Consider the following 71,923-nt stretch of genomic DNA (forward strand, 5'->3'; position numbering starts at 1 on the left):
ATAGCCCCTGAGCATCCCCAAATAACAATAAATCTGGTTAGAATATGGTGTTATTTTCTAAAGAGGTTGTCGAATTTTTTCCCCCTTCTTTTTTATTTGTTTTTGTTTTGGGGCCACACCTGACAATGCACAGAGATTATTCTAGGTTCTACCCTCAGGAAGCTTTATAGCCTTACTCCAGAGGCCACATGGGGTGCCAAGAATTGAATCCCAGTTAGCTGTAAGCAAGGCAAACATCCTACATACTGTACTATTTCTCTGGCCTTTCTTTTATTTATTTTTTGGTTTTGAGGCCACATCAGTGACACTCAGTTACTGATGTCAGTTACTGACGCTCAGGTTACTCCTGGTTATGTGCTCAGAAATCGCTCCTGGCTTGAGGGACCATATGGGATGCCGGTGATTGAACCGAGGTCCATCCTGGGTCAGCCAGGTGCAAGGCAAGCTTCATACCACTGCTATTGCTCTGGCCCTTCCCTCTTTTATTTTTTTAAGTTTTAATAGTTCTAGTTCATACTTTATTAAACATATACATATAATATACCTCAGCACTGCCACCACCACAACAAAGTATACTAATGACTGCTAAATATGACACATATTGTCCTTTACCAGTAGAAAGACATCCAATTAATACACATCATTATTTTTTTTTTTTGGTTTTATATAAAACTCAGGGTTACTCCTGGCTATCTGCTCAGAAATAGCTCCTGGCTATTTGACTACTGGAGACCATATGAGACGCCGGGATTCGAACCAACCACCTTTGGTCCTGGATCGACTGTTTTCAAGGCAAACGCTGCTGTGCTATCTCTCTGGCAATACACATCATTATTAACCAAAAAAAGCTTCTAACTTAGTTTTTTCAATCTTGCATTATTATAAAATGTTAGCTTTTAGTGGTTTTGTAGTTATTTGGTTATTGTTTTGTATTGGGGTCACACCCAGTGGTACTTAGATCTTCCTCCTGGTTATTTGCTTAGGGGTTGCTCTTGGCAGGCTTGGAGGATCATTGTTAGGGTCCGTGGAAACCCACTGCCTCAAATAAAGACTCCAAATTCAACAAGAATGCAAATAGCAAAGCAGGTTTATTAATTCTAGCGAGCTAGGCTTCTGGACAAAGACTAGAGAGCCCTGATCAAAGAAAAACTGGAACTTTTATAGTTCAGAAAGGGAAGATATGAAGGGGTACAGCATCTGATCCAATGTGTCATAGGGTTGGGACACTCATCTTGTTGAAATTGTGGTGGTCAGCACCTCATGTGTCACAGGGTTGGATCACACATCTTGTTATGGTATTGTTGCTGGAACATCCTCTCCTTTAAGGCATCATGTGTACACTTAACAGGAGGTTACAATCCCCTAGAGGTTATGGGGAGTTACTCTTCCTTTAGAACAGCAAGAACAGGTTCTGCTTTTCATGCATAGCAAAAGCGCATAACAAAAACAGTTTGCCACACTCTGTTTTTCCAAGCTTATCCTTCTTAGGTTTCACACTCTCCTGTTTTTGGTTTATAACTGAGGTATCTTCTTCAGGTACTACTTGATATTGATGACTTAATACTAACAGTTGCTTTAGTAAGGGACTATTTATTGTTTTCTCCAAGTTTTCATAATGTGAAGTTCTTAGCTAAAAATGTTCTAGCTTTTAAAAATGTTGCCAAGGGGATGAGAGAGAGAGAGAGAGAGAGAGAGAGAGAGAGCGTGCTCAGTGGACTGGAGCACAATTTTTGCTTGCACAAGGCCTGGGTTCAATCCTCAAAACCACATATTCTTCACAAGCATCATCAAGAGTGACCATTAAGCAGAAACTTCAGCAGTTTTAATAAAAGGACCTAAGAAGAATAGGGAAGAATCGCTTCTCGGCCTTTTGGCTAAGATCAAGTGTAATATCTGTTCTTATCAGTTTAATATCTGATACATCGTCTATCCGACGACAATATATTAAATGGATTTTTGGCACTAGGAACTGGAATAGGAGCTTGATCGGTCCATTCCACACATTGGTGCATCCCCCCCCCCCAGTAGAAATAAAAGAATAAGAAAGAGATACCAGAGAGCCTGAGAGAAAGCACAGCGGTAGGTCGTTTGCCTTGCATGCAGAAGGATGGTGGTTCGAATCCCAGCATCCCATATGGTCTCCTGAGCCTGCCAGAAGTGATTTCTGAGTGCAGAGCCAGAAGTAACCCCTGAGCGCCACAGGGTGTGACCCAAAAAACAAAAAAAGAAAAGGAAAAAAAAGAAAAAAGAAAAACACCTCTCAGGTCCTAATCATGGAGAGTTCTGCTCTCTATTTTTCTCAATGTATTTTATAGATGCAGGTCTAATCTCAAGGTCTCTAATCAATATTTGAATTAATTTGAGTGTGATGTAAGATATGGATTCAACTTTTGCATATAGCTATTAAAAGTTCCTAATATAACTTTTTGTTTTGTTCTGGACCACACCAAAAAAAAAATCAGAAATCGCTCCTGGCTTGGGGAATCATATGGGAGACGGGGGATAGAACCACGGTCCATCCTAGGTCAGCTGTGTGCAAGGCAAATGCCCTACCACTGCACCACGGCTCTGGCCCCTGTTTTTTTTGTTTTGTTTTGCTAATACAACTTTTTGAAGTAGGTTACCTAGCTCCACTTTGCATACCCAGTTCCTTTGTCATAAAATGACAAAATAAAATATAAAATCTGAGTTTATATCTGGGCCCTTTGTTTTACTCCATTGCATACCTCAGTCCTTTTATTCACAGGGCATTTTCCAGAGAAGCCCACTTTTGGAGACTTAAGTTTCTAATGAGACTCAGATTTAGGGTATATGAGTAAAAATAATCATTTTTTTCCTGTGGGTGGAGGGCAATGGAGAACAACTGGCAGAACTCAGAGACTATTCCTGAATCTGTGCTCAGGAGTGACTCCTTGTGTTGCTGAGACCATATATGGTGCCAGGTGTCTGAATCTGGGCTGGCCTCATACAGAGTAAGCACCTTACCTTCTCTACTCTCTTTGGGCCAAATAGGATGAAAATGATTTCTCATATAGGGTGCTTGCTTTGCAAGTAGATGATCCAAGTTTGATCCCTGTTACCATATAAGATTCCCAGATACCCACCATGAATGATCCCTGAGAACAGAACCAGGATGTGAATCCCTACACCACCCCCAAATGAAAATGATCTCTCTCATATGTAGAATACAAACATACACAGTAAGAGAGCAACAAAGGGATACAGTTAGCATAACTGCAGAGTTGGTCAACAGAAAAGAATGGGAGAGGGGAGGAAGGATATAAATGGAAAGGACCACTGGGACATTAATAAAGAAAAGTAGACAATCTAGTGGTGGGTATAGTGTTGAAATATATAATATGTATACTATATATATGAGATAATATTAACAGTATTGTAAATCACACCACAAATATATATATATACAATATATATACAAATATATACAATATATATACATATATATGTATATACAAATATATATGTATATATATACACAAATATATATATACAATATATATATATATATACAAATATTATATTTGTTTTTTGGGTCACACCCGGCAGCGCTCAGGGGTTACTCCTGGCTCTACGCTCAGAAATCGCTCCTGGCAGGCTCAGGGGAACATATGGGATGCCGGGATTCGAACCACCATCCTTCTGCATGCAAGGCAAACGCCTTACCTCCATGTTTTCTCTCCGGCCCCAAATATACTATTTTTAAATAAATGAAATCACTTTATAGGACTGTCAAAACCTTTTTTTTTTTTTGGTTTTTGGGCCACACCCGGTGATGCTCAGGGGTTACTCCTGACTATGCGCTCAGAAGTCGCTCCTGGCTTGGGGGACCATATGGGAAACCGGGGGATCGAACCGCGGTCCATCCAAGGTGAGCACAGGCAAGGCAGGCACCTTACCTCTAGCGCCACCGCCCGGCCCCAAAACCTTTTGTAACTTCTCTTCTTTCCCCTTTCTTCTGAAAATTTAGAACTCCCAGGAGTAACCCCTGAGCGTCACCGGGTGTGGCCCAAACCCCCCTCCCAAAAAAAAAAAAAATTTAGAACTCTCTGAGGTTTGGCAAAACAGACTGGGCCCAAGGCTTGTAATTTTGGAGAACAGGACAATCTTTCTCTGGGAGAAGCTGTTCTATTACATTATATTGGCTCTAGCTGAGTCAAGGAGGAACTTCAAGAATACTTTTTTACAGGTAAGGACCTAGGCTTTTTTTGTTTGCTTGTTTGTTTTTGGTTCACACCCGGCAGAGCTCATGGGCTACTCCTGGCTCTACGCTCAGAAATCGCTCCTGGTAGGCTTGGGGGACCATATGGGATGCCAGGATTAGAATCACCGTCCTTCTGTATGCAAGGCAAACACCTTACCTCCATGATATCCCTTGGCCCCAGGACCTAGGTGTCTTTAATGTCCTGTAATGACCACCAGAGACTGTCCTGACAAGCTCTTCTAAACCTCTATTACCTTACTAACCTCTCCTCCTCCCCGTCCTAACCCATGATGTTTCTTTGCCATTTTCTTTTTTGTTTTGTTTTGTTTTGTTTTTGTTTTTTTGGACCACACCTGGTGATGCTCAGGTGACACTCCTGACTCTACACTCAGAAATTACTCTTGGCTAGGGGGACCATATGGGATGCTGTGGATCAAAGCCAGGTCCATCCTGGGTCAGCCACATGCAAGACAAGTGCCCTACCGCTGTGCTATCGCTCTGGCCCCTTCTCTGCTATTTTCATTGTACAGCCAATGTATCTTCATTGCCTGTTCCCCACTGTGCATTCTTGCCATCTTCATGAATGTGATATGAGGGTGTTTTTTTTTTTTAAATTATAGACTATGGCATCTCTTTCTGTTTGGCATAAACCAAACCCCAATTCTCTTTGTTTTGTGTTTTGTCTTAGGGTGATAATCAGCAGTGCTCAGGGATTACTTCTGGCTCTACACTTAGTGATCACTTTTGGTGGGGCTTGAGGTTTGGTTTGAAACTTGTGAGGGTGTTCTATTTTTCTTTTTTCTAACCTCTTCATCAACTTTAAATATTGATTCCAGGCTCTAAATTTGGTTCCTGGCACCCACAAAAGAAGTTGGCTCCGGGCCCGGAGAGAGAGCACAGTGGTGTTTGCCTTGCAAGCAGCCAATCCAGGATCAAAGGTGGTTGGTTCGAATCCTGGTGTCCCATATGGCCCCCGTGCCTGCCAGGAGCTATTTCTGAGCAGACAGCCAGGAGTAACCTCTGAGCACCGCCAGGTGTGGCCCAAAAACCAAAAAAAAAAAAAAAAAAAAAAGAAGTTGGCTCCATTGTTCTTCAAAATAAATGGTCTGGGGCCGGAGAGATAGCATAGAGGTAAGGCCTTTCATACAGGATGGTGGTTGGAATCCCGGCATCCCATATGGTCCCCTGTGCCTGCCAGGGGCAATTTCTGAGCATAGAGCCAGGAGTAACCACTGAACACTGCCGGGTGTGATCCAGAAACCAAAAAAAGTCTGGGTGCCGGAGAGATAGCATGGAGGTGGGGCATTTGCCTTGCATGCAGGACAGTGGTTCGAATCACAGCATCCCATATCATATCCCTGAGCCTGACAGGAGCGACTCTGAGCGCAGAGCCAGGAGTAATCCCTGAGCATTGCCTGTGTGACCCCCCCCCCCCAAAATGGTATAGGAAAATAAATCACAGGTGTGAATTACTCATACATCATTTCTGGACTAATGACCCAGCTATTTTGCAGATTCAAAGTAAAATGCAGGGCTAAAAACTAAAAGTATAGAGAATGAAGATATTACTCAGGGATTCCTCCTGGCTTTGAACTCAGGAATTACTCCTGATGGTGTTCTAGGAACCATCTGAGATGTTGAGGTTTGAACCTGTATCAGTCACCTGCAAGGCAAGAACCCTACTTGTTGTACTCTTTTGCTCCCCCAAAAGTGAATGCTTTGCATGTAGGAAACATGGGCTAAATCCCTGACTGGAGGGTTCTCTACCACCAGTAGTATCTGAGTATTGCCAGATATACTGGTTTTTTATATATATATGCCAGATATACCACAAGCTACCTCTTGCGCATCCTACTGTTAATCTTGTTTTACCTAAAACGAAGACCGCCCAAGGCTGCCATCTTCCTTTTTCCTTTCACTCATCCTTTTTACATATAAAAAGCTCATTCAGACTTGAGATAGGTACTTTTGTCTGTCACTTGACCCTCCCCTTCCTGGTTGTGGATTGAGCTGGTCAATAGATGTTGGTTTGGTGGGCTCTTGGACCAAGAGGCTGGAAGCAGGGGCCGGAGAGATGGCATGGAGGTAAGGCGTTTGCCTACATGCAGAAGGACAGTGGTACAAATCCTGGCGTCCTGTATGGTCCGCCGAGCCTGCTAGAGTGATTTTTGAGCATAGAGCCAGGAGTAACCTCTGAACGCTGGCGGGTGTGACCCCCCCACCCAAAAAAAAAAAAAAAAAAAAAAGAGGCTGGAAGCCGACTCTTTTTTTTTTTTTTTCCCCCTTACGTCTAATTTGGTTCATTAATTCTCATGGGTCCCTGCTACAGATTCATTCCCTTGGGGTTGGACTATGAGGAGTGAATCATTATACCCACAAAAGGAAAATTCTGTATAGAATTTTTATATACAGGTAATAAGCAAATAATTATTCAAAGGTATTTGAAGTTTTCTAAAAGATTAGGTAGGAGTTAGACATATACACTATTTGGCTGTGGGGAGAAGGTTGGTCCTTGTGTTGGTTCTCAGGGACCATGAGAAAGGGATTGAGCCTAGTCTTCCTTTACATGCTCAGCCTATTGAGTCTCTCTCTCTCTGACCCCCATACATTTTGTTTTTAGGCCTTGCCCAGTTGTTGTGTGCATGGGTTATTCTGAATCAGGTGCCTGGAGATCCACCTTTGTTTATTTGTTTTTTGGGCCACACCCGTTCAGTGCTCAGGGGTTACTCCTGGCTAAGTGCTCGGAAATTGCCCCTGGCTTGGGGGATCATATGGGTCGCTGGGGGATAGAACCGATCCCCCGCGGTCCTTCCTTGGCTAGCGCTTGTAAGGCAGACACCTTATCTTTAGCGCCACCTCTCCAGGCCCTGGAGATCCACTTTTGGCAGTACTCAGGAAACCATGCTGTGTCAGGGATAAAAATAAGGTTTTTTTTGGGGGGTGGGGTGGGGGGACAGAGCAATAAATAGTACAGCAGGTAGAGTACTTGCCTTGCACATGAAGAACTGGATTCAATTCCCAGCATGTCTTATGAACCCAATAGCAGATGTGATCCCAGGCACTGCTGAGGTAGCACCCAAAACAAAATAAAATTTTTTTCTTGGGGCCGGAGAGATAGCACAGCGGCGTTTGCCTTGCAAGCAGTAGACCCAAGACCTAAGGTGGTTGGTTCAAATCCTGGCATCTCATATGGTCCCCCTGTGCCTGCCAGGAGCTATTTCTGAGTAATAAGCCAGGAGTAACCCCTGAGCACCACCAGGTTTGGCCCAAAAACCAAAACAAATTTTTCTTTTTATTATTATTTTATTAATTAATCTATCCTGGCTCTACGCTTAAAAATCGCTCCTGGCAGGCTCAGGGGACCATATGGGATGCCAGGATTCAAACCAACGTCCTTCTGCATACAAGGCAAATGCCCTGCCTCCATGCTATCCCTCTGGCCCCAAAATAAATATTTCTAATGTGTTTTTTTTTTTTGTTTTTTGGGTCACATCCAGCAGTTCTCAGGGGTTACTCCTGGCTCTATGCTCAGAAATCGCCCCTGGCAGGCACAGGGGACTATATGGGATACCAATATTTGAACCACCATCCTTCTGCATGCAAGGCAAATGCCTTACCTCCATGCTATCTCTCCGGCCCCCTCTAATGTATATATATTTATATATATATATATATTATATATATATTATATATATATATATTTGGTTTTGGGCCACACCCGGGGGTGCTCAGGGGGTTACTCCTGGCTATCTGCTCAGAAATAGCTCCTGCAGGCACGGAGGACCATATGGGACACCGGGATTCGAACCACAACCATCCTTTTTGGTCCTGATCGGCTGCCTTGCAAGGCAAATGCCGTTGTGCTATCATCTCCGTGCCCTCTAATGTATTTTTTTTTTTTTTTTGGCCACACCCCGGTTTGACACTACAGTGGTTACTCTGGCTATGCGCTCAGAAATCGCCCCTGGCTTGGGGGGACCATATGGGACGCCGGGGGATCGAACCATGGTCCGTCCTACGCTAGCGCGCTTGCAAGGCAGACACCTTACCTCTAGCGCCACCTTCCCGGCCCCTCTAATGTATTTTTTTTTTTTTTTTTTTGGTTTTTGGGCCACACCCTGTGACGCTCAGGGGTTACTCCTGGCTATGCGCTCAGAAGTTGCTCCTGGCTTCTTGGGGGACCATATGGGACGCCGGGGGATCGAACCGCGGTCCGTCCGGTCCGTCCTAGGCTAGCGCAGGCAAGGCAGGCACCTTACCTCCAGCGCCACCGCCCGGCCCCTCTAATGTATTTTTTAATGAAGCTCTTGAACCTGGGTGTGGAAATATTTTCTTCTTGTAAAGGCTTATTTGGAGGGAAGGGGGGGCCACAGTGCTGGTGCTGGCAACATGCAGTATCAGCAATCAAGCTCAGGGTCTCACACTTGCAAGACAAGTTCTATACCACTGAAACATATCTCCAATCTTATTTTGGGGCCACATACAGCATTGTTCAAGGTTTAATTTTTTTTTTTTTTTTTTTGGTTTTTGGGCCACACCCGACAATGCTCAGGGGTTACTCCTGGCTGTCTGCTTAGAAATAGCTCCTGGCAGGCACGGGGGACCATATGGGACACCGGGATTCGAACCAACCACCTTTGGTCCTGGATCGGCTGCTTGCAAGGCAAACGCCGCTGTGCTATCTCTCTGGGCCCTCAAGGTTTAATCTTGACTCATGTGAGGAATTATGAGCTGCTAGGGATGGAACCCAGGACTCTTGAATGCAAAACATGTGCTCAACCCTTTGTACTACCTCTCTAGCCCTAATTCTTGATTTATAACATGACCATAAAAGCTGGTGGTCACTGTTGTCTAGCCTGTATGACCACCAAGCAAATGCCTTAATTATATTCAGTTTTGCTCCATCCCACTTTTATTCAGTAAACTTTGTAACTAGGCACAAACTTGATGCATATGTTAATCCAATTAAAATTAAAAAATACCAGATAATAGTTTGCTGATCAAGAAATAAAGTATTTATTCAGCACCCAAGTGCCAAGCACTGCTAGGCACTGTGGTGGGTATAAAAATTTAAGACATGGTCCCTGCCCTTAAAGGAGCTTACATTCTCATGAGGGAGACAAGACTAATATACAAGTACCAGCTGGGAACAGTATAAGACAATATATAATTTGATGTAAGAGCATGTCTTACAAACTTGAAGCTTGGTAGGGAGTGAAAGAAAGACAATAAAATAAGATTTAAGAATCAAGATTTCTTGAGGAATCAGGAACAGGGCCAGGTCTTGAAGGACTGAAGAAATTTAAATTTATGTCCCTGTTAGACAGAAGTGGAAGTAAGGTTTAGAGAAGACAAACAGTAGCATTTAATATGGCAGCTTACTAAGTTACTGTGGACTTTTGAGCAAAGAAGCAATTTGATCAGTTAAACAATTTAAATAAAAATTCGTAAAATTATAGGAATTTCAGTTTAAACTTCAATTTAGGAAGACATCCTGTAGAACACTGAAAATAATATAACTAGCAACAGAGAAGACACTCACCTGTCAAATGAAAACATATATACTACTTAAAATTCTATTAGAGACAGATGGCAATTCTAGGAAGTCCCTTTCTCAACAAGCCAATAGCTCCAATTATTTTATAATTGTCATGGACCTCAAAAATAGAATAAGTTTCATATCAAGATCTAGGACTTGGGTCCTCTTGGCTTTGAGACTACACAAGAGTATCTGAAGGCTGTTAGGACATTTAAGGATGACACAGGAAAACAAACAAAAGACAAATAACAAGTGAAGAGAGAAACAAATAGAAATGCACAGTGAAAAATCCCCCAACAAGGGGCTGGGAAGGTGGCGCTAGAGGTAAGGTGTCTGCCTTACAAGCGCTAGACAAGGAACGGACCGCGGTTCGATCCCCCGGCGTCCCATATGGTCCCCCCAAGCCAGGGGCGATTTCTGAGCACATAGCCAGGAGTAACCCCTGAGCGTCAAACGGGTGTGGCCCAAAAACCAAAAAAAACAAAAAAAAAAAAAAAAAAAAAATCCCCCAACAAAATGTATATAAAATGTATCTCCTATGGAGATGCAATTTGAACGTCCATTTAATAAATGAACTTATACTATATATTTACTATAAAGATGCCTTAGGTGTGCTTTTCAGTATTATTGGTAGTATCCAGGAATCCCTTACATCATGCATATACACACATTACATACATCTGTATGTATGCATATATATGCATTTATATATATTGTTAAATTGGTCACAAATCTCCAGGTATCAAATGTCACTTTTTGATTTGTATTATGAAAAGGAACTGTGTTCTGGAACAATCAAGAGTGAGTGATATACTGAAGAAGTGAAGACTTTTCTTCATGCCTAGGGAAGTTTAGGTCAGTGTTTTTCAATCACTGTGCCAAAGCACACTAACTAGTGTGCCAGGGGAAAAATTCCAATCTCATCTGTAACATGTGGTTTTGGCTCACAAACAGACCAATCATTAGATTATTTCATAATAAAGTAATTATAAAATATTTCTTTGTGTTTATTTCTTATTCAAGAGAATTATTTTATATATAGTCAATATATGCACAGAACTTTAACATTTTTTTTGGGGAGTCACACCTGGCAGCGCTCAGGGGTTACTCCAGGCTCTATGCTCAGAAATCGCTCCTGGCAGGCTTGGGGGACCAAAAGGAATGCAAGGATTTGAACCACTGACCTTCTGCATGCAAGGCAAATGCTTTACCTTCATGCTATCTCTCTGGCCCCCCTCCCTTTTTTTTTTTTTTTTTAACATTTTCTAATGGTGGTGTGACTCATGATATTTCTTCATGAAAAAAGTGTGCCTTTGCACAGTAAGATTGAAGAACACTGGTCTAGATATCCAACTATAAAGTATGGTGATAGTGACTGTAATTACCACTGCCCAGGACAGAGTAGTAACACAATATAGCATCCTGACTCTAGAAATTTTCATCCCATAAAATAACTCAAAATTGTTTAACTGCCACTTAGCCATAAGTTCAAATGTTTTGTTTTACCAAGTCATTATGTATGGACAATCTTAATTTAATGAGCTGCAAATAGAGTTTAGGGTTAAAATTTTATAACATTCCATAAATTGCACAGCTTATAATTAGAACTAAGATACCTATTTCTAACTTCCAAATAAACATTTTAAAAATAATTTCTAATTAAATTCACTGATAAAACTTCCTTCAACATAAAGGCAAGACAAAAAATTGAGAATCTCATAAGGATTATACATTCTAGGATTTAAAGATCATTTTTAACCACTTAAGAAAAAAAAAACAAAACCAGTCCCATTAACCCAAGTTCTGTACCACTGCAACAATCATATTCAAAATTACTGACTAGCAACACGTAAAATATTCATATTAATTCCATCATTTATGCATATTCTGTTTAAAGATACTGAAATACTTTTTTTATTTCACAATTTGAAAATCTCCATTTCAAATATTTATGATTAACTATGTTCATCTTTATGGAAAAAAAAATGTCATTTTAGAAAGTTACACTTAACCAAGCCAGAACTTTTTATTAGGAAAATGGTTCCAGACCTACATACTACTTATGAAACTATCTGAAATCTGATCCCTGGGATCCCATATGGTGCCCCGAGCCAGGAGCGATTTTTGAGCATCACAGGGTGAAAAAAAAAAAAAAGAAAGAAAAAGAAACTCTGAAATCTGTCTGCTGGGGGTGTCCTTATTTTTTCTGGGTTCTTTGAATTAAATAAAGCAATATAAATCCAAAACTGCTTAGAATCAATTAATTAATTATTATTTTGAGTATTTAATAAAACACAGGCATTACATTTACTCCTAGTTTTGTTAGTTAACCTTGTCTTAACTTTGTGTGAAAAGTCAGGTATATGGCTCTACAAAGCTTGATTTTTCATGAAGCAAATGATAAACATTAACAGTTAAAGACTCAGAAAAAAAGTAACCCTGTTCTTCTGACTCCAATAAAGTCAAATTGTAGCTTATTTTTAGGGTCAAAGGATCTTCCTGTTGTCTTTCCAAAATATTGCAATTAATTGTTTCCCCACTCATGGCTATTTTTTAATGAAGAAATGCAAAAGAAAAAAGATACTACATTAATTTTTCATTTCTAGTTGACTTTTCTGAATTCTGCTACTGTAAGTACCATCCTCTTCCCTTTTCCATGTTGTCTGAAACTTGAAGTTTTGCAGAAACCCAATGAAGAACAAACTATGAGTTCAAAGACAAATCTTTCTACTGGAGCTGAAATTCTGAATTAGTAAGAAGTGTATACACAGTATAAAAACTGCTATGCATTTCCAATCATGAAATGAAATCCATTTGGAAGCTGTGAGGACACAGAAAGAACAGGCACATAAACAGCTCTGAGCTCAGACCTATGTAGGAGAGCTAGAATACATTATCATAATTTAAAAAAATCACACAAAAAAGCTTTAATTCAATGAGAGCAAGATGGAATTCAGTTTTATTTTGTCCTCTCTGAAAATTCCATTTACACCATGGCCTCATCAATCAAAGAAGAGGAATAAAAGTCTGCCTTATACCATAAAACTCAAGTACTCATGTACTTTTAGAGTTGGCAGGGCATTTGCTTCTCCAGGTTTTTTGGCTCCAAGAGATTATACTTTCAATCCCAGTGTAGTGAAGAACTACTGGTAAACTGCTGGAAATGTCTTCTGGATTAATCAGTGTACCATTTCATAAAGTGCTTCTGGAGTTAAAATCTGTCAAGCTGTCAAAAGTGCCCACACTTTTGCAACACAAAGCATAAAAGAATCCAGTGGGCATGTCATTGAGTCTTTCCCAGCTGGGTCTCATTATTGGCACTGCTGCTTTAACCGCCCAGTCGCTGACCCTCACCCCAGGCGAAGCCTCCTGGCCGCTCTTCAGGTAGTGGATTATAATTTGGATCTTCATCTGGTGTATCAAAAATAGCCTTCCTAAGAGACAAATAACAGATGTAATTTATTCTCAAAGTCATCTTAAGTCCTACTGACATACTGTAAGTCAGTGAATCCCTCTAAAAAGGCTTCCATCAATGATAAGCATTACACCTGCCTGTCAATGAAAGTTACCAGAATAGAGGTCATACACAATCACCAATATTTACATTAACCTTTACTACAAAGCAATGTATGTTAATTTTGGAGAAAACTGAAATTATATAAGCAAAATGTCCTAAATATTTAGGAACACTGCTGACATTTTCATTATTCTTCTAGAATTTTTACATATATACTTTCATAAAAATTGAATTATACTATTTTATTAATTATAATAAATTATAATTTATAAATTATTTATAAATTTATAAAAATTAAATTCCCTCCAACAACTAACATTATCATGAATTAGTAGCTAAATCAAAAAGGCATGTCTGAAAGACATATTATGAGCTCACTATAAATAGAACACTATTGTGAACTCAAAATCTTTGTCCAGGGCCAACTGAGAATTCAGTCGTAAGAGTGCCTGCTTTTGGGGCCAGAAAGATAGCATGGAGGTAGGGCGTTTGCCTTTAATGCAGAAGGACGATGGTTCGAATCCTAGCATCCCATATGGTCCCCTTTTCCCGCCAGGGGCGATTTCTGAGCATAGAGCCAGGAGTAACCTCTGAACACTGCCGCGTGTGACTCAAAAACCAAAAGCCAGGGGCCGGAGAGATAGCATGGAGGTAAGGCGTTTGCCTTTCATGCAGGAGGTCATCGGTTCGAATCCCGGTGTCCCATATGGTCCCCCGTGCCTGCCAGGAGCAATTTCTGAGCTTGGAGCCAGGAATAACCCCTGAGCACTGCCGGGTGTGACCCAAAACCCCCCCAAAAAAAAAAAAAAAAAGAGTGCCTGCTTTGTACTTTTATTTTTAGCGTAGTCCAGATATAGCAAAGGCAGTTCTGGTGGTTCAATTATCTGGGATGTCCAGTGGTGAAGTGCAATCTCTGATAAGAACTACAGAAAATAAGCAACCCCAGGTGAGCACATGTGTAAGGACAACTAAAAATGAACAAGCTGTATTAGCTCTGCTACCATGCAACTTCCACTTATAAAACAACAGAGAGGGTAGGGAATGGAAAAAGATGCAGCACCCTCTATTTTGTAGTACTGGGGATTGAACATGCTAGGTCTCATACATGTAAGGTGTGCATTTTACCATCGATTAACATTCCTGACCTTCGCTCATATTTTTAATTGCATGTGGCCAGTTGGTAACACTTATAAAATTAGAAATGTATCTGAAAATTTCTACTTTGCTTTAAAAACTTCATTAATTCTTTTTTCTTTTTTTGTTTTTTTCGGGCCACACCCGTTTGACGCTCAGGAGTTACTCCTGGCTATGCACTCAGAAATTGCCCCTGGCTTAGGGGGACCATATGGGACACCGGGGGATTGAACCGCGGTCTGTCCTACGCTAGCGCTTGCAAGGCAGACACCTTACCTCTAGCACCACCTTCCTGGCCCCAACTCCATTAATTCTTATAAAAACAAAAATTATTAGACACTGCTGGGAATCAAATCCATGGCCTTAAGGCAAGAGTTTTATGACTGAATCCCACCCCCAACCATGTTTCAAAAATAAAATAACTTTCAAACTAGAAAAGTGTAAATTTTATGTAGTAAGTACTCTTCTATCTCACTCTCACTGAATTAAATATAAAGCTGAACAAGCAATTCAAAAGGAAATTCAATTGATCAATAAAAATGTTTACAAATCTTTGCTCATGATAAAACGTACTAAAAACCAAGAGCTCTTTTAATTCCTGTTTTGTGAGGCAGTGTCAAGCCACAGTAGTCCACAGCAGTATAGGGAAAGCCCAAAATAAGGAGTCAAGAGCCCTGATGGGACATGCACATACGGATGTGGTCTAATTCTAGGTGTCAGTAAAGGAAAGAATACATCTGCAACTTCCTAAGAGGGTAAACCAATATACTGAATTTGTGAGAGGATGACACATCTTTCTTTGTGAAAGAAAATCACTATTTTCTGAGACTGGTTACCTATTAGACAATTGGAATCAGGACTTCCATAGCAAATATGGAAAAAAAGCAGGAAAAAGAGTGGTATATAATATGACACAGGGGGACAAAAAAAAAAAAAAAAGACTCATAGAGACCAACAATATATGAATAAATTTCTCTCTCTCTCTCTCTCTCTCTCTCTCTCTCTCTCTCTCTCCTTCTTTTTTTTTTTTTTTTTGGTTTTTAGGTCATACCCGGCGGTGCTCAGGGGTTACTCCTGGCTATCTGTTCAGAAATAGCTCCTGGCAGGCACGGGGGACCATGTGGGACACCGGGATTCAAACCAACCACCTTTGGTCCTGGATCGGCTGCTTGCAAGGCAAACACCGCTGTGCTATCTCTCCGGCCCCCAATATATGAATAAATTTCTAAAATACTATGTTCCAGGATGGGGAGATGATTCAAAGGAAATGACTGCAGGAATCCTGGGTTTGTTTCCAGGCACCAGAGTCACTCAAACATCACTGGTGATACCCACTTTCCCTAAAAACATTTATATGAATGAAAGAAGCCTTAAACAAGGGACTATATATCCTGCATGATTCTTTTAATACATGTTGTAGGACATTCAAAATTATTTGTTTTGGGGTCACACCTGGCAGTGATCAGGGGTTACTCCTGGCTCCATGCTCAGAAATCGCTCCTGGCAGGCTCAGGGGACCATATGGGATGTGGGATTCGAACCACTGACCTTCTGCATGCAAGGCAAACGCTTTACCTCCATGCTATCTCTCTGGCCCTCAAACTTATTATGTAGTGAAATCTATTATGCTGAGTAAAATAAGTCAGAGGGAGAGAGATAGACATAGAATAATATCAGTCATCTATGGGTTTTAAGAAAAATTAAAGACATTGAAATAATTCCCAGAGATTAGGGCCGGAAGAACCGGCTCAAGATATGAAGCTCACCACAAAGAGTGGTATTTACGGTTAGAGAAATAACTACACTGAGAACTATTAGAACAATGCCAATGAGTGAGGGATATAGAAAGCCTGTCTTGAATACAGGCAGGGGTGGGGGAGGGAGGAGATAGGGGCATTGGTGGTGGGAACATTGCACTGGTGAAGGGTGGGGTGTTCTTTTTAAGTCTGAAATTCAACTACAATTATGTTTGTAATCACGGTGTTCAAATAAAGATATTAGGGGGTCTTGAAGGAGTGAGGCAAAAAACATGAAATAACTATTGGGTATTAGTGATCTTTACATCTTGACAGCAATTTGGGTTACCTGGGTCTATTTATGATGTATATATTTGTCATGTGTAAACAAATTTAGTTACACACATAAATATTTAGAGAAGAATACTGGAATAGAAAGATCAATGAACAAATTGACAAAAATCTGGGAAATAATAAAAACATTAATTATACAATGTGGTGTTAATCCTGTCATTATTTATCCTTTTCTACTTTTTTACACATTTGGAAAATTTCATAATAAAGTATTGCAGGAAGAGAACTAAATAATGTAGATTTGTATTAAAGTACCAGTACAAATAGTCAACAATACTGCAAACATGGGTCAAATGTCAAGAATCAAACTTTAAAAATGTGCCTGTAGGGGCCACACTAATAGTACAGCAGATAGGTTGTTTGCCTTGCATGTGGTTTAATTCCTTAGTATCCCATACAGTTCCCCAAGCACCACCAGGAATAATTCTGTAGTACAGAACCAGAAATAATTTCTGAGAACCACTATGCATAGAACACCCACCTTGTATTCTCTCAAAGTGGCTCTTAAAGCTGGGGGGTTTGGGGAGTTTGAGAGAACCTCTGCTATTTTGGGACACACTACTTGGACGATATGTTCAGGATATTATGTGTTACCAAGGACTGCAAAGTATGTTCCAGCATGCAAAGTATGTTCACTAGTTCTTTGAACTATCACTCTCGTCCGATTTCCTGATTTTGACCAAGTAGATCTGTCTTTGCTTGTAGGAAAATAAGACATTAAAGGGGGTCATGGGGAATCAGATTGACAATTAACCTTTAAATAACCTTGGGAGAGGAGGAGGCTCATTGGGGCTGGTGGTGTGCTCAGTGGAAGAGGACAGTGGCTTGTATGTATGAGGATATAGATTTAATCCCCCAGTCCTTTGTACTGTTCTTAGCACTTTATACTGTATGAAATACTTTTTCTTTCTTCTCCTATTTTGTTTTGCTTGGAATCAAATCCATGGCCTTAAGGCAAGAGCTCTATGATTGAGCCACATCCCCAGCCATGTTTCAAAAATAAAAGAGAGGTTCAGATACATCTAATTTGATAAACTCTCAATCTAGCAAAGGGTAAAGTTTTATTTAGTAAAGTATTCTTCCTTCCTTTGAGGGTATAGCAAAATTAATCCCGTTATAATGCTCACAGAAATGTAAATCTGACAGTGAGATAGTTTAGGGGTTCAGGCACCTGCCTTGCATGTGGCTGACCCTGGTTCAAACCCTAGCACTGCCTGGCACCCTGAGCAGCACTCACAGCAATACTCGAGAGCCAGGAATAGCCCCAGGAGTAACACGTATATATCCCAAACCTTCCACCCTTCAAATCAAAACAAATAGTAATTTTACTTTTAGAACTTAGTCTCTGGGCTGGAGTGACAGCATAGCGGTAGTATGTTTGCCTTGCACATGGCCAACCCTAGATGGACCCTGGTTAGATTCCCAGCATCCCATATGGTCCCCTGAGCCTGCCAGGAGAGATTTCTGAGAGCAGAGCCAAGAATGACCTGAGTGTCACTGGGTGTGACCACCCCCCAATAGAACTTTTAGTCTTTGAAAATGTTATGTACAAAGCTTTAGCTTAAAGGATGTTTACTGTCTCAGTTATAAAAGGAAAAGAAAAAGAAGAATAAGAACTATCAATAAGGGCTAAGTAAAATTATACTCTATTCCCACTATGTTATTGCTCCATCCCTTTTAATTTACTTGTTTTTGGAAGGGCTTTTGGGTCACAGCTGGAGGTAATGAGGAACTATTCCTGTCAGTGCTTAGGGGACCATATGGGATGCCGAGGATCAAACCTGAGCTGGCCATGTATAAGGCAAATGCCCTACTGGCTGCTGTACTATATCTCTGAAACTCTTTTATTTTTGATTAGTCTACAATAAACATTTAATAAAAACTCACATTTTATTCTTCAAGTGAGCTCTTTTTAATGCAGTATATCCAAAGGACACAGAATTCTGGAGTAGATAAATTCTGAAGTAGAGGTCTTATAAATCAACGCTCTACCCCTAGGAAACTGAAGTACAAAAGGAAAAGAACTGGCTTTAAACAGCAGAGCTGATTTGTGGAACAGGTACACATGGTTTCCAGCCCAAAGATATGATTATTTCCATTCTACTTCTCTACTTATTTACCATTTACTTAAAAGGCCAGTTATTTCACTATTAGAAACTTGCCACTATTTAGTTTTGTCCATTTTGCCACAGCACTTCTAGATTAGCAGAGTAGTTTTCAAGAATCCTCAGGCTCCTCCTAGTGCTAATGGTTATCTAATGAGAAGTCCTAGTGGCTATCTGGGACAATTAGCAAGTCTCCTCTATGAAATCTTAAGCCTGGTAACATTGTTCCTGTCACAACTCTGGCAGTCTGCTCTACCCAAATCAAATGTGCAGCCAGAGTGTTCAATCTATAAATATTTACTGAGCTGAATTAAATTATGTGTGCCAGAAGCTACAGGAGATCCAAGTAAACACAAATCACGGACACTGTTCTAGACTGAAAAGAACATGTCATCTGGTGTTAAATACTCACAAAACAGATGGTGTTTTCAGGATTCGTATTCCACCAGGCTGATTGGGAAATACATCTTCCAAGAAAAAATATATATGTCCAACAGCTATACCTAAAGACAACCCAAAATAAAAATGAAGCATTAAATTTCCATTTCAGGTTGATAAACATAAACTATCATAAACTTGTTATTTAAGATAAATGCCTAATGTATTACTGTCAAACAACTAGTATCATAGTCTTTGAAATTATAGCAAATATTCCTTGAAAGCCAAACAGAATAAAATGAAACATAGTGACTAAATTTACAAGTAAAATAGTAAAAAAAGTTGTGTTAAGACTCTTACCCAAGAGGTCCACAATGATCGAATTCCCCAACAACAAGGAAAAGCCCATGAGCACCCAGGGTAGAAAGGGAGCCTGGAAATTGAGAAGGCCGAAGAAGTTCATGCGAACATAGGGATTCCTTCGGCTCCACACGTAGACCAGCATTATTGTAAAGGCCTGGCCCAAGAAAACTAAGCTTACAAACAAACCAAAAAGCTAGCAGATGGCATTAAGGAAAATATCAACATTAAAAGTGCAGGAGGGGGAGCTGGAGAGAGAACATGGAGGTAAAGTGTTGCCTTTCATGCAGAAGGTCGGTGTTTCAAATCCTGGCATCCCATATGATTCCCCCGAGCCTAGCAGGAGCGACTTCTGATCATAGAGCCAGGAGTAACCCCTGAGTGCTGCCTGGCGTGACCCAAAAAACAAACAAAAAAAAGGTGCAGTAGGGTAAACTGAAGAAATAACTGTTCTAATCAAGTCTGAATTAGGAATGGTAAACTGTACATCATTTTTTTTTTTTTTTTTGGTTTTTTGTTTTTGGGTCAGACCCGGCAGCACTCAGAGATTACTCCTGGCTCTATGCTCAGAAGTCGCTCCTGGCATGCTCGGGAAATCATATGGGATGCCTGGATTTGAACCACTGTCCTTCTGCATGCAAGGCAAATGCTTTACCTCCATGCTATCTCTCTGGCCCCTGTAGCTACATCTTTAGTAGAGAAAAAATCTGAATGAAAAAATAAAAGCCTGAAAAAAAAAAGTAAAAATCAAAAAAACAAACCTAGAGCAATCAGGTAAAAATCCACATAGGCTAGGGGCCCGGAGAGATAGCTCAGCGGCGTTTGCCTTGCAAGCAGCCGATCCAGGACCAAAGGTGGTTGGTTCGAATCCCGGTGTCCCATATGGTCCCCCGTGCCTGCCAGGAGCTATTTCTGAGCAGACAGCCAGGAGTAACCCCTGAGCACCGCCGGGTGTGGCCCAAAAACCAAAAAAAAAAAAAAAAAAAAAAAAAAGAAAATCCACATAGGCTAAGTTAATCTGGAAAGTAGCTACTTCAAATCTTCAAATTAATATTGTTTTCATAAAGTTCCTGCCTCTTTGAAAAATGTGTTAATTCCTTGGTCAATTACAATGATGTGCACTCACCATTTGCACTTTTACAGATGGAAATAAAGTAAGCTGGAGCAAAACCATCTTGTCAGACAGCACTACATTCAAGTCTTTTATACAGATAACAATTATTTAAAAAAAATGGGGGGGGGGGCGGAAATCACACCCAGCACTTAGGGGTAACTCCTAGCTCTGCATTCAGAAATTGCTCCTGGCAGGCACGGGGACCATATGATTCGAATCACTGGGGCCGGGATTCAAACCACTGTATGTCCTGGATTGGCTGCGTGCAAGGCAAAGTCCTATTGCTGTGCTATCTCTCCGGCCCCTACATTTTTTTTTTTTTTTAATTTTGGTAGTGGCCAAAAATGTATCTTACCAGTTTAATTTTAAAGTAAAGCAAATCCATCATTGATAATGTATGTAAGATGCTTAATATAACCCACCTGGGCTAAAAGTCATTTGATTTGTTCAGTCAAAAAGCATCCTGTCCAATTTTTAGGTTTAGAAAGCTAATATAGAAAGTCTACTGCAAAAGTCTACTGTTGTACTTTGTAGCTAAAATAGAGATTTATTCAAAGATAGAGATTTATTCAAAATATCTAGTGCATTACGGGAGATGATGTGCTTTTAAGAGAAGGTACAATTCTACATGTTCCTGTGTTTGTTCTAATTGTTGAAGGATACAGTCATTAAGAATCCACCAAAAAGGAACATAAATACAAAATCTGCTGTCCGACCTCGAAAAGAGCCTTCTTCTAGCATTCGACAGTAACGATATCTTAAGTTCCAAGTTAAGAAAATATGAAGCACACAAATAAGAAAGTAAAACTTGATCTATCACTTATGTATACTTGGACTCATTATTTATAAGTCAAGTCTTCACTTCCGTAAAAATGTTTGATTCGTGGTATTACTCCTACTAGGAATTTTAGGTCAGATAAACACATTTTACAAAAATATGGGAAATAAGTCAGATACCTCATAAACATGTGCATAATAGTCTATTAAACATTTTTTTTTTTTTTTGGTTTTTGGGTCACACCCGGCAGCGCTCAGGGGTTACTACTGGCTCTACATTCAGAAATCGCTCCTGGCTTGCTTGGGGTCCATATGGGACGCCAGGATTCGAACCACTTCTGAATGCAAGATAAATGCCTTACCTCCATGCTATCTCTCCGGCCCCTCTATTAAACATTTTCAAATTTATATTTTCCTTCCATGTTCAGCCAGGTCACATCCTTACTTTCTCATGACCTAGCTTGGAAAAAATTCCCACCAAGAAATTTTTTGTGATAATTACTTTCTCGGGCAAGGTAGGTTTAAATATTTTCTATTTCCTCAAGTCAATAAAAATGCAATTTGATAAATAATGTAATTAGAAAACTATCAGAATTTCTACTTTATAGGAGATAGGAATCACCTTAGAGCAGAAATCCTATAACCCCTTGGTGATGCTCTTTTTACTGCAGATGAGCTGAGAAGTAATTTGCCTCTAAATATAGAGGGTGGAGTTTTGATTTACAATTTACAACTTGGTTCCACCCAAAACAAAGATCATTCCCGGTTTGTTTCGGTTTGTTTACAACTTGGTTTTACCCAAACCAGATTCTCCTACTTGTCATATTTTATCTATTTGGCCACATGTATTTCATTCTCAGTTTTGTATTATTTCCTGCTGCGACCCTTTTCCAGACCAGCCTTCTCTGGTTGGAAATATGGCATTTGGGGCATTACAGTGAGGAATGATCCACTCAGTTCTCCCAATCACTATCTATCAAACCAGCAAACAATTTCATTCTATTTCAACAAGCCATAATATGGGAAATACACTAGATATTATGGCCTTGTATTTTGGTCAGTTGAGCCAGCATTAAAATCCAATGAGCTCTGTTCTTGGGCCTACTGTCAATCTACACTCTCCTGGTTGTACATCTTTTAAGGGAAAAATTGCTATAATTTGTTACATACTGCTGAAATAGTATACGAAGACCTTTAAAACACTACTATCTGACCAACTACTCTAGGTACTGAAAATTAAGAACAGAGTAATCAATTAGACTGTTTCAAATTTTTTTTTTTTTTGGTTTTTGGGCCACACCCAGCAGTGTTCAGGGGTTACTCCTGGCTATCTGCTCAGAAATAGCTCCTGGCAGGCACGGGGGACCATATGGGACACCGGGATTCGAACCAACCACCTTAGGTCCTGGATCGGCTGCTTGCAAGGCAAATACCGCTGTGCTATCTCTCCGGGTCCAGACTGTTTCAATTTTAAAGTTTTCTTTTTCTTTTGGTTTTTGATTTTTGTTTTGTGGGCTTTTTTTTTTGGTGGCAGGAATCACTCTGGAGTTCAAATATACAAGTCTCTCTGACTACACCATATCTGTGGCCATCACAGTATTCAAGAGCACCTAAGATTTTGTGCAAACTCCATTCAATAAAGGATACAAAAAAATCATGTTAAATAAAAAATTGAATCCAACTGGTCCAAAAAATAAGAAATTGGTGATTAGCCTCCATATCTGTAAAACAAACAAACAAACCAGATTTAAGTAAAATATATTACCATAAAAGACTTATCTATTAAGATATCCTATAACTGTTGGCTGATTGTGGGTAAGTGATCCTTTTTGATTTTGAGCCATAAGGAAGGATGCTTAGGGATTATTCCTGGCTCTGCATTTAGGAATTACTCTTGGTGGTGCTCAGGAGACCAGATGGGATAACAGAGATTGAACCCAGATGGCAGCATGGAAGACAAGAGCTACCTGCTACACTATCTCTTTGGCCCACCCATGATACTATATATCTTGTTTTGTTTTGGGGGACCATACCCGGTGATGCTTAGGGGTTACTCCTGGCTATGCGCTCAGAAATCACTCCTGGCTTGGGGATCATATGGGATGCTGGGGGATCAAACCGCGGTCCATCCTAGGCTAGCACGGGCAAGGCTTACCCTTGAACCACAGCTCTGGCACCAATGATACTATATTTTGAACAAAACACTGGGACAGAAAATCAATCTGACAGTGAATTTTTCTGTACTGCTTCTAGGTAAAGTCCCTAAAGTTTGTAAGAATAAAACAAAAAAATTTTAGTTGTCCTTCACAAAAAAAGTCCATAGGACAAATGGTAAGGCAAACTATTGGAAGAAATTGATAAAAACAAAGCTTTCATGTATGTAGTATTACAATGTAATTAAGTCTATAAACACCAGAGGAAGAACCACAGTACTCAAATATAAATTGCTTTTTATTTGGAATGTTTCTAGATGGTCGGGAAATTTTTTTTTTTAAATTTTTGGGTCACACCCGGCAGTGCTCAGGGGTTACTCCTGGCTGTCTGCTCAGAAATAGCTCCTGGCAGGCACGGGGGAGCATATGGGACACCGGGATTCGAACCAACCACCTTTGGTCCTGGATCGGCTGCTTGCAAGGCAAACGCCGCTGTGCTATCTCTCCAGGCCCGAGCTACCGGGGACCCTGGGGAAATCTTAGAGCAAAAATTCTAAAGCAAACATTTAGTAAATAGCTAATGTTCTACAGAGACTGAATGCTCTAGCATGCTATAAAGTCTAATTGGTAAATAAAAGGATGCTCATTTTCATTTGGGAAATCCTAACACCCCTTTTCCTACTCAGTCCAAATAGTTTAAAATGGGTGTCCAAAGAAACACCTCATAGAGGGACACCGAACTCAAAACTAAAACTCCAAAAGATACATGCTATCATTAGAAAAGAGTTCAAACATGGGGCCGGAGAGATAGCATGGAGGTAAGGCGTTTGCCTTTCATGCAGGAGGTCATCGGTTCGAATCCCGGAGTCCCATATGGTCCCCCGTGCCTGCCAGGAGCAATTTCTGAGCCTGGAGCCAGGAATAACCCCTGAGCACTGCCGGGTGTGACCCAAAAACCACCAAAAAAAAAAAAAAAAAAAAAAGAAAGAAAAGTGTTCAAACAAGGCAAAACTAAGTAAAAAAGGGTGAAGCGACAGTACAACAGTTATGGAGCTTGCTTTTGCACATAGCTGACCTTGGTTTGATCCCTAGCACAACAACTGAGCTGGAGCCCTACCAAGAACTGTCCTCACGCACAGAGCCAGGAATAAGCCCTGAGCACCACCTGGTATGAATCAATACCAAATAATGAACCAACAAAACAAAAGCCCTAGTCATAGAAACATTACTTGGATAAAGTTGATGATCCCAGCAAATATATGTACAGGAATTTTTTTTAGTATTACTTCATTCCTAGAATACGGATAACTTAAAAAGCACTAAATGGTATATATTTCTGAATTAGACCATGGTGATGACAAGGTGGGGAGTTGTGGGTGAAAGAATCTCAAAATCAGGACATCTTGAGTCTCCTTCTGGTCAGTTAGCTTCTATTTTTGTGGGAGCCATACACAGAATTCTTGGGGATTACATAGCAGAAGGTCAAACTCAGGATCTGCATATACTACCACTTGAGCCATTTCTATGGCCCCTTAGATCATAGTACTAACTCTGAACTAGTGACTCCTAGTTAAAGGGGCCATAATTACCAAATCAGAATCATTCAGGAAACTTTAAAAACAAAATATTGGTTTTTTTGGGGGAGTGGGGGAGGTTAGATAGAGGGAGACAGAAATTGAATCCTGGGTTCCACAAAGAGAAAACACATATAAATAAAATACATTACCAGGAGAGTTGACAATACAGTACAGCTTGCTTTTGCACATGGCTGACTCAGGTTCAATCCCAGTGCCCCATATAGCCCTGTGAGCCTGACAAGAGTAATTTCTAAGCGTAGGGCCAGAAATAACCCAAGTACTGCAGTGTGTAACCCCAAACCAAACAAAAACAGAGCAAAAAAAAAAAAAAAAACAAAAAACAAAAAAATTGACAAGGAAATGTTTATCTATGAAGACAACACCAAGTGCTCTACCACTGAGTCACACCCCAGCCCCCAAATAAATTTTTCCTTGGTGTGGAAACTTCCACCTCCATCAGTGCCTAGTAGCTACTCCAGTATAAATTCAGGGCTATTGCTACTGCTGCTGGTGCTGGTGCTTGGGGACAAACAGAAATCCTGAATTCCTAACTATAGGAAGGCTTGAATCGCTTTTAAAGTTCTGGAACATAGCAAACAGAGGCTGCAAAATAATCAATCATTTTGTCTCTTTTATTCACCTCAGTAAGTCTTATAACCAATTACTCCCAGAATCTTTTCTTTTCTTCTTCTTTTTTTTTTGGTTTTTGGGTCACATCCCGCAGTGCTCAGGAGCTACTCCTGGCTCTCCGTTCAGAAATCGCTCCTGGCAGGCTTGGGGGATCACATGGGATGCTGGGATTTGAACCATCATCCTTCTGCATGCAAGGCAAATGCTTTACCTCCATGTTCAGGCTTGGGGGATCACATGGGATGCTGGGATTTGAACCACCATCCTTCTGCATGCAAGGCAAATGCTTTACCTCCATGTTATCTTTCCGACCTCCAGAATCTTTTCTTAAAGAAAAAGAAAATTTATTAAACAAACGTTAAGTAACTATCTTGGTTGTGGACTACTTACTTGGAAATGTTTAAAGATTAATTCAGGATTGAAGTACAACTGAAAAGGTGTGATCAATTCCAACTGCTGAAAGAAAAAACAAAGATTATTTACTTACTGTGGTGGTGCCACAACTCAATCAATGACTACACTACCAAGCATGCCAACTAGTGAACTCCATTCCTGGATCTAACTAAATAAGTTCTTGCAGCAAATCACTCAAAATTTACCCAGAAATTTTCCAGGAAAGGACTAGCAGGCCGGATATTTTTTCAACTCTAAAAACCAAAGCCCCTTTCAAGATTCCTTAGGTAGGAGAAAAAGACTGGTGAAGGACTCCGTAGAGCTGCGTATTCCATTATATTCCCAATACCTGACACAAAAGTTTGTTTTATGGGGCAACAGCTATGGCTAAGCACTAAAGCATAGGAGCCATTCTTGGGGTGCACTAGCACTACACATAGCAGAAGGTGCAACTTCTGGGCACGTGCAGGCTCGCAATGAATCGGACCATCACACAGGGAGCCACCGAAAAGAAACACAAAGCCAGACTTTTTGCCAAAGTCAAGGCTGTGTGCTAGCAGCACCTCTGACTTTTCCCTTCAACCATTTCCAGTTTACTGCCCTAGATACGTAGATTTTTTTTTTTTTTTTTGGTTTTTGGGCCACACCCGGCGGTGCTCCGGGGTTACTCCTGGCTGTCTGCTCAGAAATAGCTCCTGGCAGGCACGGGGGACCATATGGGACGCCGGGATTCGAACCAACCACCTTTGGTCCTGGATCGGCTGCTTGCAAGGCAAACGCCGCTGTGCTATCTCTCCGGGCCCTAGATACGTAGATTTTATTCAGCAGCCCAGACTGCAAGGCCCAGGACGGTCCCATCAGAACTGAGTTCTCAGACACCTTTCCTGGGTGGGTGGCTCCCGCAGGGGCTGACTTGATTGTCACCCTTCAGAACTGTTGGGCTTCCAATACTGAATAGCTACCTCCTTTGAAAGAGAATTCTGCCTTCGTGGATCCCTGGAGAAAGCTCCCTTGGGTGAACCCGGAACTCCAGAGGAACCCTTGCAGACTTGCACTCACACCTGACACTACTTCGTAGGCTTTCCCAAGGGCCCCAAACCTCCTTTTCCTTAAGCCGAAACACAGCCAGCCCGAAGAGTTGGAAATAGGTGCTGCAGCTGCTTACCACAGCGGCGGTTGTGAGGACGCAGGCAGTAGTATAGGCTCGACTGACGGGTGGGATCTGCAGGTATTCCAGCCGGAGGCTCTGGTACGCCATCTTCCCCACCACCGCCTGCCCGCCCCATCCACTTCCTCTTCCGCCAGTCAGCCCGAGAACAGAAGGGCGGGATTAAAGAAAATTTTCCGGCTCAGCCTCGCTTCTGTCCAATCAACGACGCGAGGCCTCCCACGCACCAATCGCTAGCGTTGTAAGGAAAGCCCATCAGCCAATCAGAAGTTGCATCTTTGCAAACCTTGGACCTTTCTTTCCCCACCCACCCACTTCCGGAAGATGCGCGTACGTCCGGCTTCTTTTCGCCAATCGCTGCCAGCCACCGCTCGCTTTCCAGTCCGGCTTCACCGCGGCACCCATATTAGGTAATCCCCGCCCCGAACGGACAAGCTAGCCAATCGGAAAGACGAACGCGTCCCGCCTTTGCTCCAATTCGCTGAGGCCGGAATATGTAGGAAGTTGACGAAAGTCGCGACCACGCCAATCTGGGTTCGCCGGAGGCTGTTTCGAAAGGAGTCGCGGGAAGTCAGCCGGCGCCGGCGTCGGGCGAGTTCCTCCCTGTTGGGGAGGCTTGGTAAGTTGTTGCCGGGCAGCGTTTGCTCTGGTGAGTTGTGGGGTGGACCTGGGTTAGGCCACCCCGCGGGTCTTGGCCCCATTTCCTAGGGTTTCGTGGGCTCGAACCCAGCTCTGAACATCCCGGCCCGCAGTGGGCACGCGCGGCCCGACGGAGCCTCCTGCGGCCGGAAGCTGTGGCCGGCGGTTAGCTTTGGGTCCGGGGGTTCCGCTCAAGTGGGCGGGCTCTAGCGCCTCCCGCGTTTCCGTTGCAGATGCTTATTGGCTTATTTATTTCTTTGTCTTTTGGGGGGCCACACCTGGTGGCGCTCTGGAGTCACTCCTGGCTCTGAGCTCAGAAATCGCTCCTGGGGCCGGAGAGAGCACGGCGGCGTTTGCCTTGCAAGCAGCCCACCCAGGACCCAAGGTGGTTGGTTCGAATCCCGTGCCTGCCAGGAGCGATTTCTGAGCAGACAGCCAGGAGGAATCCCTGAGCGCCGACGGAGGTGGCTCCTCAACCCCCCCCCCCCAAAGAAAAGAAACCACTCCTAGCAGGTTTGGGGGGCACCATATGGGATGCCGGGTATCGAACCCGGTTCTGTCCCCGGATTTGGCTGTGTGCCAGGCAAACGGCCCTGCAGATGCTTATTAAGCCATATTTCATTATCCTTTCAGTAACTGTGTAAGTCTTGGAGGATGATTGGACCGGCCTCGGGGTGGTGATACACTAAAATCGAACTTGTCCCCTAAAGAGAATGTTGATGAAAATTTGGCGGGAACGGTGGAGGGCGTTAGTGGTACAGCCTCTTTCCTATTAGGAATGGCATCCTAGGAAGGAAAAGAAAGCACCCCTATTTGGTCATAACCAAAATTGACATGGCAAGCAGAGATACTTTATTTGGCGGGTTATAAAGAAGCACTAAAGTTTTTTTGTTTTTTGTTTTTTTTCCCGCGGGGGTCACACCCACCGGTGTGCTCCGAATACGCTCCTGGCAGGCTTAGGGGACCATATGGGATGGGAATCGAACCTGGTTCCTACCACTGTGCTATCTTTCCGGCCCCAGCATTAAAGTATTTTGAAACAAAGAGTGACCATTAAATCTGTTATTGAGGAAGGAACCTTTTAGGTTGAAGAAAAGGCTTTAGCAAAGAACACAGTAGCACACACAAATGTCAATGGGTAATGTAAAAAAAAGTGCGCATTTGAAGGTATTCAACTTAAAATATTTTTCCCTGTCTCCCACAGATCGTTAAAAACAATGCTTTACTTTGTGAGAATATCCTATGTACAGAGCATTAGCAGTATTAAATACAGGAGAAAAGTAGGAAAGGAAGTTTTTGAGAATTCTGTCAAGTTTTGGGTGGGAGCTTGGGTGGGGCTTGATTAGGTTGGATAGAGAGCAGAAAATAATAGAGGAGAAGTGGAAACAGTTGGAGTTTTGAGGCAAGCGGTATGAATTATGAGTTTCAGGGTACAAGTCATGATGCTTCTCAGTAATGAGTTGATTCATCTTTTGGGGAGTTCCCAGTGAACGGTTAAACTGAACAATATTGTCAATCCATGACAACCCATATGATCCCCTGAGCTTGCCAGGAGTAATTCCTGAGTGCAGAGCTAGGTATAAGCCCTGAACATCACTAGGTGTGGCTCCAGAAACCAAGAAAAAAATATTAGTAATGTTTTGCTTCAAATTCTTTCATGAACTTCATGCAAAAATCACCTGGTGGGGGGGCCGGGCGGTGGCGCTGGAGGTAAGGTGCCTGCGCTAGCCTAGGACGGACCACGGTTCGATCCCCCGGCGTCCCATATGGTCCCCCAAGAAGCCAGGAGCAACTTCTGAGCGCATAGCCAGGAGTAACCCCTGAGCATCACAGGGTGTGGCCCAAAAAAAAAAAAAAATCACCTGGTGGGGCCAAAGAGATAGCACAGCGGTAGGGCATTTGACTTGCATGTGGCCGACCTGGGAGGGACCTTGTTTGATTCCCTGCACCCATATGGACCCCCAGACTACCAGGGGCAATTTCTGAGTGCTGACCAGGATTAACTCCTCAGCACTGCTGGGTGTGGCCCAACAACCAATTAATAAATAAAGTTTAAAAAATTGTTTTAAAAGAATAACAACTGGTAATTGAGTTCGCCTTTTTATTTTGGATGGATTCATTCTTCTTAATGAATAATGAAATCTTTTTTTTTTTTTTTTTTTTTTTTATGAAAAGGATGTTGTTACAATTTAGAAAAAGGTACTTTGGTTAAATTTTCATAGTACCAGGGAGGTAATAGTGCTATTTTCCTAGATATTCACCTTTTATTTTATTTTTTTTTGTTTTTTTGGCTCACACCTGGCAGTGCTCAGGGGTTACTCCTGGCTCAGAAATCGCTCTGGCAGGTTTGGGGGACCATATGGGATGCTGGGATTCGAACCACCATCCTCTGCATGCAAGACAAAGGCTTTACTTCCATGCTATCTCTCCGGCCCCATCACTTTTTTTTTTTTTTTTTTTTGGGTCACACCCGGCGATGCTCAGGGGTTACTCCTGGCTCTATGCTCAGAAATTGCCCCCAATAGGCTCGGGGGACCATATGGGATGCCGGGATTCGAACCACTGACCTGCATGAAAGGCAAACGCCTTTACCGCTGTGCTATCTCTCCGGGTCCCTCACTTTTTATTTTTTATAATTTTTATTAAGACCAGTGTGAATTACAAGTCTTTGACAGTTATATTTAAGGTACATAGTGACATTGAATTAGGGCAATTCCCACCACCAGTGTTGACCTCCCTAGATACTCACTTTTGAAAGGAATGAAAAAATTGTCAATTTTTTTTAGTTAACTGGACATTTTATAGAAACCTTCCTTTGTTTCTAATAGATGGTTAGGTTGGAAGACAAGGAAGTTGAGGGTATTGGCAAGGCGGTGATTAAAATAAGTCCTGGAGCTTGAATTAAACAAAGTGGGAGAGTCTGTACATGAAATAGAATTAGGGGACAGAAAGTCTTTAAATAAATGTACAATATGAAGTGGTGAATGAAAGTTGGAAGTATAGCAAATGAATTTGGGGTCAAAAACTGCACTCAAGGAGAGATAATATTAGTAGCCAGGTGGCTAAGAATGGAAATGATGGCCATTGCAACTCAAGAAATCAGAGATTTGGGGCCGGAGAGATAGCATGGAGGTAAGGCGTTTGCCTTTCATGCAGGAGGTCATCGGTTCGAATCCCAGCGTCCCATATGGTCCCCAGTGCCTGCCAGGAGCAATTTCTGAGCTTGGAGCCAGGAATAACCCCTGAGCACTGCCGGGGTGTGCCAAAAACCACACACACAAAAAAAGAAACAAGAGATTTTTGGGAATTAGGTTGTAAACTTGAAATTTGTCAAGAATAACAATTATAGAGGCTAAACCATAGGCCAGTTTGAACTGAAGAGTGAGAAGAAAGTAGAAAGGAGGGTTTTGGAATGCATATTATATACAAGGATCTTTATAGTTGATGAATAAAGTTGGAAATAGCACTGAGTATCATATCTATAATGCAATTTGATACTTTCTTTAAAATGATTTTCCAAATAAATTTCTTTCTTTTTACATTTAAAGATTTTTCAGTCAAAATTAACACAACAAAATCAAGATGTCTGTTGATCCAATGACCTACGAGGCTCAATTCTTTGGCTTCACACCACAAACTTGTATGCTTAGGATCTACATTGCATTTCAGGACTACTTATTTGAAGTAATGCTGGCGGTTGAACAGGTTATTCTTAAGAAGCTGGATGGCATCCCAGGATCTGAGATTAGTCCGGTTCAGATTCGTAAATGCACAGAGAAGTTTCTTAGCTTCTTGAAAGGACGTTTTGATAATCTTTTTGGCAAAATGGAGCAACTGTTTTTAGAGTTGATTTTGCGAATTCCTTCAAATATCTTACTTCCAGAAGATAAACCTCAGGAGGAGCTTACGTACAGTCAGGAAGAATTCCAGATTCTCCATAAAGAAATTGAGCAGTTACAGGAGAAGTATAAGACTGAATTATGCACTAAACAGGCTCTTCTTGCAGAACTAGAAGAGCAAAAAATTGTTCAAGACAAACTCAAAAAGACATTGGCGTTGTTTGATGATCTTGATAATGTTGGCAGGGAAAATGGGATGAGTGATTTTAGGGAGAGCTTAGTGTTCCTAGTTCAGAATGCCAGAAAGTTACACAGTATTAGAGACAGTGTGGAGAAGGAAGGCAAAAAATGGAAATTATCTTGATTTCCAAATCTTGACTTAGAAAGTGGACACATAAGTGGTTCATATCAGTAATGATTCCTATTCTAGCAATTTGTATATTTTATTGCATCTTCCTTGTATATTGTATTTGTTGACTTTTCTGAAGTATCTTTTACTATCCTTAATTAAATCTTTTATGCATAACTTTCTTAGAGATTTCTAGTTGGTGAAAAGCAATTCCCAATTCAATAATGACTTGTTTGGTGTCATGATTGAAGTAAATTTTTTTTCTGGCTTGTCAAAGACATTTGTAAAATTTGTAAAATTGTAAAATGCTGGTCATGAATCTTTTGTAACCTTTATTATTTTAACATATCTTTTCAATGAGACCAAATGAGAAAAAGATTAAATTTGTGAGATATATATATATTCTTTTTTTTTGTCCTTCACACCTTTGGCTTGTATGTTGGGGATTGCTTCTGGCAGTGCTGTGGATTAAATCTGGGACTCAGCATGCACTCTAGCCTCTTGAGCTATCTCCCTAGCCCTTTGGTGGCTTATCAATCACCCAGTGCATTTTGGTGCAGCATCTTGCTGAGTCACTTTTATTGCACAGGGAAGTTTATAACTAGTTGAGAGAAGCTAGTCAGAATAGACAACAGTAATTGTTAGTTAAGAATAAAAAAGTTGGATTCTAGAGAAGTAACAACAGTGATTTAGAGTACCTGCCTTGCAACTACATCTTCAAAAATTAAAATCCCTGGTATCCGATGTGCATTTAGAATTTGACCTGCTGTTTGAACCTTGCAGCTCCGCTCTATGTGATCTCAATGCTACAATGATTTCTGGCTGTGCTGCATCGAAACTCAAGTTGTGCAAGCACCACAGCCAGGCAGTGTTGGTTCTGGCAAGAATATGAGTACCACAGTGACTTCTTGTGACCAATACATCCAGGATATATGTGCCTCAACTTAAGAAGCATGACCCTCAGCCAACATGTATGCAAATACCTGTAACAAAGGAGTGGAAAAACAAACATCTCTCCCACCCACAGACCTTGATGAACACTGTGACTGAATGCGCTAGCTCGGCAACTTGACTGCAACCTTAGCAGGCATCATGACTTAACATGTATGAACCCCATAACCAGCCTTTGGTTATTACAGCAACAGTATCAGAGGGGAGGTATGAGAACAAATTAAATTACAGAAAGGAAAGATTGCTGTTTTTATTTCTAAGGTAAACCCTTTCCATGACTAAATCCTTGGTACTATTAAGCAGTGTGTGTATCTGGTGTGCAGCAGTTGAATATCTTGAACAAAAAAATAGATCTCACTGGGATAGAAAAAGAATCCTGGAACCTAATAGCTAAGTTTATGTTGACTGCCAATATTTTTTTCATACCATAATTAATTTTGCAATCTGCTTATATCTTATCTGTGTCCTATGAAGGGTAATTGATTAAGCAATTCAGTAAGATGCTCATTCAACTTTGATTCTTGATTATCTGAAAAGACTGGTAAGTGGAAAGGCTTGGCATGTTACTTTTGGTTTTTGGTGTTTACTACTGACTCTACAGACTGGAATCACTCCTGGCAGGACTCAGGACCATATGTGGTGATGGGATACCAACCTGGGTTGACTATAGTTGTATGCCAAGTAAGTGCTGTACTCATTGGGTACACCTTTTAGCCCAAAGATGTTTCATAGGACATCTCATTGAAAGCACAGATTGGGGAACAACTGAGAGTTCAGCAAAGGAAGCAGTAATCTTGAAATTACATGGGAGATAAGGATATGATGAATTATAAAATGGTCTGGTGTTTATTAGAAGGGAATTGGCTTGGTCTGATGCATGGTGATGCGAAAGTGTGAGTTGGTAAAATGGTGGAGAAGCTAGAGAGCTAGTTTAATAGGTTTAGTGCATGCTGGGAGCAACCTCTGAGCCATCACTGTGTTGCCCTCGAAATTAATTGTAAGTAAGGGGGGAACTCATTGGTAACAGACTGGTTATATGGGAATAAAATAACTAGTTTTAGGGACTTGGATGAGCTTAGTATTGATGTGAGTGGAGTATATACTTGGGAATTCTGGAGAGACAGTAATAGTTTAAGAGAAACACTGTCCTGAAATAAGGGGATAAAATGGGGCCAGATATTTAGGTAATTATTAGAACTGTTTTGAATATGGAGGCAATTGGTTTTATTTATTTATTTATTTTTTGGTTTTTGGGTCCACCCGGCAGTGCTTAGGGGTTATTCCTGGCTCCATGCTCAGAAATTGCTCCTGGCAGGCACAGGGGACCATATGGGATGCCGGGATTTGAACCGATGACCTTCTGCATGAAAGGCAAATGCCTTACCTCCATGCTATCTCTCCGGCCCCAATTGGTTTTATTTTTAATTAATATATTTAAGCACCATGATTACAAACATGTTTGTAGTTGGATTTGTTATAAAAAAGGATACCCCCTCTTTGCCAGTGCAATATTCCCACCACCAGTGCCCCCCATTTCCTTCCTCCTCCATTCCCTGCCTGTATTTGAGACAGGAGGCAATTGGTTTTAATAGTGGTGTTGTCATGGTAACTAGATGGTGGACTCAGAAAATGGAGATTTGAATTTGGTGGCACAGAAAGGGTTATAATCTGTAAAAATATCAAATATTCAGCAACAGGGAGCTTTAATTGTGGGAATGGTTTCAGGATTCTCTGGATAATGTGTGTGTGTGTGTGTGTGTGTGTGTGTGTGTGTGTGTGTGTGTTAAAGGGTGAATAGTGTGCGGTTATATGCTAAATACTGGAAGATTGTATAATGATATATGTAAAATATATATGATTATGACTGGAAGCCATGAAACCAGATATTTGGAAGAAATGGACTATATAGTCTTATTAAAAAGAAAATCCAGTATGCAGGATTAAATGTTGGAAAAATAGATTCTGGCACTATGAATGCTTTATAGAGAATGGAATATTAGTAAATTGGCTATTGGCTGTGGATATCAGTTTTGGTTCTGTTTTTTTTTTTTTTTTTTGGGTCACACCTGTTGACACTTGGGTTACTCCTGGCTATGTGCTCAGAAATTGCCCCTGGCTTGGGGGTCCATATAGGACTCTGGGATGAACGATGGTCTGTCTCAGGTTAGCCTGTGCATGGCAAACGCCCTAACGACTGCATCACCGCTTTAGCCCCTCATTTGTGGTTCTGAATGTGAGAGGCAAGTTGATTTTAAAATTGAATCACTAAATAACAAGTTAAAAAGCTATTCATGATTGGGTTTCAGGTGTACATTATCTAATACCAATCCCTTCAGTGTCTTATTACCTCCCCTCAATGTGCCCATTTTTCCTCCCTTCCGCCCCCTCTCCCATAATCCCCCCCCATCTGCCTCTGGCAGTCACTTTCCCCTTCCCCATTGTCCTATTGTCTCCTCTAGTGTATTCCGCAATTCTGCTCCAGTGGTCCCCACTGAAGACCAGCTTTCCTGTTCTTTTCTATTGTCCTCAGGTATTTGATATTCTCCTATAAAGTTTTTTGTTTTTGGGCCACACCCCTTTGATGCTCAGGGGTTACTCCTGGCTATGTGCTCAGATATGGCTCCTGGCTTGGGGGGACCATATGGGATGCTGGGGGATCGAACTTGGTCCATCCTATGCTAGTGCTTGCAAGGCACACACCTTACCTCTAGAGCCACCTTCCTGGCCCTGTATAGTTTCTTTATAGCCCACAGTTTAAAGATCATTCTGAGGCTTCTCAATGTGACTGATAGGTAAAATTTTAAGTAGTACAGAGATAAGGGATTACAGGAAATTAGAACTGGGAAATGACAAGGTTCTGATAATAGAAATTAGTTTACGGCAAGCTGGATAAATCAGTAAATTCTGTAGCATAAAATGGGCTTGTATTGGAACAGAAGTTTCTTGGAGGCAATTGGGAGCTAAATACTGAGGAGCAGTCGGTAGGTAAAGCCACAATGGGATATCTGGAATGTTGGTGTTAGGGGATAGAACTAGACATTGGTACGAGTCTGCCTACTTGAGGAACAATGCCATTGAGGGACTTCTAATTCCTGTTGGGGAGATGATGTAATTGGGAAGATAATGGGGATCTTAATCTGTTTTGGAGAGGGGTTTTGTGAAGGTCTGATGTAAAATTTGGGGAGCAGATTAGAACATTTGCAGGGCCCATTGAATGAAAATTAAGAGAGAAAATATAGAGATTGAAAAAGATGGTTTATTACATCAGAGGTACCACAATTACATTTCCAAGTATATGCAGTATTAGAGCACTACATCTTGACATTTAACATTCACAAGTAAACAGGTGAGTGAATAGCCAGCCTGACAAGGTGGTTCTGGTATTAGGCCTATGGATCGGGTAATTTTCCAACCAAAAGTAACAAGTCCCCCCAGTCCTTTGGTGTTTGGACCCTCAGGTTTCTCAGGGCTCGGGTCAATCGAGATCCTCTCACATTGCAATCCCCGGAGAGCCCCCTCCCGCCTCGGTCCCAGCTCGAGTCCATCCTTGCGCAGTGCGCGGTGCGCACGCGCACTCCTGCCACTGCGGGGCTCTGCAGTCCTGCGTCACTGGAGGCCTGCAGCACTGGTCCCGCGCAGCCCTTGCAAGTCCGGGATGAGACCTTCGGGCAGGGTAGCTCCACCATCTCTAGGGCTCCTCTGGTAGGCACACGTGACAAAACCTACGGCAGAAGAAACGAGTCGAGTTAGCCCAATCCCTCCTCCCGTTTCCCCCCATCTCCCCCCTTCCCTTGGCTGCAGGGAGGGGCGCGCTGCCGGAAACACCCTTACCTTAGCGCGCACCCCGCTGGCATCCGCTGCGTGCCCAGGAGAGCCTGTGCCAGAGAGGGGGGCACGACTGGCTCCCCCTGGCGGCCACGCGGCGTCACAGGACGGGGCGGCAGTTCTGGCGGGGCCCTTTCTGGACAAACCGTGGCCCTGGGGCTTCTTCCTTGTAGAACAGGGGGGTTCGCTCTCGCGCCCGAACACAGAGTGGCGGGAGTACAGACCCCGTCGCGTTTACAAACGCGCCTTAACATGCAGAGATGCTAACGCTGGGGCTTAGCCCAGCGCCCTCCTGATTTTGGTTCTTTCTGGTACAACCCTTATTTCGTTACCCGCCACTTTCGGCCATCCTACGGGTAGACAAAGGTCACGTTACGTTAGAGGGGAAACAGGCATCGAAAGCTAGATGAAAGGATGAAAGGGGTGATCATAGCACGAAAGAAAACACCGAATATCGAGACCCTCTGCACCCCCCGCCCCCGCCCCCCTTGGCACTGCGCCCAGCCGCCCTCCCTCCCTCCCTCCCCGGGCCCTTAGGCAAGCTGCAGGTGGATATAGGTGAAGATGCAGGAGGTGATGGAGAAGGCGATCGCTGCGTAGATGAAGATGGAGAGGTGCGGGAAGTGGTCGAGGTAGCAGCCCTCGTCCAGCGGCGGAGCCTCCTCCTTGGGCTGCGAGCGCGCGAGGGCCTTGGACTGCGCAGCGCGGGCCGCCTGCGCCCTGGCCGCGCGCCGGCCGCTCTTCTTGCCGCCCCACTTGTGGTTGCGGGCCGGGGGCTCCTCCGGAGGGGCCTTGTCGAACAGGCCGTCGGACTCGGGGTCGGGGCTTCGGCGGACGTGGTCGTGGTCCCAGGGCTTGCGCTGGAAGAAGCCGTCAGCCATGGCCGCAGGATGCGCTGGTGCTGGTCGCGGGCTCGCTCGGGCTCGGGCTGCAGGTGGAGGCGCTCGCTCGGGCAGCAGCTCCTGTCGCAGTGGGCGGCGGCAGGGGCTGCGCCGCTATATCTACCACCCGAGAGGGGGAGGCGCGGGGCGGAGCCAGCGGGGCCTGGGGCCTCTGCAGGGTCTGCAGGGCCTCTCAGCGAAGGCTTCGCTTCCCCTGGCTCCTCCTTCGGCCCCCAGCCAGTTGTGGAAGTGGGCTGGCTGGTCGGAGCTCGGAAGAAGGCGCCACACAACGTGGTTTGTTTCCATGGCAACTGGATGCAGGGCGCCAGTGGGAGTGGGCGCGAGAGCCGCTAGCTGGGGCCCAGGGGCGCGAAAAAAGGGGTCTGGCGCAAGAACCAGAAAAAAGGTTGGATCCTGGCTGTGCAAACCTTTTAGGATTTACTTCTTTTATAGGAACGTTCTGGAGGTCTTTATATATACACACATACATACACACACATTCATTACTTAATAAAAACACCAACTAATACATAATTTGTTGAAAACTGGAAAGTTCAAAGGCCCTATAAAAAACAGTAGCAAAACCTTCCACAAGATCCAGATAGCATGATTAATATGTTTGTGTTTTTCTTCCATTTGTCTTTCTCTTCCTGTATCTACAGGTACTGTATCTGCATACCCGGCTTTACTCATGTTCCTCATACACAGACACAAGATTCTAGCCTTTAGAATCTCAAATGTGATGAAAAACATGTCCTTTAAAATATTGTTTTTTTGCTTGGGTCAGAGAGGTAGTATAGCAAGTTCCTCTGCACTTACCTTGCACAAGGTTGACGGTGGTTTGATTTGTGCCATCACACATGATCCCGAAACACTGCTCTGAACACTAGTTTAACCTCAAAACCAAATTAAAAAAATGTAAATACCTGCTTGATCTGAGCATATTTCTTCCTCCCATTTATTTAGATCCCCCTTAGTACACACAAGACTTTCTTTGGTTTCTACTGGTACCAAAACACATCACTGAGTCCTATCCTCTCCTAGTATCTCTCTGGTACCCATGTTTTTAAGGCTGGTTGATGAAGACTTGTGTGATGTGAGGAAAACAAACCAGACTTACTTGGATTCCAGTGGATCAGAGGGATAACTGATAGACCCTTCTAGGTTCAGCACACTTTACTCTGTGTTCAGGAAACTCAATGCCTGGTGTTTCTGAGAGACCCAAGGAGAACCAGGACCAACTTGTTGGAATAGTGCCTGGTATTCTTTTTTTCTTTTTTCTTTTCTTTTCTTTTTTTTGGTTTTTGGGCCATACCCGGCGGTGCTCAGGGGTTACTCCTGGCTGTCTGCTCAGAAATAGCTCCTGGCAGGCACTGGGGACCATATGGGACACTGGGATTCGAACCAACCACCTTAGGGCCTGGATCGGCTGCTTTCAAGGCAAATGCTGCTGTGCTATCTCTCTGGGCCCGGTATTCTTTTTTTCATCCTATACTGTGGTCAGGGATCCCTTGCAGAATCAAACCATCTTAGTGTTAGGTACATAGATAATGTTTATCATTTGAATTCTGCTGAAAGTCCATTAGATGAGTGGATAAAGAAATTGGTACATCTGGTGCTGGAGAGATAGCACAGCGGTGTTTGCCTTGCAAGCAGCCGACCCAGAACCTAAGGTGGTTGGTTCGAATCCCGGTGTCCCATATGGTCCCCCGTGCCTGCCAGGAGCTATTTCTGAGCAGATAGCCAGGAGTAATTAACCCCTGAGTAACGCCAGGTATGACCCAAAAACCAAACAAACAAACAAACAAAAAACTATGTGCTTTGGCAGCACATATATTAAAATTGGAACGATACAGAGATTAGCATGGCCCCTGCGCAAGGACGACACGCAAATTCGTGAAGCGTTCCATATTTTAAAAAAAAATTGGTACATCTACACAATGGGCTACTATTTAGCATATAGGAAAAATGAAGTAATAACATTTTCTTACACATGGATGAATATGGATGTCACTCCATCCCCATCTTCTACATAACTTTACCTTAGGGTAAGACCTGCCCATTTCTGGGAGGGGTCTTTGGTAGATAACAAAAAAATTTGCCTGAGGGGCAAAGGAGGGATTTGGAGAGAGGATTTGGGATAATGCAGGAAGAGAGAAAGCAGCAGGAGGAGAGATGGCTGAGACACAAGGTACAATGCAGGGCTGAATAGAGATCCAGTGTAAAAGATTTTGATTAGGCCACACATGTTGGCCAGGGCTGAATAAAGATGATATTTCCTGAAACCTGTCTGTGGATTTCCTCACTGCTATCCTGAACTTGCAGACCGGCCGGCTGAAGGGGGTTGGAGACATGTGGTCCTGGGCTGGAAGAGAAAGGCCTCTCATCCCTCCATCACCATCCACCATCCAGCCCATTCAAGGACTGTTTTATGCAACATAAGGGCTTTAATTCTACATATGGATAGTATTATGTTGAGTGAAATGAGTCAGAGGGACAGGAATAGACATAGAATGAGTCCACTCATTTGTGGGATATAAGGGGAAAAAAGATAGTATGTCAATAATATCCTGAGACAATAGAAATGAGGAGGACTAGTCATTGGTATTTGGCGCTGTGCAGTTATGGTAGAAAAGGGACAATGACAGTGATAGTTGAAATGTATCACTCTGGAAAAGAACTGGGTGCTGAAAGGATAGTGATATGCATAGTACCCCTTCATTAACAGTAGCACAAACTGCAGTATCTAGAAAAGGTAAAAAGGAAGAGAGAGAACCTTCAAACATGTTTGTTGGTAGTGTCAAGTCTATTCCCATTTTGGAAAACAGTCTGTTTAATAAAATGTTAAAAATGACAATTATATTATCCATGAGTTCCATTTCCAGATTTGTACCTGAAAAAACTGAAAATTGAGACTTGTACATAAGTAGTTATATCAGTAATATTGATAATAGCTCAGAAGTGAAGTAGTCAAAATATTCATCAAATGATGACTAGATAATCAAAAGTTGGTTTATCTATGAAAATAATTATTTAACAATAAAATGAATGATTGAGAGACACTATAACATAAATGAACTTTAAATTTTTTTCAGTGAGGGGCCGGAGAGATAGCATGGAGGTAAGGCGTTTGCCTTTCATGCAGGAGGTCATTGGTTCGAATCCCGGCGCCCCATATGATCCCCCGTGCCTGCCAGGAGCAATTTCTGAGCCTGGAGCCAGGAATAACCCCTGAGCACTGCCGGGTGTGACCCAAAAACCAAAAAAAAAAAAAAAAAATTTTTTTTCAGTGAAGGAGCTGGAGCGATAGCACAGTGGTAAGGCATTGCACGCGGCCAACACAGAATCCTGGCATCCCATATGGTCCCCCGAGCCTGCCAGGAGTGGCATCTGAGCACAGAGCCAGGAGTAACTCCTGAACACTGCTGGGTATGACCCAAAACAAAAATTTTCCAGTGAAAATAAGCCAGATGGACAAGACCATACAAGTGACCAATTTATATAAAGACAGACTAAAGAGATAGCTCAAAAGGTTGACAGCATGTTTTGTGTGAGGAAAGTTCTTTCTCTCTTTTAGGCACCATTGGTAACAACCCTTGGAGTAACTCATAAGCACTGAGCAGGGACTAGACCTGCCACCATGCTCTCAACTCAGATGCAATAGATATAGCCCCAGAAGCCAATAACTGAAGAAAAAAAAAATAAATCCACGTAGATATGTTGTTGCCTGGGACTGGATATTAGAGGCCATTTAGCAGCAAATAGCTGTTACACATCTTTTAATTTACTTGCTTTGGGGTCACTCCATGTTTGGTGCATTATGTAGTACTGGGGATAGATTCAGAGTTTCCTGTATACAAATCATGTACTAAGCCCATTGAGTTTTGTCTCCATTTCTACAAGATAATGCTTATTCTTTTTAAATTCCTAAGTGCAGTCAAATCACTATTTTTTGTTTGTTTGTTTTTTTTTGGGGGGGTCACACTCACCTGCGCTCAGGGGTTACTCCTGACTCTGTGCTCAGAAATCACTCCTGTCTTGGGGGACCTTATAGGACGTGAGGGGACTGAACCACAATCTGTCTTAGGCTAGTGCAGGCAAGGTACTTATGGCTTGTGCCACTGCTCTGGCCCATAATTTTTTTAATTTTTAACTTTATTATTGAGGTGACACTGTTCACCAATATTGTTAAAGTTTATGCTTTTCGTGTACAAAGTTTCAGTACTACAGCTAGCCAAAAATCTTCTAGACCTATCCCTAAGTCCCTTCTAGGCCAGCCCAATTTCTCCCCTCTCCCCCAGAAACCTCTTTCCCTCCCAACCTTGTAGTATTGCTGTTTTATTTTAAGTGGACAATATTTTTTGTTGTCCCTAGTCATGTAATGGGAGTAAGTGCCAAGGAATACAGCTTTGCTGTCTCTACTTCCAAGTGCTTTACCATGGGGTGATAAGAAATGATCCCTTTCAAAATCCTGTCCTCTACTCCCTTTTATTCAGTGTAGAAAACAGCTTTGGGTTTGTTGAATCTTTTTTTTTTTTTTGGTTTTTGGGTCACACCCGGTAATGCTCAGGGGTTACTCCTGGCTATGCGCACAGAAGCTCCTGGCTTGGGGGACCATATGGGACACTGGGAGATCGAACCGCAGTCCATCCTAGGCTAACACCGGCAAGGCAGGCACCTTACCTCTAGCGTCACCACAGCAGCCCCAGGTTTGTTGAATCTTAATGGTGCTGTCTCTTCCAGTTTACCAAAGTGGACTGAAGCTCTATATCACAGCTTGAATCTACTCCGGGCTGGGAGGAGATAAAAGCTTGGTTCTTCCATGGCATTTTTGAGAATTCTGCCTTGCACTATTTGAATGGTAAACTTGACCTTTCCCATTTGAATGTTCATATACTCCTTGCTTGGAAAAGTAAATGGCCTTTTTACAAATACAGATCAATTGTATAATTCTTTTCTGCATCATAGATCAAGAACCTGCTAGCTGGGGAAATTTACCCACTAACAATCCCAGTTCTGTGTCAGAGTCCAAGGGTTTCTTCTCATTGGGCACTATCCATACCCTTGCTTTGTGTGTATAATTTTTTTTTGAGTGGGCACACGAGTGCTCAGGTATCATTACCAGCTCTGCTGTCTCTCTCTCTCTCTCTCTCTCTCTCTCTCTCTCTCTCTCTCTCTCTCTCTCTCTCTCTCTCTCTCTCTCTCTCTCTCTCGGCAGTGCTCAGAGGATCATATAGTGCTGGACATCAGTATGATAGTTTGTCAACCTTTTACATTGAGCCAGCTGTGTTTTCTGAACGTTCAAGTTTGTCTCTTGTAAGTTGGAAAAGGTTGGATTTTCCTCTTTGATCGATTGTGACTGATTTTTGATTGTTGAATTCAATAATTATATTAGAGAAATTATTGTCATCAAGCAGTGAACTACCATTTTATGAGGATTTTATAGTGTTTCTTTAACTTTCTTTTTTTTTTCTTTAACTTTCTTATTTTCTTCAGTTGTACTTTGATATGGATCCTTTCAGTAGTATTCAGATTCCTATAAATATTTTTTCTTTCTTTTTTTTCTTTGGTTTTTGGGTCACACCTGACAATGCTCAGGGGTAACTTCTGGTTCTATGCTTAGAAATTGTTCCTGGCAAGCTTGGGGGGACTATATGGAATGCTGGAATTCGAACCACTGTCCTTCTACATGGAAGGCAAATGCCCTACTTCCATGCTATCTCTCTGGCCCCTATAAATTTATTTTATATATTTTTGTTTTGAGGTGTCCATGTAGTTTATATTTGAAATTTTAAGCTAATTTTTATTTTCAGGTTTAAAACAGGTAAATCTTGAGTTCTTTCTGGAAGTCCCCTTTTTTAGTATTTTCCTTTTGCTCACTATAAGTTTTATGTGTCTTACCACTTCTGATTTGGGATTTTTGGCATTTTATAGATTATAATTTATTTCTTGCAGAAGTGGTTTAGAGTAATATTCTTTCACCTTTCTATACCTGAGGACCAGGGAAAGTAATACAAATATTTCACAGATTAACTAGCAGGTAAGAAAAAAACAGCAACCAATGTTGAATTTTAGATTTTTTTTTTTGGTTTTGACATTAGGTATTAGATTCTGACCTTTTGATCATAAACCTATCTTTATTCCAATACCAGGCAATTTTATGTTTTTTTGGTCGCACTCCGTGGCACTCAGAGGTTATTCCTGGCTCTGTGCTCAGCAATTGCTCCTGACAGGCACGGGGGACCATATGGGATGCTGGGATTTGAATCCCATCCATCCTGAATCGGCTGCATGCAAGGCAAATGCCCTACCACTGTGCTAGCTCTCCAGCTTGAGTACCAGGCAATTGTAATCACTATTGCTTTATAATACAATTCCAAATCAGGTAATGAAATACCCCTCATTTTTAAATTTTTCAATTGGCTTTGTCTATTGCTGGTCTATTCTGATCCAATACAAACTTTGTTATTGAATTTTCTAGGTCCTTAAAAAGTGTCATTTGAGTTTGAATGGGAATTGCACTGAATCTGTATAATAGCTTACGTAGGATAGTTATTTTAACAATATTGTTTCTTCCATGAGCATGTGTTTTGTTTTTTTTTTTTGTTTTGTTTTTGTTTTTGGGCCACACCCGGCGGTGCTCAGGGGTTACTCCTGGCTGTCTGCTTAGAAATAGCTCCTGGGAGGCACGGGGGACCATATGGGACACCGGGATTCGAACCAACCACCTTTGGTCCTGGATCGGCTGCTTGCAAGGCAAACACTGCTGTGCTATCTCTCTGGGCCCGTGGTTTTTTTGTTTTTGTTTTTGTTTTTGTTTTTGTTTTTAGACCACACCGGCAGTGTTTAGGAGTTACACCTGGATCTACACTCAGGAATCATTCCTGGTGGGCTCAGGGGACCATATGAGATGCTGAGTGCAAAGTGAATGCTCTTCCTATACTGTACTATTGCTCTGGCTAAAGCATGTAATATTTTTCCTCTTCTCCTCTTCCTCCTCCTCCTTTATTCCCCTCCTCCTCCTCCTCCTCCTCCTCCTCTTCTTCCTCCTCTTCCTACTCCTCCTCCTACCCCCCCCCCCTCCTCCTTGGTAACACTCAGGGGTTACTCCCAGCTATGCACTCAGAATTCGCTCCTGACTTGGGGGACAATCTGGAATGCTGGGGAATCGAACCGCGGTCCATCCTAGGCTAGCACCAGCAAGACAGATGCCTTACAGCTCCGCGCCACTGCTCTGGCTCCATTTTGTCTTTTTTCTTTTTGGTTTTTGGGTCACACCTGGCAGCATTCAGAGGTTACTCCTGTGTCTATGCTCAAAAATTGCTTCTGGTAGGCACAGGGGATCATATGGGATGCCGGGATTTAAACCACCAACCTTCTGCATGAAAGACAAAAATGCCTTACCTCCATGCTATCTCTCCGGCCCCCATTTTTCATTTTTTAAGGTTGTCTTTCTCTTTTTTAAATGATTTAAAGTTATGACAGTATAGATCTCCCATATGTTTTGTTAACTTGATACTTGATATTTTTAGATACTACGTTAAATGGAATAGATTCCTTGATTTCTTTCTCTCTGACTCATTTTTTTTTTTTTTGGTTTTACAGGCCACACCCGTTTGATGCTCAGGGGTTACTCCTGGCTAAGTGCTCAGAAATTGTCCCTGGCTTGGGGGGACCATATGGGACGCCAGGGGATCGAACCGCAGTCCTTGCGCTTGCAAGGCAGACATCTTACCTCTAGCTCCACCTCACTGGCCCCTCTGACTCATTTTATATATATGTTAGAATGCAAGCAATTTTTATGTATTGACTTTCATGTCATCCTTTTGCAGGGACCATGCTAATCCTCTCTCTATTGTTCCAACTTTTTAGAACATGTGCTGCTGAAGTGATCACAGAATTTTTTTTCTGGTTTTTGGGTCACACCTGGCGCCACTTAAGGGTTACTCCTGGCTCTGAGCTCAGAAATCGCTCTTGGCAGGCATTGGAGACCATATGGGATGCCAGGATTCGAACCACTCACCATCCTGTGTTGGCTGAATGCAAGGCAAACGCCCTACTGCTGTGTTATCTCTCCGACCCCAGTGAGCACAGAATTTTATGTATTGACTTTGAAGCAGACTACTTTCCTGTATTGGTTTATTGTTTCTAGGAACTTTTTTTGGTGGACGTTTTAGAGTCTTCTATGTATATTAACTTTTTTGTTCGTGTATTTTTTTTTTTTTTTTTTTTGGTTTTTGGGCCACATCCGGCATTGTTCAGGGGTTAATCCTGGCTGTCTGCTCAGAAATAGCTCCTGGCAGGCATGGGGGACCATATGGGACACCGGGATTCGAACCAACCACCTTTGGTGCTGGATCGGCTGCTTGCAAGGCAAACGCCGTTGTGCTATCTTTCCGGGCCCTTGTTTGTGTATTTTTGTTTTTTGGTCACAACCAGCAGCACTCAGAGGTTACTCCTGGCTCCCAGGGGTCTCAAACTCACGGCCTGCGGGCTGTTTGCGGCCCTCCGTACAACATTTTGTGGCCCTGCCCTAGAGGAATCTTTGTTTTGTTTTGTTTTAGTTGTTTGGGTCACACCCCCCAATGTTCAAGGCTTGCTACTGACTTTGCACTCAAGGATCACCCCGACTTTGCCTCCTGCGGCCCCCAGGTAAATTGAGTTTGAGACCCCTGCGTCTACACTCAGAAATCGCTCCTGGCAGGCTCAGGTCTGCATGCAAGGCAAACGCCTTACCTCCACGCTATTTCTCCAGCCCTATGTATATTATCTTGTCATCTGCAAATAATGATAATATGACTTCTTTTCCAATATGGATACCTTTGATTGTCTTTTATGGCCTGATTGCTGTGGCCAAGACTTCTTTTTTTTTTTTTTTTTTGTGGTTTTTGGGTCACACCCGGCAGTGCTCAGGGGTTACTCCTGGCTCCATGCTCAGAAATTGCTCCTGGCAGGCACGGGGGACCATATGGGACGCTGGGATTCGAACCGATGACCTCTTTCATGATAGGCAAACACCTTACCTCCATGCTATCTCTCCAGCCCCATGAAGACTTCTAACACTATACTGAGTAAAAGTGGAGACAGTGAATATCTTTGCCTTGAGCCTGATCTCAGAGCAAATGATTTCAGTCCCCAGCTTCCTCTTTCTTTTCACCAAGCCCTTTGACTTGTAAAAGTCCAACTGGATAGGCACTTCTGTCTTTCACTGGACTTTCTCCCTCCTGGTGAATTAGTACTGGTTTAATAAAGAGAGGTTTAGGGGCCATAGTGGTGGCACAAGTGAAAGGCATCTGCCTTGTGTGCACTAGCCTAGGATAGACCGCTGTTTGGTCCCCAGTGTCCTATATGGTCCCCTAAGCCAGGAGCAATTTCTGAGCGCATAGCCAGGAGTAGTCCTGAGTGTTACTGGTTGTGGCACTTCACAAAACCAAACCAAACAAAACAAAAAACAAAATACCAAAAATTAGAGGTTTGGGCCAGAGTTATAGTACAGTGGTAGAGCATTGGCCTTGCATGCTGCCAATCCTGGATGGACCCTGTTTTAATTCCTGGCACCCCATATGGTACCCTGAGCCCAGGAGCGAATTCTTAGCACAAAGCCAGGAGTAACCCATGAGCACCACTGGGTGTGACCCAAAAACAAAAACAAAAACAAAAAAAAAAAGGGAGATTTTTTGGTTTGGCTGAGAGCACAGGGTGAGAAGCAACCGTCTCCATGATTGGCTTGGTTTATTAATTCTTTGTGGCTACCCTTCTTTTTTTTTTTGTGTGTGTGTGTTTTTTTGGGTCACACCCGGCAGTGCTCAGGGGTTATTCCTGGCTCCAGGCTCAGAAATTGCTCCTGGCAGGCACAGGGGACCATATGGGGCGCCGGGATTCGAACCGATGACCTCCTGCATGAAAGGCAAACGCCTTACCTCCATGCTATCTCTCCGGCCCGTGGCTACCCTTCTTTAGCTTGTTCACCTGGGGTTGAAAATATGGTGTGTGGGATAATTTCACAACGGGTGATTGAACAGTGACCTGAGGACCCGAGAAGATCCCAACAATGGTGAATAACTTGACCTATGGTGGATAATCACCACGATGGCCTTCTTGAGCTGGACTGAATGTGCAATGCTCTTCACCAGAACATCAGTGCACCTGGTACCTGTTCTGAAAGCTTCATGTTGCTCTCGTCTGGTCGCTCAGTTGCCTCATCACCCATAATAACAGAGGTCCCCTCAGTCAGGACAGAAGGAGGCAGTGAAGAGGAGAGAGCTAAAGACTCTGAGCGGCATCCCAGATGCTGATGCCCACTACCTTTCTTCTACCAAAGGTGCTTTGTGCAAGGACCTCGGCACCCCAACATGAAGCAGCTTATCAAGGTTACTGATGGGGTAGAAGCCAAAAGAAAGTCCCGTTGGAGGGGGACCAATAGCAGGGAAATGAGTGGGTCCTCCCGACCAGATTCTGGCCCAGGAACTGAAGGCCTCTTGATCCCAGGTGACTTCAGTAGCCTACCACAGAAGGTGGAGATGGCCAAAGCCATCAGGAGAAGTTGTTTTCAGAACCTCTTGTAACTTCTAGATTAATCTTTTGACCCTATTTGCATTGGTTATTATATTGCTGGTTAAATTGTGTGTTCTATCTGTATAGATTTTTCTTTTGGGTCACACCTGGAAGTGCTCAGGGGTTACTCCTGGCTCTACGCTCAGAAATTGTTCCTGGCAGGCTTGGGGGACCATGTGGAATGTTGAGATTCGAACCACTATTCTTTTGCATGCAAGGTAAATGCATGCTATCTCTTTGGCCCCCTACCTGTATACATTTTTATTTTTGGTTTTTGGGTCACACCCGGCAGCGCTCAGGGCTTACTTCTGGCTCTATGTTCAGAAATCGCTCCTGGTAGGTTCAGGGGACCATATGGGATGCCGGGATTCGAACCACCGACCTTCTGCATGAAAGGCAAACCCCTCACCTCCATGCTATCTCTCCAGCCACACCTGTATAGATCTTAATAGCAATTCATTTTTATTTCAGTGCCCAATTCCAAAAATAATTTATGTATCCAACTCTAGTGGTTTAATATTAGTTTGCAAAGTTCTATGGAGATGCATAATGTTAGATTTTTTTTGTTTTGTTTTTGTTTTTGGGCCACACTCGTTGACACTCAGGGGTTACTCCCGGCTCTGTGCTCAGAAATCACTCCTGGCGTAAAGCCAGGAGGAACCCTTGAGCACTGCCAAGTGTGACTCAAAAACCAAAAAAAACCCAAACAAACCAAAAAGAAATTGCTCCTGGCTTGAGAGGACCATATGGGCGGGGGTGTTGGACCACGGTTCGTCCTAGGCTAGTGCTTGCAAGACAGATGCCTCACCTCTTATGCCACTGCTTCGGCCCCAATGTTGTTAGATATTTTTTAAATGGTTCTCAGCTATCCTAATGAATGCTCCCAATTGTTGTGATGCTTGATTGTGTATATTATTTAGCAACTTATTCTCAAATTATGTCTGCAAAAATATTCTTTTTTGTTTGTTTGTTTGTTTGTTTGTTTTTTGGGTCACACCTGGCAGTGCTCAGGGGTTACTCCTGGCTCTACACTCAGAAATCGCTTCTGGCAGGCTCGGGGAACCATATGGGATTTGAACCACCGTCTTTCTGCATGGAAGGCAAATGCCTTAACTCCATGCTATCTCTCCGATCCCTTGCAAAAATATTCTAATGTTTTTGTCCATAGAAGTCTATGGAAGGGGAACTTAAATACTATAGACTCTTATTATAGTGCTCATTGTAAGAATGTTTAGTGAACTTATTTTCAAACTGTATATATATATATATATATATTAATAATTTATTTAAGCACAATGATTACAAACATGTTTGTAATTGAGTTTCAGCCAGAAAATGCACACATCCCTTTCCCTCCACCATTATCCAACCATTTCCTATCTCCCTTGGTCCCCTGCCTGTCTTCAAAATAGGCATTGTAGGAGCCAGAGCAGTTGTGCATCGGCAGGGCATTTGCCTTGTATGCGGCTGACCTATGACAGGCCGTGGTTCAATCCCCTGTTGTCCCATATGGTCCCCGATCCAGGAGTGATTTCTTAGTGCATAGCCAGGAGTAACCCCTGACTGGGGTTACTGTGACCGGGTGTGGCCCCCCCAAAAAAAAACACTCCAAAAATCCCCCTCAAAAAACAAAACAAAATATAAATTGTATTTTTTATTATAATTTTTATTTTAGTCATAGTGGCTTCCATATCATTCACAGCAATATTTTAGGTACATATTAACATTGAATTGGGAATTCCCACCACCAAACTGTCCATCTCTATTGTTGTCATGGTAGCTGTTAGTGTAGTTATTTCTCTAACTGCACTTACCACTCTTTATGATAAGCTTGTTATCATGGGCTGGTCTTTTCATTTTTTCATCTCTATTGTTTCTGGGTGTTATTATACTGTCTTTTATTTTTCTTAAATCCCATATATGAGTGAGACTTCTATGCTTATCTCTCTCCCTCTGACTTACTTCTTTTTCTTTTCTTTCTTTCTTTTTTTTTTTTTTTTTGCTTTTTCGGTCACACCTGGTGACGTTCAAGGATTATTCCTGGCTATGCACTCAAAAATTGCTCCTGGTGAGCTGGAGAGATAGTATGGAGGTAAGGTGTTTACCTTGCATGTAGAAGGATGGTGGTTCAAATCCCAGCATTCCATATGGTCCCCCGAGCCTGCCAGGAGCAATTTCTGAGCATAGAGCCAGAAGTAACCTGATTGCTGCTGGTGTGACCCCAAAACCAAAAATAAATAAATAAATAAATAAATAAATAAATAAATAAATAAAATTGCTCCTGGCTTGGGGGACCATATGGGATGCTGGGGATCAAACTGCAGTCCGTCCTAGATTAGCGCATGCAAAGCAAATGCCCTACCGCTTGTGCCACTGCTCTGGATCCTCTGACTTATTTCATTCAATATAATAGTCTCCAAATCCATTCATGTATAAGCAAATTTTGTGACTTCATTTCTTCCAATAGGTGCATAGTATTCTATTGTATAGATATAACATAGTTTCTTTAGCCACTCATCTGTTGTTGGGCATCTGGGTTGTTTTCATGTTCTGACTTTTGTAAATAGTTCTGCTATGAACATAGGAGTTCAGAGGGCATTATTGTATTGTATACTGCTAGGGTATATCCCTAGGAGTGGTATTGCTGGATCATATAATAACTCAATGTTTTTTTTTTTGGGGGGTGGGTCACATCTGGTAGCACTCAGGGGTTACTCCTGGCTCTACACTCAGAAATCCCACCTGGCAGGCTCGAGGGACCATATGGGATGCCGGGATTTGAACCATCATTCTTCTGCATGCAAGGCAAACGCTTTACCTCCATGCTATTTCTCTGGTCCCTCAATGTCCTTTTTTTTTTTTTAAACATTTATTTAGTGTTTTTTGATCAGTTTTTTTTTTTTTTTTTTTGTGGTTTTTGGGTCACACCCGGCAGTGCTCAGGGGTTATTCTTGGCTTCATGCTCAGAAATTGGTCCTGGCAGGCACGGGGGACCATATGGGATGCCGGGATTCAAACCGATGACCTTCTGCATGAAAGGCAAATGCCTTACCTCCATGCTATCTCTTCGGCCCCTCAATGTCCATTTTTTAAAGAAATATCCATATTGTTTTCCAAAAAGGCTAGATGGCATCCACACCAGCAGTGAATGAGAGTTCCTTTCTCTCTCTATCCCTGCCAACAGTGGTTGTACTTGTTCTTTGTGATGTGTGCCAATCTCTGTGGGATTAGATGATATCTCATTGTTATTTTGATTTGCATCTCCCTGATGATTAGTGATGTGGACATTCTTTCATGTCCATCCATTCATCCATCCATTGCCATTTGTAGTTCTTCTTTGAGGAAATGCCTGTTCATTTCTTTTCCCTATTTTTTGATGGGGCTAGATTTTTTTTTCTTGTTAAGTTCTGTCTGTACCTTGTATATCTTAGATATCAGCCCTTTATCTGATGGGTGTTGTGTGAATAGTTTCTCCCATCCCATGGGTGAACTTTTTATCCTACTCACTGTTTCCCTTGAATTGCAGGTACTTTTCAGTTTAATGTAATCCCATTTATTAAACAATATATATGAATAAATGTTCTTATGATTTTGTTTAATAAGTTTGTGGAAAATGAACCTGGATACTATAAATTTGTTTTACAGTGCTCAGTGTAAGAATTTTCAAATTAAGTATATCTGTAAAAAGGTTCTAATGTTTAGAGAAGTCTATGAGAAAAATTTGTGATGTTCTTTGCTGAGACTTCCCAGGTTTGGTCCTTTTCACCACATGATACCTTGAGTACAAAATCAGGAGTAACCCTTGAGCACTGCTATGTGTAGCTCTAAAATAAAACATAATAAAGTTAAAAATAATCATTCTCAAATATGGACTTATACAGTCACAATAAAGTTTCATGACTAAGGTGACTTAGGATTTTAGGAATCACTTGGAAATTGCATGCCTCTTGGATCTATAACCGCAGAAAAAGACAGAAAAGGAAATGAACCGGAGCCGGAGAGGTGGCGCTAGAGGTAAGGTGTCTGCCTTGCAAGGGCTAGCCAAGGAAAGACCGTGGTTCAATCCCCCAGCGTCCCATATGGTCCCCCCATGCCAGGGGCAATTTCTGAGCACTTAGCCAGGAGTAACCCCTGAGAATCAAATGGGTGTGGCCTGGAAAACAAAAACAAAAAGATAAAGAAAAAGAAAATGAACCTTGGGCCCGGAGAGATAGCACAGCGGCGTTTGCCTTGCAAGCAGCCGAATCCCGGTTTCCCATATGGTCCCCCGTGCCTGCCAGGAGCTATTTCTGAGCAGACAGCCAGGAATAACCCCTGAGCACCGTCGGGTGTGGCCCAAAAACCAAAAACCAAAAAAAAAAAAAAAAAAAAAAATGAACCAAAGGGCAAAAAAAAAGATGAGTTGGGGGATAAATCAAAGGTTAGAGTCTGATTTGCAAACATGAAACTACAAGCTTATTTCCTGGTTGTCCACATAAACTGAGTGTGATTTTGCTGTTCTGTTATCTAATTTACAGTGCCATAATAAAGTCATCTGGGCTGAACTGTAGCAGGAATATGTGAGCACCACAATTAATGGGTGTGAACCCCTGGAAGTCACAATTTTAATAATATCTGAGCACCATGTCCAGATGTGACATGTGATATGTGTGTGAAGAGTACAACAAAAGTGTGATCCCCATAGAGCACCACAACCAAATGTGTGTACATTCCTTTATCACTGATACAACAGAAGGGAGGAAAAGGAGGGAATAAAAAGGCAAGCAAAAACAGTATCATTAAATACTTGCCAAGAAAACCAAATTTGGAAAAAGAAAATAAACCAAATTTGGGCTGGAGAGATAGTACACTGAATTGAGTGCTTGCCTGGCAGGTGCCAACTGGAGTAAAATCCCAGCATTCTGGCACTACCAGAAGTGATCTCTGAGCACCACTGGTATAGATCTCAAAGCCAAATTTTTAAAAGAAAAAAGAAAAAATCATTTTGATATATGACAAGGTATTGCTAATTGTTTACTTAGGGCATGTGAGACCTCAAAGCAAGCTCCTGTTAAGCCCATATAAAATTATGTCTGGGTAACTATTTTTAGCTTTCCTGTTTGTAAGAGTCTGACTCATAAGGAAATTACCATCGCTAGTTATTTAAGACCCTTAGAACAAAATCAACCACCATTCATGAATTTAGTTCTTTTGGGGGCTTGGAGTACTTAAAATGTAATCTTAAATAACAAACTGCAGGCCAAGTTGGGATATTCCCAAAACAAGCATGATAGAGCTTTAAGACTTGGAGGCAGGGAAGCAGTGAATAGTGTTGAGGAGGTTGTGGAGCCCGATTCCATGTAATTCATTTGTGTACAACCTAAGATGAGTGCAGTTAGAGAAATAACTACACGAACAAATATGACAATGGTAGTGAGTGAGAGAAATAGAATGCCTGTCTCAAATACAGGCAGGAGGTGGGGGAAGAAGAAGGAGGAAGGAGCACTAATCATAGTGCTTAAGTAAAGATATTATAAAAAAAAAAAAAAAGAGTATGGAGTAGGCTGGTACTCTTTTTGGTCCACAACAACCTGGTAGGGTGTGTGGTCCAGGCTGAAGCAGTTAGCAGGCCAAGGGGTATGGAATGAGATACAGAATTTTTCTCCCGGTTATCAGTGTGACAGAACCACAGGTAGAGACATCTGTGCCAGTGCCTTGCAGGGACTTCAACTGCAGGGAGCCACAAAATTGTCTGTATAGGCCTTTGGTGAGGGTAGGTCTAAGCCATATTTATGCAAAGGTCTCAATTAGCTGCCACTATGCATATTCAAGATACTGAAGAGTCACTGACTCAGGAGTCTTTGGTGCTGACCTCAGCTCTTATTAGGTAGTAGTCCATAACCCTGCCACCTACTGAAATAATGATAATGAGATCAATACTGTTGGCTATTGTAATTACTGCATCAAGGATAGTTGTAGGGAATATTTTGATGACTTTTTTTTGTTTTTGTTTTTGGGCCACACCCGTTTGATGCTCAGGGGTTACTCCTGGCTATGCGCTCAGAAATTGCTCCTGGCTTGGGGGGGACCATATGGGACGCCGGGGGATCGAACCGCGGTCCATCCTACGCTAGCGCTTGCAAGGCGGACACCCTACCAGCAGCGCCACCTTCCCGGCCCCTTGATGACTCTTCATTGTGGCTTTCATGGCATTCTTGAGCAGTTGGATGGAGTCAGTGATATAGGATGAAAGGGGAGAAGATAACACATTTCTTGATGTGAATGTAGACTTCAGGGCATTATAGTATGTGACATCTGATAAAGTCTGCTTTCTCTTCAGTAATCTTTGATGAAAGGTGAGTGCAACTACCTAGGAAATTGTGGTTGTAGTGTCCCTTAATTTTCTTGTTGCTTGATTGATCACCCTCTGCTTAAATGAAGATTTGTGTGATTGACAAATTGAAAGTAGATTATCTGGCCCCTCAATATTTTCCTGTTATCCACCAACTATTGCACCATCTACCTACCTGGAAGGGTAGTATGGTTTGGTCCTTGAGTGGAGGAATATCTCTCCACATCTAGATGGCCTGGATATATAATTAATGTAGGTGCAGGTAGCCAGCAATGATGAAAGGAAGATTGTGGAAGCCCTTGAAATGGGAAGTCACCCTCATTGGCAACTTGTATTTCAAGTGGTGAGCACTTTTCAGAATGTGGCTGCCATCCATCATGTTTGGAGGGAGGTAAACTGAGAGCTTCATTGATTTTCTCTTAACAGTTTGCCTAATCTGACAAACCCTCTCTATCAATTTCATGCTGGAAATAATATTCCTTTTTTTTTTTAAAGCTCTGGAAAGATAAGTGCCTTAGGACCAGTTCACAGCCATCTCTTTTTTTGTTTGTTTGTTTATTTGTTTTGGCTCCTGTCAAGCTCCAGGGACTATATGCGATGCTGAGGATTGAACCTGGGTCAGCTGTATGCAAAGCAAATGCCCTACCTGCTGTGCTATTGCTTCAACCCTGGTTCAGCCATTTGTAACAGGTCTTATAATCTTTCTGAATACCTGTTGCTTTGAAAAACTTGCAGGAACCGAACCATGGAAAATCCACAGAAAAATCAAGACATGTTCTGAATAAACACTCCCCTTAACCTTTCAAAATATACTATAAGCCTCTGTAAAAATTGAAGTTGCTATTTTGGAAATCACAATCAAGAACTCTTATTGGTCATCTACTTGTTCCTTCTTTTTTTTGATCCTTCCTTAGTAAGAGAGGGCAATGTTTTTTATTTTGGTGGAAAGGTAGGGATTTGGAACACATCTGGTTGTGCCCAGTCCTATTTCTGACTCTGTGCTCAGGAGTGACCCGTGGTCCATAAGTAATGCCAGGGATTTAAACTGGGCAAGCACAAGAAGACATGTATTTTACCACCCGTATCATTTCTTTGGCCCAAGAGAAAGGTCTCCTTAGAAACCATCGCACAAACTATAAATATGCCTGCCATCTTAGTGGATTTGTGGCGTAATACCTTAGCTAGTACTTCAATTAATACTCAATGGGGTTCATCTTTCTAGGGACAGGATGGACTGGTACAAGAATGGGAATATAGGGGCCACAGTAGGTAGGGCTTATATACAGCTGACCTGGGTGGATGGAATCCTTGGCATCTCTGAGCCTGACAGGAATGATTTATGAGTGCAGAGACAGAAGTAATCCCTGAGTATCGCCCAGCATGACCAAAAACCAAAACCCAACAACAACAGCAACAAAAGAAGATTGAGTACTTGTCTTATATGTGTGAGATCCTGGGTTTGCTCCCTAGCATCAAAAACAAAACTAAATAAAAACAAAATATTTGATGCTGCATAGAAAATTATAGTTAATCAAGAATTGCTTACTCACGACAATAGTCAGTATACCTCTGGGATTTAAACCAGACCCTCTTGCAACTGTATAGATTTCCCATTGTCCAACATTACCAGTAGTATAGCTATGAATTTTTCTAGGCCTCCCCCTTTTTAAAAAATACACAGAGACTACTCCAGGCGAGACTTGATTTGGTAGTACAAACCTCATGGTTTAGTACTTGAGACTGATTAGTATTCAGGGACTAAGAGCATGTAGTATTCAAGATTGAACTCAGAATCTTGTACATGCTAGACATGTACTTTAATACTCAAGTCATCTCTCCAAGCCCTTTTAACAATGCCACAGTTTTGCAGGACCATAGTTACAATCAAATATAGGAAGGGTTCGGGCTCGGAGAGATAGCACAGCAGCGTTTGCCTTGCAAGCAGCCGATCCAGGACCAAAGGTGGTTGGTTTGAATCCCGGTGTCCCATATGGTCCCCCGTGCCTGCCAGGAGCTATTTCTGAGCAGACAGCCAGGAGTAACCCCTGAGCACAGCCGGGTGTGACCCAAAAACCAAATATATATATATATAGGAAGGGTTCACCTGATATCAAAATGCTCCTTTGTGCTGCAGCAAAGAAATCATATTAAATATATATATATATTCCCCAGTAACATAAGAGTCTATAATTACATTAAGGGTCACTGGTTGGCTTGGGACTATCTTCTATGAGCAGGTATTTATTTGGTGGTCCTAACAGAACATAGGAGAATGGCAGAACCAATCTATGGCTTTGGCTGCTCCCTGAGTGGTTAAGTAGCTTCAAGTTAGGCTTTTCCTAAATTCAGGGCAGATATCTAACTATACTTACTAATCCTGCCAACTTTCCCATGTTTCTAGCCAGATGGAGCAGACCTATATTCCTTCCAGTGTTATAATTTGACAACAATTTTTCTTCCGACAATAGAGAATGAAGATATCATAGTTCTTACTAGTTTTTTTAAAGACTGCTTTGAATAACAGAAAGCAGTACTATCATTAGTAAACAATAAGATTATCTCATGATCAGAGCTGTTTTACAAAATCAAACATCTCTCGACAGTCTCAATGCAGTTCAAGGAGCATTTGTACCATTCTCAGAACTGAATACTATGTCTGCAATCCAATGACTCTCACAATATTCCCTTATTAATTCAGGATCTGTCTTTTCAAATAGATATTATAGCCTTTCTAAACCCTATCTTCTCTGATATATTTTTGATGATTAGAATCATGGGGATCGGGGCCGGCAAGGTGGCACTAGAGGTAAGGTGTCTGCCTTGCAAGAGCTAGCCAAGGAAGGACTGCAGTTTGATCCCCTGGTGTCCCATATGGTCCCCCCAAGCCAGGGGCAATTTCTGAGGATTTAGCCAGGAGTAACCCCTGAGCATCAAACGGGTGTGGCCCGAAAAACCGAAAAAAAAAAAAAAAAGAATCATGGAGAATCCTAATGAGAAAATTATTATATGGGACATATAATATTCTGTAGATTACTTGTTATATCCAACTTTTTGTGATAATGGTTATTAATTTTTATAAGGGCCACACCTGACAGTGCTAGAGGTGTACTTGATTTACTAGGAACTGAACCCAGAGATTTGTATATGCTAGGCATGTTACTTATCAATGTTTTCCATATCCCTAGCCCATGATGATGATGATTTTTAAACAGTATACCTAAACAAATAATGAATGGTTTATTAAGAAACTACTCCTGATGCCAGTGTGATAGCACAGTGGGGAGGGCATTTATTTGCCTTGCATGTGGCTGACCAGGATTTGAGTTCCAGCATTCCATATGATTCCCCAAGCACCGCCAGGAATGACCCCTTAGAACAGAGCCAGGAGTAACCTCTGAGCATTGCTGGTGTGGCCCCAAAACAACAATAATAAAAAAATAAACTTCCTGAAAGCTCAAGAGATATTTCAGAAGGTAAGGTTCTTGTCTTGTATGCAGCTACCCTTGTTTGAATCCCTGACACTACATAAGATACCAGAGCACTACCAGAAGTCACTCTGACCATAAAGTCAGAGTGGCCCCTGAACAGTTCAGCAACCCTCAAGAAAAAACTGCCTCATTTAACTTTTAATATTTGGTTAAACATTTTTTTTCTCATTTCCCTGGCTTATTTCATTTCCAGAAGGAAGTAATTAAAGTGTTCATCACCCTTAAATCTCAAGATTGAGGAATTATTTATCAAAACAAAACAAAGCAAAACAAAACAGGAGCCTCAAGTACAGCACCTAGGGCATTTGCCTTGCACACAGTTAACCCAGGTTTGATTCCTGTCATCTTGTATGGTCCCCAAGCACCACCAGGAGTAATTTCTGAGTGTAGAGCCTATAGTAAACCCTGAGTACCAATGGGTGTGACTCACAAACAAAAACAAAACAGTGGTGGGGTAGGGCAGTATAGTCCAGTATAATGGGTAGGGCAATTAGACTAATACAGGTTAGAATGCAGCTGACCTGGGTTTGATCCCTAGCATCCCTATCATCCATTAAGCACATCAGAAGTGATCTCTGAATACAGAGCCAGGAGTAATGCTGCTCAAGAACAAACAAAATACAGTGGGAGGGGCTGGAGTCTTAGCACAGTGGTAAGGACAGATGGTGGTTCGAATCCTGGCATCCCATATGCTCCCATGTGCAGAGGCAGGAGTAACTCCTGAGTGTCATCGGGTGTGACCCAAAAGCCAAAAAACAAACAAAAAATACAGTGGGAAATTTTTTGTTTCAACAGACCTGGTAATTTTCAGGGCTTATGGTACTATGCTCAGGACTCACTTTTGATGGGATGCTGCTGGAGATCAAACTGGGATTGGCTGCATGTACCTTAAGTTAAGGCGATCACCTTAACCCCTGTACTCTCTAGTCCAATAGTTCGGGGAAATTTTAAGCAAATCCCCCAATCTAAATAATGCAAAAAACCCTAACCCTCATATAAATTAATTATTCAACATTGTTATTTTCAGGTCAGGTCAAGTTTATCTAACCTATTTTCATGTACTCACCTACCCACTTTCCATAATTACAGTTTAACTTTGATTTCTTGCTGGCAAAAGAAATTATCAGTACAAGATTATTTATAAACTTGTTTTGCAGTAGAAGACATAATCAGTCAATCATTAAATGAGGAATAAAAAGATCCTTAGTTTCTCAAAGTCTGCATATAAGACTTTATCAATCCTGGGAGATCATTGAGTCCCTCTACCTCACCAGTTAGAAGATGGATTTGTTTTGTAGCCTCCATTTTCCGCAGGTATCATCTACATGATAATGTAATTTTCTTACTTTGAGTCTTGGTGTCTCAGTGTTTGACTTCTTATTGTGTATGAACTAGATTTGAATTCAGCAACAAGATTAAAATATGTTCCTGCAGAGAAAGAGAGAAATAGTAAAGGAAAAGATAGTCATTTTTGTATTCTTTGGTGAGATCAGTAGGCAATTTCTTCCTTATTTTTTCCAGGCTTTGTGTAGCATAGTTACTTATTTTTTTCCTTTGGTGCAACAAAAGCAATTAATAGTGAAAGAAACCTAGCTAATGGACCTGAGGCCATTTTTTAGAATTAACAATACTCTGTGATGTTTAGATTCACTCCCACGCAGACTGAGGCCCTTACCCAACTGTCTCGATGACCTCACATTGCTTAGCAACCACCTGCTTGACTACAGTTGCTAGGAAACCAAGGACAGAGTCTGAATCATATTACTGCCAGTAGCTTAAATTTTCTCCCTAGTGACTTGCTACCATCTAACTATTCCCCCTTCTTTCCCACTCCAGGTTTCCTACCTAGGCTAATCTTTCAGCTGCACTCCCTGGACTCCACAAATTTAGAGACCACCACAAGATAGGAAATCACTGTTTCCTTCCCTGAGATTACAGAATTTGGGTTTCCATTTGAGTATGTGTGTAGTTTAAAGTTTGGACCTTTAGTAACTCCACACTTAGATTAAGTATTTCCTGCATTTTCCTTTTTACTGAACCCTAGGCCTGCTAACCCTTATGATCTCAGGAAAGGTATTCAAATCAGACAGTGTTCCTACCGTCCCAGCAGAGTGCCTGACTGAAAGAATCATTAAATCCATGCCCATGGAATGAAATCTGTGACAGAACATCTCTCTGTTCTAAGTTGTTTACTTTTCTTTCTTAGTTTTTTTTTGGGGGGGGGGTCACACCTGGCAGTGCTCAGGGGTTACTCCTGGCTCTGTGCTCAGAAATCGCACCTGGCAGGCACAGGGGACCATATGGGATGCTGGGATTCGAACCACCATCCTTTCTGGATCAGCTGCCCTACCGCTATGCTATCTCTCCGTCCCCTAAGTTGTTTACTTTATTCCATTTTTAAAAAAAATTGATCTTGGGCCCGGAGAGATAGCACAGCGGCGTTTGCCTGGCAAGCAGCCGATCCAGGACCAAAGGTGGTTGGTTCGAATCTCGGTGTCCCATGTAGTCCCCTGTGCCTGCCAGGAGCTATTTCTGAGTAGACAGCCAGGATTAACTCCTGAGCATCGGCCGGGTGTGGCCCAAAAACCAAAAACCAAAAAAAAAAAAAAAAAAAATTGATCTTGCCAGTCTTGGAGTCACCCAGCAGTGCTTGGGAATACTTCTGGCTCTGTGCTACAGAGTCTCTCTATGGCACTTGGGGTCATGGAGTGCTCTAGGTTGAACCAGAATCAACTGCATGAATGGCAAGCTCCTTAAACCATGTTCCAGACTGGTGTTTGCCAGAGTGATTAAAAACTCCATTATATATTAGCTCTCTGAGCATACTGCAATGTAGCTGCATATCTAAAGAAAGATTCCTAGGACTAGAAAGATAACTGAATGGGTTTGAGTGCATTCATTGCAAGCAGGAGTTCTATGCTCTATTTCTGATATTCACCTCATGGTTTTTTGAACCCCACTGGGCAATCCCTGAGAACTGAGCTAGGAGTAGCTCTTGAACACTATTGGGTAAAGGTTCAGTCTGTATTTTATTTTCCTTTTATAGTAGAGGTTCTCAAACTTACTTAGATGTGACTCCTGTTTTAGAAAAAAAAATTATTCAGTTTGTTGGTAGACATTTATGTTTTCTTTTTTTAAAACAGAAATATCCCCTCCCCTAGATTGTAGCTGAAGCTGAAACTGGGTTGAAGATCAATATAGAATAAGCCAACTCCTTGTCCCAAAGTTTAAAGATAAAGGACAGTCTATCCGGACTTTACCTCCTCCCTCCCCCCACCCCCAAGGTTTGTTCCTTTAACTTTGTTAGATTTTATTTTAGAGAAATGGCATGTGCCTTTGGGAACCAGTATATAAGGGAATTTTATTCATTATGGCATCCACTAGTCTGCAACCCATTCTTCTCCATTCTTTCCCTATAAAAACTTTTCCAAGCAAGCTGTTTATTTCAAAGACATGAATCTACCATCTTCTGATCTATTGGCATGTTGCCAATAAAGCTCTTTCTCTCAAGCCATCACTGTCTTTCAAGAATAGAACCGAACCTTCATGGTTACTGTTTAGGTAAAGTATTCAGGAGTGGTGTCTGCTGTGATAAACTGACGTTAACATTTTAGGTAAGCCTTTCTAAGGCATTTCCCCTCTTTTCTGCAACCTGCAACCTCTTATGGTCACCCTTTTGTGACATGTAAGCTGGGAGTAAGTCACTTGATAACCTCTAAGTGGCTTCTTCTGTATATGTAAATGAGGAAAGTCATCTTGAGATGTTTGCCCATGAAAATCCTTTCATTTCTGGGTCTCATTTCTCTATGGACATGAGGGTAATTTTGTGAGCTCTCTTAAAATGGGAATGGGGACTTTAAAAATGGTGGGACTTTCACCTAGAACTGCGAACCAATTTGTCTATGTGTAGTCACTTATGATTGCTACTTCTCTGAATAAAAGCACGATGACAATAAATTATAATTTAAAGATATCTTTTTAGTTCGTTTGCTTTTGTTTTTTGTTGTTTATTGTTTTGGGGCCACACATGGCAGTGCTCAGGGGTTATTCCTGGTTCTGCCCTCAAAAATCACTCCTGGCAGGCTTGGGGAATATGGGATGCCAGGAATCGAACCCAGATCTGTTCCTGGTTGGCCATGCGCAAGGCAAATACCCTACCACTGTGTTATCACTATGACACCTTATTTAAAGATATCTTTTTTTGTTTGTTTGTTTTTTTTCTTTTTGAGTCACACCCACCAGCGCTCAGGCTCCTGGCTCAATGCTCAGAAATTGCTCCTAGCAGGCTCAGGGGACCATATGGGATGCTGGGATTCGAACCACTGTCCTTCTGCATGCAAGGAAATGCCTCACCTCCATGATATCTCTCCAGCCCCATTTAAAGATATCTTAAGCAACTTGTGAGAAATATGTAATGTTGAAGCCATATTATTTTAGAAATTGTTATGTTTAGATTTAGTTTATCTGGTTAACAAACAGGACAAACAGAACCATTGCTAGAGATCAGAGCAATGTGTAATCTAGCAGTTTTTGAAATACAGTGTTACTGTGATCATGCTCATTTTTAGCTTCCAAAGATTGGAAAGATCCCCAAAGGGAAGGATTGCAGAATAGGATACCAGGGAAGAAATTGATTACCCATTTTAAATAAAAAAAACAAATGCTTTCAAACTGGGGGAGTGGGGATATATTTAAGCCTAAAATATATCCAGTCTTTTATTCTCAAGGTCCCCTCTAACCTGATTTCAACATAGAGGCAGGTTAAGATGGATTTCAGTTGGACATTTGTACTATCAGGCCTGATCTTGTGACATTCCATTCTCTTTTTATTCTCAGGGCAAAAATGTTTCCTTTCTTAATTTTACCTTGCTCATTTCCCTTGACTCTGGTTATTCTTTATAACAATAAGTGTTCCTTAGCTAGAAAAAGTAGGAATTTACCTAACAACTCCATAACCCACATGCCTTGAGAGAGACCAGTTGGGTGCTTTTTTTTTTTTTCATGTGTTATGTATTGCTTGGATTATATGTTATGTGTTGTGATTTTAGTCACAAGATATGTGATAGTCACAAGAACCAAGATTTCCAGGTTATCCTCCCATCATACACACACACACACACACACACACACACACACACACACACACACACACCTGTAACCATTTCTACAGGCCTTTAATTTTAACAAGTTCAGTTGTTAAACTTTGGAGATAAGCACATTTTTAAATTAGGTTGTTATAGTGTAAATCTCATGTTTTCAGTTTTGTTGGTTCTGTGGTTCTGATATGGAGAACACAGCTCTACACTACCAATGTGTCTGAGGCCCCACCTTTTGTGCCTTTTATCTCCAGGCCATCTCTTTTTTTTTTTCTTCTTCCGGTTTTTGGGTCACACCCGGCAGTGCTCAGGGGTTGCTCCTGGCTCCATGCTCAGAAATCGCTCCTGGCAGGCTCAGGGGACCATATGGGATGCCGGGATTTGAACCACCGACCTTCTGCATGAAAGGCAAATGCCTTACCTCCATGCTATCTCTCCCGTCCCTGAGCCATCTCTTCTTCCTTTCCCTCTTTCCCACTCCACCTCTCAGATTTCTATTCATATATATTCTTCTCAGTTCTATAATCTAGGAACCAGGGTAATCTAGGTATCACCCTTCTGATACCTTTCACTCCTTGTCCTGTTAGTCACAGATAAATGATATCTCTATGTCTTCCTTCTTTTGATTTACTTTGATAAACATGATATCCTCCCATTCCATCTAAATTGCAATGAATTGTTTTTTTTTTTTGTTTGTTTGTTTTTGTTTTTTGGGTCACACCTGGTGGTGCTCAGGGGTTATTCCTGGCTGTCTGCTCAGAAATAGCTCCTGGCAGGCACGGGGGACCATATGGGACACCGGGATTCGAACCAACCACCTTTGGTCCTGGATCGGCTGCTTGCAAGGCAAACGCCGCTGTGCTATCTCTCCGGGCCCAGCAATGAATTGTTAAATCTAAATTTCTTATTGGGAAAAGATTAAATGAAATGAAAAGTTGAGAAATTTTGTTGAATAAAAATTTGTTGGAAATGTGGTTTTATTTGAAATATGAAGGTCTCTCTTTGGAATAATAGAATTAGCTACATAGTTTTGTCCTATTTATATTTATTAAACATAATTATCTCCTGATATTTAAACAGGGAATGCAATTGAGGTGATCTAGTTAGATTTTTTACTAGATGGAGGCAAAATGGAGTAACTTATGCTATTATAAACAAAATTTCCAAGTCAGGTAAATTTACGTAACAGGTACAAGATTTAGGTAGATGATAGAAATCTCTAGGAATATTTAGTTTCTCAGATTTTTGGTAACAAGTTTTAGAACTATTCGGTGAGACTAAAGAATAATGGGCCTGGAGAGATAGCACAGTGGTGTTTGCCTTGCAAGCAGCCGATCCAGGACCAAAGGTGGTTGGCTCGAATCCCGGTGTCCCATATGGTCCCCCTTGCCTGCCAGGAGCTATTTCTGAGCAAACAGCCAGGAGTAGCCCCAGAGCATTGTCGGGTGTGGCCCCAAAACCAAAAAATAAAGAATAGTTTATTTGGGGCCGGCGAGGTGGCGCTAGAGGTAAGGTGGCTGCCTTGCAAGTGCTAGTCAAGGAAGGACCGCAGTTTGATTCCCCCGGCGTCCCATATGGTCCCCCCAAGCCAGGGGCAATTTCTGAGTGCTTAGCCTGAGCATCAAATGGGTGTGGCCCGAAAAACCAAAAAAAAAAAAAAATAAAAGAATAGATTATTTCAGGTAAAATAATGATTCCAGGTTCCAGGGATGTACCCCCATCTACCCAGTCACGGTTAAAACAGCTTTCCAGTATTTCCTTGCCCACCCTCCTTCTCAAAGTCCTTATCTCCCTGGCCTGTAGCCCCTTTTTCTTTTAATCTTCCTGCCCTCCTCCAGAGCTGGGCTCCTTGTCATAGGGCTGCTGTAGAGTGTCCCCCCACCCAAAAGGACCTGGCTCCTCCCTTCCTATATACCCCTTGCTTGTACCAAACCAACTTGGGAGCAGGCCAATGAGACCAGGCCTCTAGCCCAGCCACAGCTTCTGTCTGGGCCAGGATGAAGGTGTGGAGGGAGGAGGGACTGGGGAGTCAGAAGGCTCCAAGCTCACAGTCAGGCCCTTTGGTATTCATGAGCCAATGAAACACTCTAGTTTCTTGCAAAAAAACAAAACAAAACAAAATCCAAAAAACAAACAGGGGCCGGATTACCTTGCATGTGCTAGCCTAGGACAGACCTGGTTTGATCCCCCAAGCCAGGGATGATTTCTGAGTGCATAGCCAGGAGTAACCCCTGAGCCTCACTGGGTGTGGCCTCAAAACCAAACCAAACCAAAAACCAAACAACACCCCCCCAAACAAAAACAGAATTAAGGATTTAGATACAACTCCTTACAAAAACGGAGAGATTGGCTATATGAAATAGTTGAACAAAACAACTTATTTTTTGGGGAGGAGGGGGTCACACCCGGCAGCACTCAGGCTTTACTTCTGGCTTTACGCTCAAAAATCGCTCCTGCCAGGATTTGAACCACAGTCCGTCCTGAATCAGCAAGGTAAATACCCTACTGCTGTGATATCTCTCTGCCCCCACAAAACAACTTCTTTTTTTTTTTTTTTTTGTTTTTGGGTCACACCTGGCAGTGCTCAGGGGTTATTCCTGGCTCCAGGCTCAGAAATTGCTCCTGGCAGGCACAGGGGACCATATGGGGCGCCGGGATTCGAACCGATGACCTCCTGCATGAAAGGCAAACGCCTTACCTCCATGCTATCTCTCCGGCCCCACAAAACAACTTCTTGAGGTGATCAAACCTCCAATTTGATTTGCATCAGACCCTGTGAAAGTTTTCTAATTTACACAAAAAGTACAGTGGATAGAGTGCTTATCTTACACAGAGCAGATCCTGGGTTAATCCCTAGCAATCCATATGATCTCCTGAGACTGTGATGAGTGATCCCTGAGTGCAAAGCCACCAATAAGCCCTGAGTACAGCCAGGTGTGACTCCAAAAGAAAATAAAGAAATGGAAATATGATTAGAAGTGATCCTGGTAATGTGTTTTCAGATAAAAGCATTGTCTGAAACCTAAAGTAGCTTAGAAATATAAAGTATTTTAAGACAAAAGTTCCATCTTTGGAACCTTTACGATGCTGAATTCCACGTCCAGAGCATGGCTGGAACCTCTGGAGGAGAGGCTCCATTGCTAGAACAAAGTCATGCTAAGAATATCCGGAAATCATCAACAACTCCAAGCTTTCTCTCTTAGCAACAACACTAGCAGCAAACTTTGGTTGGGCAAACAGTATATAAACTAATTTGGCAGAAGCAAAGACTCTTATAGTGGAAGGAAGTCTGGTTCCAATGTGAGGCCTGGTTCCTATCACTCGTTTTGCTCATTGCCATAATCAGGAGAAACCTGACTCTTGGTCTTGCTTTTATCAAATCTGTGTACTTAAATACTCTGACATTTGTTATGTGTAACCTTGACCTTGCCTGTTCTCTCTCCAGCTGTTATAGGAGTAACCAACACCTTGGGAAGGAGCTCAGCCTTTGAAGATGACTGCTGAGTTGGTACCAGTGTTAACTAAGCTCAAGTCCGTGTCGTTGTTTCTTCTTTGTCTGTTTATTCTGCAATATTTCTCCTCATTCTGTGAGACTGAGGCCTCCATCTTTGCCTGAGATGTAAACTTTCTTACATATGTTCTCCATCAAATTTATTTAGGATATATTTGTACTTGATTCTCTCCACTCCGGAGAAGCCTGCATTCTCTTATACATACAAATCTCTTCCCCTTTCTCTATACACTTCCCAAATAAATCACTGTTTCACCTTTTTGATATTTTCTACAAGGAATTGACTTTTCTAGAAAAACCAGGTAAAATTTAGAACTAGCTTTCATGCAAAAAATATTCTTTATTCCAGCCCGAGTTCCATGGCTCCCTTATAAGTTGAGTGGTAGGAATAAGTTCCTACACTAAGCAGACCAAGTGGACTTCAGATGCAGTTTGATGACTGCTCATAAGGCTGGTAGGACATTAGCATTCATGCCATATAGAAGTTTGTAATAGGTTTTCCAAATCCTAATCTTCTCTAGCACTTTCCTGGGTGATTGAGGCATTTCTCCAGGTTACCCTGCAGGAGAAGTAAGTTGTAGACCGTCCTCTCCAGGCTGCCACCTCTGCTTCCTACTTGACTTAAATTACCCAAAATCCAAGGAAGAATTGGCCATTAAAGAACTGGAAGATTAAAACCAGACCAAAGATCATTACTATACTAGGTTTAATAAATGTCTTTGGGGCTGGAGACAAAGTACAGTGGGTAAAACACTTGCTTTGCATGCAGCTGATTACCAAGTGTGATCCCTGGAGTAAACCCTAAACACAAATGAGTGAGGCTCCCAAATAAACAAACAGATTAAAAATAAATAAGTATATAAAAAATTAAATACATTACCTCCCTGCCGCAAATTTTTACCAATCTGAAGATGGTCAGGGGGTGGGATAGGAAGATGCCTGGGAACCCACACACCACAAGAAACACCCAAAAGACAATGGGAAAAACTGTACCTCCAACATTGGCATAAGACTGGTAATACACCACCTCTTTACCTACTCTCCCCCAAATGTAAGGTAGTCTTTTTGCACCACTTTGGTCCTTTAAAAACCTCACTAACTCACCTTAAATTTTTTTTAATTTTTTTTAATTAATTAATTTATTTTTTAAATGTTTGTCCTACATATACATTTGTGAGCGCATACATTTTTGTTTCCTTTTTTTTTTCTTTTTCTTTTTCTCCTCGCTTTTGGGTATGTGACCTCTTTCTGTTATCCCCTCTGTCCACCCACAAATACACAGACATTATAATGTAGCACCACTTCCCCCTGCAAAGGCACACCAAATAAAGGGGAAATCTTACATATAAAAAAAAAAGAGCTCTTGTCTACTAGAGATGGGAACTCATAGTTGTTTACAATACAGGGATATCTCCTACCTTGAAAATATGTCATGTGGAATCAACTTAGACCTCAGGTGATTAGATACCATTCATCCAGCCTTGAACCCTGGATCCCAGACATAGAAACGGCACAGTTCCTCACAACAGCGGCAAGAAACAAATCCCAGCCGGGACAGCCTTAATACTGCGGGGTCAACAACAAGGGCCAACTCTAACATGATTTCCTGACAATGAGGAAAATCCGAGCATCCTGACCTTAGAGCAGATTAACCTACCTTACCAGCTAACGACAAGACAAAACCAGAAGTCTTGGCACCCTTTGGTAGGTCCAAAAGCCAAGATCGTGATTTATAGTTGACTGGCTGCTAGAACTACGACCAGACGGTATACATCTTGGGACCAAAAAAAAAAAAAAAAAAAAAAAAAAAAAAAAAAAAAAGCCCTAGTTTAGGGTTTGAACTATGACCTGCACAATAATCAGGATCCCCAGTCCCAAAGGTCCGGCAGAGACAATTGTAACGGAACAGGACTTTTGGAAGCACAAAGAAAGACGCTATCCTAGGTGCCACCCTAGGATCAGTGCAAAGACCAAGATCACCAACCACAGAAGATGGATTAAAATGACACGGAGGTAACAGAACCTCTAGAACCACAAAGACTGACTTCATCATAAGTCCCACCTCAGGATCTGTGCAGATACTGAGACCTCTAAACACAGAACAGAAATCTTCCACACACCAAAAAAAAAAAAAAAAAAAAAAAAAAAAACACCACCGGGAGAGTAAAGGTTCCTGAGCAAAGTCTAGTGTTGATCCCATGACAGTATGCTCCAAGGACGGAGAAACCCCATATCTCTTAGGCCAAGTGAATTCCTTTTTGAATTACCCCAATATTTACTGTGCCTGGGCAGGAGGGAAAAAATAAAAATACAAAAAGCACAAAACCTTGGTTATTATCTATATATTTTTTTACCTCCATTTATTATTGTTATTATTATTTTTATTCACCTATCTATTTTGGTCGATTTCTCTGTTTGGGAGTGATTATTGAAATTGTCCCCAATCATACTTATATTTTCTCTTCCTTTCTTTTCTTTCGTTATGTGCTATGCCATGTTTCTCATTTCAAGACCATGGCGTGTTTTGTTTGTTTGTTTGTTTTTGTTTGGTTTTTGTTTGTTTTGCTTTTTGTTGTTTGTTTGTTTGCCTGTTTTTTTTTTTTTGTGGTGCTTATCGATATAGCTCAAGCCCTCACTGGATATTTGACACTTCTTTTGGTACTGGTGGAGTGTTTCACCTTCTTTTTCTCCATCTCTCAAATCGATGATGAGAGCCTCTGGAAGGATTCCACCCAGTTTCGGGGTATTAGACCCTTACCCCAGTTTATTACTTTTCTCTTTTTCAAACAAAACCACACAACTTGAACTAGCTAGTCCTGCCTCCAGTTCGAGGGGGAACTAAGGGAGGCATCAAGACCAAACAGGTGCAAGACTACTAAGTTGTGGGTTAGATACAGAGGGGACCACATATTCTAGCCGACCTGGGGTGAGGGAAGAGGAAATGGGAGGTAGGACAGAAACGGAGGTGTAGGGAGGACAATTTGGTGATGGGAATCCCCCCTGATTTTATGTAAATATGTACCTAAAATATTATTGTCAACACTATGTAAACCACTATGATCAAAATAAAAATTAAAAAAAAATTAAATACATTGTCCTTATTTTGAGAAGTAAAGCTCTTTCTCTCTACCCATTACAGATCACAGTGACTAGCTCAACCAGGGAACTAGCTTGACCAGGGAACTTTAGTACCACCAGGGGATTGGTTTGCCCACTTTGGAAAACAAAATTGTATAGTCTTTTGGGGGAAATAGAAGATGAAGGATAAGTTATTTACATTTTCAAAAGCCCCAAGCCTAGAGGAAGTTGGCTGGTATGAAGTTTGAGCTCAACTCAAATATTTTGAGTTTCAGTGTCTTACTCTCCTTGCTAGTTTTGATGGGTATTTCTTTTTTTTTTTTTTTTTTTTTGTTTTTGGGCCACATCTGGCAGTGCTCAGGGGTGACTCCTGGCTGTCTGCTCAGAAATAGCTCCTGGCAGGCACGGGGGACCATATGGGACACCGGGATTCGAACCAACCACCTTTGGTCCTGGATCAGCTGCTTGCAAGGCAAGCACCGCTGTGCTATCTCTCTGGGCCCTGATGAATATTTCTGAACTGATTTGTATGGCTCAGTCTTTATAAGAGTAAAGGTCAAATACTTAGCGTTCTGTGGGTTTTTGTGAGATTGTTGACATAAAATGTACAAGTTTAGAGTCTAATAAACTTCATTAAATAATGAGTTTATTAATCAGGAGATATTCAAGTCTAACAAATAGAAGGGCTTGCAATAGCAAAATAAAATGAAAATTTGCAAAATAAATATAAGATTTTTTTCAGGTAAACCCCAGACATATAATCACCTAATTTTTGATAAAGGAGCAAGAAATCCTAAATGGAGCAAAGAAAGCCTCTTCAACAAGTGGTGTTGGCACAACTGGCTAGCCACTTGCAAAAAATTGAGCTTAGACCCCCCCCCAGCTAACATCACGTACAAAGGTTAAATTCAAATGGATGAAAGACCTCGATATCAGACCCGAAACCATAAGATACATCGAACAACACGTAGGTAAAACACTCCAGGACATTGAGACTAAAGGCATCTTCAAAGAGGAAACTGCACTCTCCAAGCAAGTGAAAGCAGAGATTAACAGATGGGAATATATTAAACTGAGAAGCTTCTGCACCTCAAAAGAAATAGCGCCCAGGATACAAGAGCTCCCCACTGAGTGGGAGAAACTATTCACCCAATACCCATCAGACAAGGGGTTAATCTCCAAAATATACAAGGCACTGACAGAAATTTACAAGAAAAAACATCTAATCCCATCAAAAAATGGGGAGAAGAGATGAACAGACACTTTGACAAAGAAGAAATACAGATGGCCAAAAGACACATGAAAAAATGCTCCACATCACTAATCATCAGGGAGATGCAAATCAAAACAACTATGAGGTACCACCTTTCACCCCAGAGATTGGCACACATCATAAAGAATGAGAACAAGCAGTGTTGGCGGGGATGTGGAGAGAAAGGAACTCTTATCCACTGCTGGTGGGAATGCCGTCTAGTTCAACCTTTATGGAAAGCAATATGGAGATTCCTCCAAAAACTGGAAATCGAGCTTCCATACGATCCAGCTATACCACTCCTAGAAATATACTCTAGGAACACAAAAATACAATACAAGAATCCCTTCCTTACACCTATATTCATTGCAGCACTATTTACCATAGCAAGAGTCTGGAAACAGCCAAGATACCCCTCAACAGATGAATGACTAAAGAAACTGTGATACATATACACAATGAAATATTATGCAGCTGTCAGGAGAGATGAAGTCATGAAATTTTCCTATACATGGATGTACATGAAATCTATTATGCTGAGTGAAATAAATCAGAGAGAGAGAGAGAGAGAGAGAGAGAGAGAGATGCAGAATGGTCTCACTCATCTATGGGTTTTAAGAAAACTGAAAGACATTGGGGCTGGAGAGATAGCACAGCAGTGTTTGCCTTGCAAGCAGCCGATCCAGGACCTAAGGCGGTTGGTTCGAATCCCGTTGTCCCATGTGATCCCCCGTGCCTGCCAGGAGCTATATTCTGAGCAGATAGCCAGGAGTAACCCCTGAGTGCCGCCGGGTGTGGCCCAAAAAGTACAAAAAAGGAAAAAAAGAAAAATGAAAGACATTCTTGCAATAACAACTTTCAGACACGAAAGGAAAAGAGCTGGAAGTAACAGCTCACCTCATGAAGCTCACCACACACAGGGATGAGTTTAGTTAGAGAAATAACTACGTTTTGAACTATCCTAATAATGAG

General features: G+C 42.0%; 3 protein-coding genes, 1 non-coding gene and 2 pseudogenes across 4 annotated transcripts; 3 read left to right on the plus strand and 3 right to left on the minus strand.

Moving 5' to 3' along the window:
* The first annotated feature begins 1,854 nt into the window (after window positions 1-1,854).
* Window positions 1,855-2,017, plus strand: LOC125994775 (uncharacterized; annotated as a pseudogene).
* A 10,670-nt stretch (window positions 2,018-12,687) lies between these two features.
* DERL2 (derlin 2) lies at window positions 12,688-27,251 on the minus strand. The gene is made up of 7 exons (XM_049771047.1): window positions 27,155-27,251; window positions 25,987-26,052; window positions 22,884-22,957; window positions 21,123-21,216; window positions 19,346-19,541; window positions 19,020-19,110; window positions 12,688-13,195 (listed from the first exon to the last, which is right to left on the minus strand). Exons 1-7 carry the CDS (start codon window positions 27,245-27,247, stop codon window positions 13,090-13,092), a joined length of 720 nt encoding a protein of 239 aa, XP_049627004.1. The 5' UTR covers window positions 27,248-27,251; the 3' UTR covers window positions 12,688-13,089.
* A 486-nt stretch (window positions 27,252-27,737) lies between these two features.
* On the plus strand, window positions 27,738-31,999 carry MIS12 (MIS12 kinetochore complex component). The gene is made up of 2 exons (XM_049782634.1): window positions 27,738-27,776; window positions 31,345-31,999. Exon 2 carries the CDS (start codon window positions 31,379-31,381, stop codon window positions 31,997-31,999), a length of 621 nt encoding a protein of 206 aa, XP_049638591.1. The 5' UTR covers window positions 27,738-27,776; window positions 31,345-31,378.
* A 5,292-nt stretch (window positions 32,000-37,291) lies between these two features.
* LOC126021505 (uncharacterized) lies at window positions 37,292-37,671 on the minus strand. Its single transcript, XM_049782645.1, has one exon. The coding sequence runs from the start codon at window positions 37,639-37,641 to the stop codon at window positions 37,294-37,296; it is 348 nt and encodes a 115-aa protein (XP_049638602.1). The 5' UTR covers window positions 37,642-37,671; the 3' UTR covers window positions 37,292-37,293.
* Window positions 37,672-39,457: 1,786 nt separating this feature from the next.
* LOC126026457 (uncharacterized) lies at window positions 39,458-39,557 on the plus strand (annotated as a pseudogene).
* Window positions 39,558-45,431: 5,874 nt separating this feature from the next.
* LOC126029589 (U6 spliceosomal RNA) lies at window positions 45,432-45,537 on the minus strand. Its single transcript, XR_007503024.1, has one exon. It is a non-coding gene; the product is annotated as a U6 spliceosomal RNA (small nuclear RNA).
* Window positions 45,538-71,923: the final 26,386 nt, after the last annotated feature.

Source organism: Suncus etruscus, chromosome 1 (genome assembly GCF_024139225.1).
Source record: "Suncus etruscus isolate mSunEtr1 chromosome 1, mSunEtr1.pri.cur, whole genome shotgun sequence".
NCBI lineage: Eukaryota > Metazoa > Chordata > Mammalia > Eulipotyphla > Soricidae > Suncus > Suncus etruscus.

What these genes read in the sequence shown, in the direction of transcription:
- MIS12 (XM_049782634.1), top strand. Translation starts at nt 31,379, where the DNA reads ATGTCTGTTGATCCAATGACCTACGAGGCTCAATTCTTTGGCTTCACA.
- LOC126021505 (XM_049782645.1), bottom strand. Translation starts at nt 37,641, where the DNA reads ATGGCTGACGGCTTCTTCCAGCGCAAGCCCTGGGACCACGACCACGTC.
- DERL2 (XM_049771047.1), bottom strand. Translation starts at nt 27,247, where the DNA reads ATGGCGTACCAGAGCCTCCGGCTGGAATACCTGCAGATCCCACCCGTC. An exon ending in TCCTCACAACCGCCGCTGTG is followed by an intron (nt 26,053 to 27,154) that starts GTAAGCAGCTGC and finishes TTTTTCTTTCAG; the next exon opens with CAGTTGGAATTGATCACACC. An exon ending in GATCATTGTGGACCTCTTGG is followed by an intron (nt 19,111 to 19,345) that starts GTAAGAGTCTTA and finishes GGTTGTCTTTAG; the next exon opens with GTATAGCTGTTGGACATATA.